This window comes from Falco peregrinus, chromosome 2, assembly GCF_023634155.1.
Source record: "Falco peregrinus isolate bFalPer1 chromosome 2, bFalPer1.pri, whole genome shotgun sequence".
Taxonomy (NCBI): domain Eukaryota; kingdom Metazoa; phylum Chordata; class Aves; order Falconiformes; family Falconidae; genus Falco; species Falco peregrinus.
This window is the reverse complement of record NC_073722.1, coordinates 66,038,219-66,110,307: the sequence shown is the minus strand read 5'-3', so window position 1 is coordinate 66,110,307 and position 72,089 is coordinate 66,038,219.

Below are 72,089 nucleotides of genomic sequence, written 5' to 3'. Positions count from 1 at the left end.
GCAGCTGTAGCTTGCTCCTGCGAAGTGGTTAAATAGCCCTGAGGATGGTGGGAGAGGGGGTTGGATGGAGGAGGAGCAGTGTGGTCTGACCTCTGGAGGAAGGAGAAACGGTATGGACAGTAGAATCTCACCAATGGTAAAAGCCTTGTTGCAGCCTGATAGCTTGCTTGTGCTGCAACGAGGTAATACAGTGATTTCACTGAATGGTTCCAATGGAGGAAAGTATTTTGAGATGTATCTGGATACCATTTGACTGGCAGCATGAACCCTTTCTTGCATCTTGATGGCTGCTTGGAGAAGTCTACGGTGATTGAAGTCTCCAGAAACATCCAGTTCTGTGCCAAATCTTATGGAGAGGCCACAAAGTAATTTTTTCTCTGCCTGCTCTGTTTTGTAGTCACAAGGTGATAGCTTTTATCTTGAGCTGTGCTTTTAAGGTGTCTTGATGTAGGGGAGTATTGTATGTAAGCAGTGTTGGTAAAACCCCAGCTTCTGTGCTTACAGATAGGATAAATATTTTCTCCGAGGAACTGAAACTCTCCAGTTCCAGGATGCTTTTCCCCTTTTTCCTTGGTTTGTAGTGAATGCAGGGAGCATTGGCAATCCAAGCATCCATCCTCTGCTTTGAGCAGCACAGGCAAATCCTGAATGCATGAGATAAAATCTGTGCTGTCCTGGCTGGACGGTAACAGTGGTGAATTTAGCACATCACACCTCCTGTGTAGTCTGCTGATGTTTACACGTAGTCATTACCTTTATCAGGGAGCTGGGCTGCTCAGCATTACTGCAATTTGTAAATGGCTTCATTTAGATGTCACCAATGAAATAATTTATGGAAATGGTAATTAGTGATGATGGGACTGCAGGTGGAAAGCAGTAAGTGGTGACATTACTTAGCGACTTCATGAGGGATTTCGAATGTCCAGCAGCATGTAAGGGAAGAATGACAATAAATGAGAGAAAACAGACAAACAACCCCCAAAACAACAATAAAATGTCAAAAAAAAAAAGAAAAAGAAAAAAGGAAATACATCTAGGAAGATGGATAGAAAATGAGAACCTTTGAGTGATGAGTAACCTCATTTTAGGCTGTTATTTTCCAAGCAGAGGGGCACATGCAGCCATGCGTGTGCTGTCCCAAAGGTACAAATAGCTTCCCAGTGGTACCTGTTTGTTATTCCCTTGAGGATGCTGGTTGATCTCTGAGAAAGTGGGCTCTGTGGGAAGGCGTGTGCACTAAGCATGCCTTGACAGACTGATCTAAAATGTGTAGTGGTTGTGTGTCTAAATGTCCTGGCCTGAGCACCAATAATAAATGATTTGAATGAAGCAAGGGACAGAAATTAGCCTGGCTTTAAGAGCAGGGCTTAAAGTGATCGCTTGCTCCACAGGTTGTGGTTTTCATTCCCTCGGGTGCCTGCCCCCTCATACCTGTAGCTCTGTGTGCTGTAGCTGGCTTCATTGCTGTGTGATGCTCCCTGGGAGAGTACAGGAAAATGCTCAGCTGTGATGAAAACTGGGGAAGAAAAGTACACCACAGTGCTAGCTGATTCTCACCACAGGACCTATTCAAATGAACATATTTACATGTGGGTGTTGAGTTGGATCCCTGCAGAGACATTGTATCATGGTTGTTGTACAGTTCCTGTTACAATCTGTTGGATCTAGTCCTTGCTTGTGCTGCTGGCACAATGGGGGGAAAACCCTAGAGATGGGAACAAAGTAGAGCACAAACCACAGCCATTGGCTGCCAGTGGGGAGCCTTTTCAGCTTCCTAAGGTTGTGTAAACTGAACTTCTGCCTTGTGACGTGAGGTTCCTGCGACCTCTGTGGAAATATGTAGGAAATAGCTCTGTGTAGTAAGATAAGCCAACCTAAGGGCATGAGATGGAAACTGCCCAAAGGCAGGGTTCTTGAGCTGCTTGTGTGACTTGGTTCCTTATGCCTTTGCAAGAGTAACGTGGTGAGTACCAAACCAAGACTGCACACAGAAGCAGTGGGAAAGAGCAGACTATAAAAAGTGATTGTGCAGTTTCTGTGATATTTTTTTTTAATTTTCTGTGATGTCTTATCCTAGTGGCCTCTAATGAACTCTTGCAACAGACACAGTGGGGTAAGATTCGGTGGTTTGTATAAGTGATCACTAGTAACATGTTCTTTGCACTAAGTGAAATAAAAGGAATGCCTGAAGGACAGTGAGAGATGTATCTTGAGGGATCTTGAGGCAGAGGTATTTTTTTTTTTATGTGAAGGCCACCACCACAAGCTGTTCATTGCAAGCAGCTGTTGGCCAGTTCCATAAGCTGTATTTTCTCTGTGCGAAGGGAGCGTATTGCAGCACAAGTCTATGACAGGAAACTTGCACGGGACAGGCCTGATGGGGGAGGGAACAAAGCACAAGTATTTGTTTATCTGGGAGGACAGGGCTACTTCAACTACAAAGGTCTGCTTTCTGGGGGTAATTTCTCCTTGTTAGGTCCATGCTGTTTGGCATTGCTGGTGACTCTTACTGTGCCAGCTGGAGTCAATAGCTCTCCTGTGTTAACCCCATTAGCAGGGTGGTGCATCTATGGGTTGGGCTGTGTTACATTGCTTTTCTGGTATAATGGGGCTGAAAAAGCAAAATGCACACCCTGAGCTATTTTTATTGCAAGTCCAAAGCTTGGGAAGCACATCTGTAGCCTCCCAGCTGCTGAGTTTGACTGGAGGAAGGTAATCCCTAAGCTGGCCCTGCAGTCACAAGCTTGGTAACTTTCCCCTTTACTTACATGTTAAATCAGCAATATATATTTTTTTTTTTCCATAATGCTCCATTCCCTGGACTCGTGATAAAGATTGAAATTGCTTTTCTATTCAATTAAAGAAATACCTTTTAAGTAAAAATGGTAGAAAGAACAGGATGGAATAACTGTATCTGTCTTTTGCAGTTAATTAGGGGAAACTTCTGAGCTACCCCCAATGCTTAAAATCATGTGAATATGGGAAACTATTTCAGCATCTCTTTTTTTCCTAATTGCAGTGAAAATAATTAAATATTTTTCAATTAAATGTTGAAATGCAACTCTCTGATTCTTTAAATCAAATTTCATACTTAGTTTTCCTACACAAGTATGAAATGTCATGTCTTTGATCAGTTAAAAATTAAATCAGTGTCTGTCTAAAATGCTACTTTACCCCATGAGTCAAACCAAGAAAGCATATTTTGCTTCTGACTTCCTGTGCACAAATCTTCTTACTTATATTTTGCAGAAATAATTAAATAACTTTGAGAAGTCCTCAACCAGTTCTTCTGTTAGTACCTGTGATTCAAGGCTAGGTGTGGCACTCTTAACACTGTAAAAATGACCCAAAACCTGATTCAAATTGTGGAAATCATGCTTAAAAAGGAGTCAATATGATTTACTCATATGTCGACTAATAACAAATCAGTATTTGTGATGCCTGGGTTGTCTGAGAGCTGCAAATTCTTAAAAACAAAGCAATGCATGGAGTAGCCATAAAACAGAGCAAACCCCATTGCACTAACCAAAGGAGCAATGCTGATCTTTTGCAAAAACCTGTCCTCAGAGGAAAGCAAGCAGCCATGGTGGTCTGCAAGCTGGCATTGCCACGTCTGCATCCTGTCAGAGAGTGAGAGAGAGCCCAGCACAGGCATAATCGGTTTAGTATTCCCCTTGGGTTGTTATAAACAAAATCGATATGTACTAATGACTGCAGCAATAAATTTCATCATGCTTCATGTGGTAACATTCTGCACTTACCCAGTTGTTGGTTTGACAGAGAGCAATAGAGTTTACCCTTTTAAAGTTGTAAATTACTATGAAAATGCTGAGCTTCATGGTAAAATACATTCATGGATGATTTTAAGCTTAGGAAATATTGGTAATACTTTCACTAAGCATACTATTAAAATAAATAAATAGTATTTATTGCTTGGTTTCCCAGCTGCATCTGGGTGAAGAAACATGGCATGCATGTTTATCATGCTACTTGTTTTGTAATGTTTATCTAAAATTGATTGTCAAAGAAGCTATCTGAGAAGCTTCTTTTTTTTTACATATCTGTCAAAAAAAAAAATATCTTCCTTCAGAACAGATTTCTAGCAAGTAAAAACCTGATTTTTTTTTTTTAAAGTGCTGTTTAGTTTAGGAGCCTCTTTTCTATTTAGAAATTTCCTCTTGCCTTTTTTTGATGCTGGCAGATAAACATCTGGAAGTTGGATTAAACATTTCAGCCCCAAATGAAACATTTCAGACTTTTTTGCTCACATTATGTGCCAAACTTCAACACTCAATGCTTTCTTCTGAATAGAAATGGAATGCTGAAATTACAAAAGTCTCCTGCAAACTAGAAATACAGGGGGGTTTTTCTACATCTTTTTCTCTCTTAAACTTTGGAGCCCACAAGGAGACAAAATATCCAGGTGCTTTGAATTATAACACTTATTACTAAAGTCCATCCACCTGAGATAACACCCAAACTTCAGTTTGGATAGCTCTTAATTTTATTGCAATTACCTTTACAAACTTCACAGACCTCTGCACCCTGTTAGCCCTTGAAAGGGACTCTTAAGCCACAGGTGTACATAATGGCTCTGGAAAGGATCTAGATAAAGCACAGGAGAAAAGAAAGATAATTGTTGTTTTCCAGTATTTAAGTTACATTTCTCAAAAGCATAACCAGCTGTAATCCAATTGCCTCTGTATAGACATGTGGCACTGTTTGTGGTGCCTGGTGCTGAGCCATCCTTATGGCGGGGCAGATTCGTCTGAGCGTCCTCCTGCAAGAGGCTCAGCTCCAGGTCTGGCATCGGTTTTAGAAGTTCTCCTAGAACTCAGCCATTACACTCCTAACACAACTGGGAGAGAGTTGTCTGCATGTGAATAATCTGGGCTTTCTGTGCCCCAGGGCAAATGAGCTCCCCTCCCTGAGTCTGCTTCTTCACCATAATAATTTCTCACTGATCTGGAAATAAAGCAAGCTGCCAGAAGCCACAGGCCGAGTGTCTATTATGCAAATAAATCAAACCTGCTATAGTATTGGCAAAGATCAAACCTGCCCTGCTGACTTGAATGCTATGCAGTATGGCAGCACAGCATTTGGTCTAAGAAGGCAAAACCAAACACAGATTAATGGTTGTGCAGCTGCACCTTTGTGTAGGGAAGGAGGGGAAAGTCCTAACTTGTTGCAGTGCTTCACAGCCAGCTGTGTGCCAGAGTTTGGCTCTGCAAAGCCAGATTTGCGCTGCACAAATGCAGCAGTTTTGCTGTTCTAGAGGGATCTTTTCTGCATTTCCTCACTGCACGTGACAAAAAGGAGATATCAGTCTGTTACCTCATGCTGCATTGCCACTGTCCCATACCACAAGGACCTCTGTGGTACTCAGAAGTGAACCTTTTGGATTTGAGTCCATCTGTCCTAGACAAAAACAGTTGTGAGGTTTCAGGAGAGCAGAGTTTGCAGCATCACATTTAAAGGGTTACTTATTGCAAATAGCTGAAGACCGACACCTGAGTTGCAATACATTGAATTTTTTTCAGGCTGAGTTTACTGGCTTAGAGAAGACCAAACATGTGAAATACAAAGATTTAAGTCTCTTTTTTCTTATGGTGTCCTGACTAGAATAATTCCTAATGTAGGGGTTGTACCATGCTCCGGTATCCCAGAAGAGCAGCAGTTCATCAGTACCACTTCGTCTGCCCTCCTCCTTGTTTCTTTTGGGTGCTTTACACATGGTACTGCTTGAGAGGTGCTGCTACCCCTGGCCTATTTCCAGGTACTAGCTAGTGGCATTTCTGGGAAGGCTGTGTGATTTTTCCCCTAATATGTGCATTGCTGCACTAGGAAGCAGGTGCCATATCAGATAGCAGATCTGCATTCTCCAGGATGATCTCAGTATTTTCTAAAGAGAACAAGTTCATGCACCCACTTGCACAAAAGCTTTTCTTTCCTTTCTGGGTTGTCTCAACCCAATATGAATGATGCTTTCAACTGAAGGTTCTATACCTGCAAAGGGAGGAAAAACATCATGTTGAAATCACTGCTGTCCTGAAAAGGGAACATTACAGCAGCCCTGCACCATACACTTGTCTTAATCACAAATCTCTCCAATGCTGTGGTTCCTAAGCTTAGGAACTGTCGTGGTTTAACTCCAGCCAGAAACTAATCACCATGCAGCCACTCGCTCACTTCCCCCCCACAGTGGGGTAGGGGAGAGTATTGTAAGGGTAAAAGTGAGAAAACTCTTCGGTTGAGATAAAGAAAAGGCAATATAATAGGTAAAGCAACAGCTGTACATGCAAACAAAGCAAAACAAGGAATTCACTGACCACTTCCCATCAGCAGGCAGGTGTTCAGTCATCTCCAGGATAGCAGCTCTCCATCATGCATAGCTGTTACTTGGGAAGACAAATGCCATCACTCTAAATGTGCCCTACCATCCCTTCCTTCCTTCTTTGCTTAGCTTTATATGCTGAGCATGATGTCATCTCTATGGATATCCCTTTGGTCAGCTGTCCTGGCTGTGTCCCCTCCCAGCTTCTTGTGCACCCTCAGCCTACTCACTGGTGGGGTGGAATGAGAAGCAGACAAGGCCTTGACTCTGTGTAAGCATTGCTCAGCATTAACAAAAGCATCTCTGTACCATCAACATAGTTTCCAGCACCAATCCAAAACATAGTCCTATATTAGCTACTATGAAGAATATTAACACTATCCCAGTCAAAACCAGCACAGGAACATAAGGGCAGGAAGGATGCAATGTATGCAACCGGACCAACACCAGATTTGCACGAGTCCAGGCTCTGTTCTGAGCCTTTCCCCCTGTCTGGGACTGCATTGCAGTGAGATGCTTTGTTCTTGGGACTGGTGGAGGCGATCAGGGCAAAGAGGCACTGGGGGTGTCTGCCCTTGCTATAGCTGCCCCTGCCAGCCATTCCTGGGGACATGAGCTCAGCCCTAAATGAGCTTCAGGGAGGCAAATGGGCAACATAAGTTCAGCTGCCCTTTGCTTAGGGCAGAGACTGCTTCTTCCCAAAATATGTTCCTTGCTTCCATCACCAGACTGCTGAGCCCCTATTGGCAAATGAGCCTAAATGTGCTATTAACAATAAGCAGTGTCTTTTCTTTGAGCTGGAGGCCTGTCATTTCTTTTTTGGGGACATTCTCAGTGCTGTGACTTACGCTGCATAATATGTGCTGACATCTCAGCACTGCCCTTGAGCTGGGCTTTGCTGTTCCACATGCAAATGGATCACATGCAGCAGGATGGTGATTTTTTTATAGCTCTATAGGCAAGCTGTCTGTATTCCATGTGAGCTGAGGCTCAGGCATACATAGAGAGTCAAATATTGCTTATTGTGGTGGCAGAGAAGCATCCCTTGCCAGATCACAATCGCTGTCTGGGTCAGACTTGTGCAGCTGGGCTCCTCAGGGTGCTTGGGCAGTGCATGAAGCTCCTCTGCTTCTGCTGGTCTATAGATGAGGGATTTCCTGAGCCACAGGTATCTTCTCTGTCTTTCCTAACCTGAGAAGGATTTTTTTCTTCCATTAGTTTCTCAAACTCCCAGAAAAGTTTTGGCATCTCTAGTATCCTGTGACTCAGCTGCACAGCTCAACCATACAAACCATACAACTTGTGAAGAAATACCCTTCTTTGGTCTGCTCTTGAACTTAACTTTTTTTTGCTTCATTTGATGGCCTTGAGTTTTTGCATCAGAAAATGTTGAGCAGTCATTCCCTACACCCTTCTCCATGCTGTTCATGATTTTGTAGACTTCTACCATACTGTATTTTCCAGGCTGGAGCCCTATTCCTTTTAAATCCCTCTCTACACAGAAGGAATTTCACTCCTTTAGCCATTTTTGCTGCCCTTCTTTATACCTTGTCCAGACCCACTGGAATTTTTTGGCATGTAAGAAGAGTTCTACTTGTAGTATTCAAGGCGCCATAGATCTGTATGGTGATACCAGGATGATTCCAGTTTCATTCTCTGGCACTGTCAAACTGAGAAGACTGTGGGATTAAATAAAATGGTGCTGCAGGGTGTTAATGGGTTGGCCACATCTCCAGGCTGTAACTTTGTGTCCTCTGCTCCAAGGCATATTTTCATGCATTGGAGTCTAGCCATTTTGGAGTACCCAACAACAGGGCAGACCTACCTAGGAGCCCAGCAGATTTCTTGGCATCATATTTTGGAACCAGCAAAAACATTCCTCTCCTTTTCACGTGTAACATTAGGATGAGCAGCTGTTTCCTACTACACCAGTGGATTTAATAGAGGAAAGAGCTGCTGTGTGAGTGCATAAAACAGAAGCATGACTTGTCCTGCCACTTTCTGTCTGTTCCTGCTGTAAGGGGCTGAGTAGTGTTTCCCCAGAAGGCAGCAAGCAGCCTGCATCTGTGTGCTTGTCCCCTGCCTCCCAAACTTGCCACCCTGCAGCTGCATCAATTCAATGCAAAGGCAAATTGCCATCCTTCACGCTGCTTCTTCAGCTAAAAATGTCCTTTGCTGGTCTTTTGTCAGCCCTGCTACGCTTGATGCTGAAGAGCTGCATTGAGAAGGGACAGGATCAGACAGCACATTACATTTCTAGTTTGTCAACTGTCTCAAAGCTGTCTGCAAAAATTAGTGTAATATCATAACTTGTCTGTATATGTGTATGGCATTACAACCCACAAAACAATAAATTGCATTTGTGTAACAATATGAAGCTGCTAGCAATGCCTATGTTAATTTTCCATGGTTTATTAAGAAAATCATAACAATGCATACTATTGATGCAGGATGTATTCAGAGATTTATCTCCCTAGTAATGTATTAAATTCAAATGGTGACATTAGAGACATAGATTAATGTATTAGCATTTCTACTGTAGCTTGGAGTCAGGATTATATCACAAAAGGAATTAGTTTTGTGGTCTCTTCATAGATCCATTTTCAGGGCTTTCCTTCACCAGCTCATTGTCAATCACAGTCACCTGGATAGATTCATGTCTGTGCCACTTTCTTCTTGTTATGCTTTTTGCTATAAACAAAGGGGCACTGGGAATTTGAATGCTTAGCAGGGTCTGGGAAAATAACTTGTCCTACTGCTTTAATCCTTGCTTTCAGGAGTTACTTGGCCAATAGTTCATGTTTCTTCCAAGTCTGTTGCAATAATCCTGATAGTGACATTGTAGGACATCACAAAGGTCACATCCTTCCACTGTGTCTGTCATTCACTGAATACACGTGAGAGGACAAAAACCTTATTTTTTGACCAAAGATTGGAGTAATTGAATACTTATGTTACCTGTGATCTCAAGAAATAAATTGAACTTTTAAAGAGTGTCCACTGGTGTTGTAAAATGATGTCAAGAGGGACCTACCCTGTGTGCCTTTTGGATTAGTTGTAAGATAGGCTGTAATGTAAACACTTTGAGGTTATCTCTTGTCTGATTTGTTGCTAGAAAACCAGGAGACATTTCCCATAGTGCTGGTCCTGACACAGTTTTGCAGTTTTGATGTAGGGAGTAATGTATTGACAAAGCGCTTTGGAGTGTGCTGCGTGAGTCCTGTTTCTGGGTTGAAGTTTTAGTTTTCACACCATAAGCTAGGACTGCAAATGAAATTTGGTCCTTCAATGAGAAACAGTGAGGGAAATATACACATACTGTCCCTCTCCAGTCTCCTCTCAGAGAATAGACAGCATCCTCCAAAAATTTGTCTGAGATCAGGGAAACCTCTACAGCTGCTATTTGGTTAACACATAGGTAAAAAATGTTGTTTACTCTTGTTGCAAGACAAACTCAAACTGCTTGTTTCTGTCACTGAAGTGTTGGTCCTCAGAAAATTGGCTTTTCTTTAGTATCTAAACTATCTTTAGTAGCTAAACTCTGCAAAAGTACCCTTCTTTAATCTGTGCTTTCCCTGAGGAGACCTGAGCAAGTCTTGTGGGCTGAACTGAGAGCCAGAAAAATCTCTTGGGCTTTTCTGCTCATGTGTCTGTGGCCTTTCTTGTCATTTGCTGGATGCCTTAGCTGTCCTGAATATAAAGATGTTGAGGCGATGTCCTTTCACTGTGTGACCTGGGCTGTAGTGGTGATGCCCAGCTACTATCCACAGAGCTCCCAATAGCAAAAATAATATGACTTTAAATGACATTACTTCTTTCTCTGTTTTGTTGGTTGGTTTTTTTTTTTCTTCATGTAATAAAATGCTGCCAGTGTGAAAGGATCTGAAGGAAGCAGGAGATGAATGATTTGACTTGAAAGCTCTGTGGCATTTTTTGGATTCTATAAATCCAATGCAATTTTGAATGTTTAAATTGCAAGAGAAATGAATGTGTATCTTGGATATCAATAGGATTTTCCTTTCCTCCATCTATTTTTCAACCAAGTCTAATTAAAGCAGACTAATCATATGGAAAATTTCAGAATCCTTTCTTCAAAATGGAAATAGCTATCAAGAAAATGTTCTTGATCATCTAGTATACTCTGTCCTAAGTCACTTAATATTCCAGCGAGGTTTCACCCACAAAAACTTTTGCTTTCAGTGGAATTCTATAGGAATGTGAAATATTAGTAAGTAATCAGCAAATATTATTGTGTGCTGGAAAGATTAGTATGTGCCTTAGATTTAAAGACAGGAACTCCTCTCTTTTTTATTTTTTTAAGAAGGAAAATGATAACTTAAAATTGTTAATCCCCAGTTGACATTATTCAGATGTGAATATATGTGTACAGATTGTTCATATGTGTGGTGGGTTGACCCTGGCCGGATGCCAGGTGCCCACCAAATCCACTCTATCACTCCCCTCCTCAGCTGGACAAGGGAGAGGAAATATATCGAAACGCGCTTGCATTAAGATAAGGACAGAGAGCTCATTCACCAACTACTGTCATTGGTAACACAGACTCAACTTGGGGAAAAATAATTTATCACCAATCAAATGGGAGTAGGGTAATGAGAAATAAAACCAAATTTAAAACACCTTCCCCCCACCCCTCCCTTCTTTCCAAGTTTAATTCTACTCCCAATTTTCTCTACCTTCTCCCCTCCAGCAGCACAGGGGGATGGTGAATGGGGGTTGCAGCCAGTTCATCACACATTGTCTTTGCTGCTCCTTCCTCCTCAGCGGCAGGACTCCTCACACTCTTCCCCTGCACCCGTGTGGGGTCCCTCCCACAGGAGACAATGCTACATGAACTTCTCTGATGTGGGTCCTTCCCATGGGCTGCAGTTCTTCACCAACTGCTCCAGCATGGCTCCCTTCCACGGGGTGCAGCCCTTCAGCAGCAGACTGCTCCAGCCTGGGTCCCCCACGGGGTCACAGGCCCGGCCAGCAAACCTGCTCCAGCCTGGGCTCCTCTCTCCACGGGGCCACGGGTCCTGCCAGGAGCCAGCTCCAGTGCGGGCTTCCCATGGGGTCACAGCCTCCTTCAGGCATCCACCTGCTCTGGCGTGGGGTCCTCCGTGGGCTGCAGGTGGGTGTCTCCTCCACCGTTAACCTCCATGGGCTGCAGGGGACAGCCTGCCTCACCATGGTCTTCACCAGGGGCTGCAGGGGAACCTCTGCTGTGGCACCTGGAGCATCTCCTGCTCCCCTCCTTCCTCACTGACCAGGGTGTCTGTAGGGTTGTTGCTCTCACATATTCTCACTCCTCTCTCCAACTGCTGTTGCACAGCTTTTTTCCCCTAACTGTTATCCCAGAGGTGCTACCACCATCACTGATGGGCTCGGCCCTGGCCAGCAGCAGGTCTGACTTGGAGCTGGCTGGCGTTGGCTCCATTGAATGCAGGGGAACCTTCTACCATCTTCTCACAGAACGCATACTTGTAGCCCCCCCCACTGCCAAAACCTTGCCACACAAACCAAACACAATGTGTGCTTACAATTTCAGCATCTGTCATTTCTAAGCCAGTTGTTTTACAAAAAGTCAACAAAAGCTCTCCCGAATACTCGTGATTTCCTGGATTTTTTTAGTCTTGTAGAGATGCCAGTCTCATTTCCACAGTAATGCAGTTTAGAGGATACAAAATAGCAACACAAAGAGCAAGTTGTGTGTTTGCTTGCATTGGCTATTGTTTCCAGGTCTTGATGAAGCCAGTCACTGCACCACTGGCTGCACCTGCTCCAACAAATACACAGACTTCTCACTGGTGAGGCTGTTGAGTGTGTTCAGGTACTGTGGTTTGCTCAGTCAAGTGAGACACATTTGCTGCTTGCACAGGGGCAAGCTGGATCTGAAGTACGCAAAAATAGCTGCAAGTGCTGTTTTGTATGGTTTTGAGTTCATTTTCCCCAAGCTGTCCTTGCAGCGCCTGCAGAGGCTTTCAGAAAGCCTTGGGGCTCATGTGTTGCAGTTTTGTCTCTGCTGCTGTTGAGAAGTGCCAGTTTTCTGGGTGTGGATGTGTACCAGCAGCACCTGAAGAGGTGGAGAGAAGAAACAGCTTTCAGAGAGCTCGCCCCGGGTACTAGACCTTGGTGAGGAAGGGTACACGTTGCTGCAGTAACTTCGGCAGTGCTATGAGGTGTTGTTTATAATGGTGTTTGGCACTGCAGGAGGCTTCAAACTGAGAGCAGGTGTTTGCCGCTTTCTTGGGGTCCTGTTATTTTCAGACTTTGCTCTCTGCTAAAGCTGATTTTTTGGAAAAGTTAGAGATTAAAAGTATTCAACCATATCTAGAAGCATGGCTAAGGAAAGCAGGGAACCATTTTTTCACCCTCTTCTCTGTGAACCCGACTGTTTCATGGGAATTTTCTTTTTTAAAAAAAAATCAGAGAAAACCTCCGTCACTTACCTGCCTGTCATTTCATTTCTTTGGCAAGATTAGATGGCCTTAAGGTGAAGAGTAAAAGTTTCTTATAGTCATTACCAGGTTTCTTTTCACAGTATGCAGTGCCAGTCTCCGCATAACAGGGGTTTCGGCTCAGGGCCTGAAGTTCTGCATGAAGATGCTGAAAATGAGCAACTGGCAATGTGAAAGGGCCCTTCTGCTTTAAATATCCTCAGTATAGTAAGGGGCAGCATCCCCTTTTTGTATGCCCAAAGTGTAGCAGCTTGGTGTTAGCCAGGTTATTCTCCCCACATATCAGTATTGTGGGACCTTAACACACCTGGTCACCATCATTTGGCATTACTCACACTTCTCTCCAAGCTCTGTGGTGTATTTCTGAACACGTAGTGACTCTTCCGCTGTTTTCTCCAGCCTCAGTAAAGTGGTGAAGGTGCAGTTGGCAATACCCGCAAAGCTTCATCACCTAGAGTGAGCCTAGTACTTTGCCAAATCCAAGAGCTATTAGACTTCTTCATAGGTTAATTCATAACTTTGCAGGATCATTTCTTCTGGTGTTTGTCAGTAATCCTACAACTTGCAAAGGAGGTGACTACTGCTGACCTGTAAGCTTGAATGTGTTGGGAGTGGTCAGGCTGCATCCTGCCATCTCATGACACTGCTGAGTGACAGCTTGGGACAGCACAAGCATTCTGCCCAGGCTGCATCCTTTTGTGTAGTCAGATGAGATGACAGCTGTAAGCCAAGCAGCTTTTTTTTTTTTTTTTCCCTCTCTCCATGCTTTCTCTCTTTGCCTTGAAAAATACATGGCTCCGTTCCCATATGCCTCAAAGTGTTCAAACATGATCGAGACATTTTTTTGGAAGACTTGTCAACCTTACATCTCCATAAATTACTGCTGGTTTCATCGCTTATCTCTTTTGGCTAAATTTCTCAGATTTTTCAAAGGTACATGCTTCACTACAGTCAGTTTGCAATTTAAATCGTACTTTAATTTAAATATCAGCAGACTCATGTGGGTTTATTTAGTGTGTATGAAATGATGATCAAGCTAACATGTCAAGTAGCTCATCCCAGACAGTCAGTGCTTCTTGCTAGGGTTTATCTGATCTACATTGGTTCAAGTTTGTGTTTTATTTCTTTCGTGCTGGAGAAATTTGTTGATAAAAAATGCTTATTCATCTTTGTCTTTATTCTTCCCCATGCTCCAAGAAGACTTCTGATTCAATGTAAATGGGATTTTTAGTTTAGCTGGAGAAAACCAAGGAAAATTATGGGTTGATTTACCCCTGCATTGGGTAGTACTGGTAAAACAAGACTGAGTTTTCAACATTAACTCATGATTTCTGGATGCCTGACTTGGCACTCCAAAGAGAGGCCTGATCCCTATTACAGGTGCCATCTGAGTTGTCATTCACATTTGAGGATGTTTTAATTCCTAATTCCTGTATGACTTAGGAATTTGCTTTTGAAATTGGGTATCAACCAGAAGTGACATTTCCTGCTACTTTGAGCAGATGCTACTTGCAGACCAAGGATTCCAGTAATGCTGGCAAAGGTAGCACAGAAAGTGGGTCAAGAATGACAAGATCATAATAGGCTAAACTGTATAACCTGGTTTAAGGAGAAATCTTTGGGGTTTTTACCTATCTAGAAGTAGACTAAGCTTCCTATAAAGTTTATCTCTTCATTTACATCTCTTACAGGCAACAAATGCTGACCTCCAGTGCCACATAGTCTAAGGGAGCGAGGATGTCTTACTCATAAGGCTGGGCAAGGAAGCAAAGCAAATTGTTCGCTTTGCATGTGATCTTCTGAATGGGAAGTTGTTGTCTGTTTGAACCCTTGGAACATGAAAGCTTCAGGCTCAGAGTTTATTTAGGATGGTTTTCGGATATGGGCATAAACAACCTGCAGATCACACAAGTTAGATACATGTTCCTGAAGAGACTTATGATGAGCCCAAATAATGGCAGGGCTCTAGCATGTCGTGTGCAAGGTGTGTGATTAAAACTAAAGACAAGGTTGATAAAACTTAGATCTAAAGTGGTGTATCTGTAGCAGCAACTGGAGGGCTGTGTGAAATTCTCCTGCTTGGCAGCTGCAAGATAGATGAGGAGTTTACCATGCTTAAAGGACCTATGAGTATAATGTTTATTTTTTGAGGTTTCAGCAGTGCCTGATGTTCATCAGCAGGAAAACCTCATTGTTAAAATGAGGAAACTATTTCAGGCTACTGGTTCTGACCTTTTGAGTTGGCATGAATAAAAGACGGGTTAATGAAATGCATTGCCCCATTAGCAAGTTGGGGGGGAAAAAACCTTTTCTGCTGCTCAGAAAAACAGTAAATACCACAGAGATCTGTGCAGACCTCTGGGTAACTCGAGAGTCACGTAAGCCCTCTACACCTAAGGCACTAAATTTCTGTGGGGAAGTCACTACTTAGCTCTAGTGAAGCCCACAGCCCCTGATGTCTCAGGGTGATAGATAACAGTAGTCACAACGGTTGTGACTTGCTTGCCAAGAGACACAGTCCGTTTAGCATTCTTGCCCTTACTGTTTGCTGAATTCAAAGCCACAATCTGGAAGTTCAATCAGGAAAACTGCATTTACCATGGCATGTTGAAAAATTACATAAATCCTCCAGTACAAAGCACTTACATGTGTGTTGGGCTGGCCACTAGTCCTCCAGCCACTGAGCAGCACCCAGAAGAGTTGACCATTAATGAGAACATCTTGGAGCTGGCACTGAACCAATAAGACACTTGTGTCCCTGCTTGCGTTTCCTGGGATCATGCAAGTGTTTGTACTTCAACAACCCACATTCTTGCATGCAGAGATTTTCAAGCTCAAATATTCATGTAAAGTGGGTATAAATTGGCTAGGCACTTCAAAGTTAGTACTCAGAGAAGGAAACCATTTGTTGTTAAGCAAGATTGTTATTTGTTGGATTACTTGCTCTGTGGTAGTGCTGAGATGTTGGCTCTGCAGCCATACAAGCAGCTGGATGTTGCTCTAAAACGCAACAGGAGTTGCCTCCCCCAGAGCTCACAGCCTGTTTCTGTAAGGCAGCAATGTGTGCTTTGCAACTGGCCTGTGCTTTGCAAGCTATGTGCCTCAATGGCATTGTGCAAATTGTGTACAAATCATGCTCAATGAGGCATTTATCACCAATGTGCAAGCTAAAGTCTTTGCTGCTGTTGCAAGCATGCACACCAGCAAGAGCAGCCCTCTGCTAGCCTGGGAGCTTGGAGGAGTGTTTTTTGCCACTATGTCTCTTTGCTTTTCCTATTGCTTGTAGGAATAAAATCCCCTTGGAGGAGGAATTAATACTCACAGCAGACTGTAGCGCTGGGGTGCAACACCAGCTGTCTCCAAGGCAACACAGTGGGCTCCTGCTTTTAGTGCATAGCAAGGTGTCCCAGTAATTTAGGATCAGGTGGTTTGTGGCTGGGACTTGGAATTGAGGAGATCTTCCTGGTCAGGCTTTAACTCCAAAGAGGCTCTTTGAAGCCCAGAAACTAAAACAGGCTTTGCATTTGCTAGAAGTGCCACTATATGGGATGAAAGGAATAATTCAGGGGGGAATTTCAGGCTTCTTTCCCAGTATGACTCCCCATTGCCTGCCTAAACACAGGGAAAAGAGATGCTATGGCAAGACCCTTTTCAAAAGCAAATCTGGTTGTTTTGTTTCTAATCTCACTTTCCCTGAGGTAAAGTAAAATACATTTTTTTGGCTCAATTTGGACTAAAATAGGCATCTAGTCCTGTTAGAGATGCTCTGGGGCATCACTCCTGGCCTCCAACTGCTGTCTAGAAGAGCAAAGTTCTCCCATAGCTCATTTGTTGCCTCTGTTGGCCCCACATGAAAGTCTCAGCTCTGCTACAGAGTCTTGAATGACACTGGGTGCCCAGGCAGTGGCACTGAATCTAGCCCCATGTCTCCCTCCGGCCTCAGCTGCTCAGAAGAATTGTGACAATGAATAAAAGCCTGTAGATAAAATTTCATAGTAGATGACTCCTTCTCGGGGCCATTTGTGAGACTGAAAAATCAGACTTTATAATACAAAGCAATCTTCTACCTGAACTGCGGGACAGCTACTCTAGCTCCACAACATGTTATTTAAAGCCTGTTTTATAATAGAATTTGGTATTACAGTATGTATAATTTATAATATATTAAAACCCATTTCATAATATATTTTAATCTTTGATGATGAATAGCTGGGACAGTTTTACAGGTTCTGTGATATCACTATGGCAACTTCCTTTAAAAAAAAGTAGAACAATTGAGAGATACCAAGGACTGGTCAAGGAAAGAATAACGACACTTGTCAATTTGCATTCTTTCCTATAGTTTATTTTTGTCTTGGAAATGGCACCTATTCTGATATTTTTGTATATATTTTCAAGAAATCACTTGTGACATTACTGAAATGTTGCATCTCCTTTAACCTTTGAAGGCTCAACTGTGAAAAGATTTGTTTTCCATTGCAGTGCTAAATGACAGCCCATCTATGAAGATGATTAGAACTCAGCAGCTATTGGTGGACTGGAAATACAGCTTCCATCAGACTTCCAATGTTTCTCAAAAATCAAAACAGTGCTTTATGTGTCCAACCTAATATGCTTAATTAAGAAAAATGGGACTTATCTATCATAGTAAATGGTTGATTGTTTGTAAAAATCAGGCTGCTTGTTTTGAAGCTTACATTTTGACTAAGCCTCTAAACGGCAATTATTCTTTTCCTGAGCAGTAGTTAGCAAAGCATATTCACTGTTCATTACCAAAAAAAAGACAGAAAGAAAGCTTATTTTGCCCTCCATTCCAAATGGTGGTGCACCTCTAAAATGTCACTGCAATATCCCAAAGAATTGGGATCAAAAAGCCTGAAGATCTGTGGATCCCCATTTGCTTATCAGGTGATATGTGGTTCATCCATGGAAGACACTGATTTTTGGCATACTCCCAAATGCAGGCAGTCTTTTCCCAAAGAACAGACTTTTGAAGGCCCCATGTCTGAGGACCAAACATCAGCGGTGCACCAGGTAGCCTTTTCAAATGTATTTTTGTGGCCAGGTGTTACTCCTAGTCTGGTACTTTCAAGTATTGGAAAGATAATTTTGTGGATAAGTTTATGACTGTAATTGTTTGTTTCCTGATTTATATCGTCCAGGCATTGAGGGGCTCTTCTGCCTTCCCAGGCATGAGTTCCTGGTCAACAGGGAAGACGCTGCTGGAAACTGAGCTACGTAAGAGCTCACTTGCCCTCTGTGCCTCCTACTTGGTTTTCTTAAATACCTCAGGTCTCTGCTATTACAATTGATTCAACAAATAATTCTCCTCTTTTTGCACAGCCTTTTTTTTTTTTTTTTTTTTTTTGTCCTCAGCACAGCTGATATCCTTCAGCTGCCAAATTCCTCTTTTCCAGCTGAGCCTAACCCTTGCCATCACAGTTTTTAACACTCCCTCCCCTTGCCTACCTTTTACAGAGCAGACTCTCTGACTGTGCCTTCTCCTTTGCGAGCTAAAGCTTCTCCAGGGCTTTTCAGCACCCAGCCAAATTTGGGCTGGTGGCAAGTCATGCAACCCAAGAGCTAGCCTAGTCATGGCAGCTGATATGAGACTGAAGGTAACAATATACCTAAAACGTCTGGGGACATCCGGGCATTCATTTTTCCCCGTTGGCCCCAAAGCAGAACACAGATGTTGACCTTTAACTTACTAATCCATCTGCTTACTCAGCCTTTTGCTTGAGGGGTGACAGCAAATGAATTTCTGCCTATAGGGCAAATTCCAGGATGTATCCATTACTGTGCCAGTGACATTTGCCAGTCGATTCTTGCATTTTCAAAGTATTTTTGTTCGCGTGCCCAGGGAAATTAACAGTGAACTGTTACCAGGGTTTAAAAAGCATTTCTAGGATAAAATTTCTTTTAACTCTTCCTATTTAAGCCATTGCTTGCATAAAACTACGGATTACAGAAGAGCAGGAATCCTCCTGACAAATAGTAGTAGTGAAATTGATGAGTTCCTATTGTGACTTTTTTTATGTTCTGTAGTTGTAGAAAGTCTCATGCCTTGAGCACTTTATCCATGACATGGGATCACAGTCTACTAATGTTAGGATTTAATTTTTCCAGTTACATTGCTCTTGCAGCATAGCTTTTAAATGTGCAGCTCAAATCCTTTAACTAGATACACAAACAGCAAGGAGACAGACTTAGTTATTTTCTGGTGAAGGAAAAACTTCCATAGCAATGGGAGTGGTGACATAAATATTCAGCTTTGCATCGGGTCTGGTGCTCAGATTGCAGCTATAGGCCATTATCTATAAGAAAAGACAACTTTGTTATGAAAGTGTAAGAAAATGGACACATCAGGTCTCTTAGGAAGCAAGCTGATACAGGCAGGTGTCTCTCCATTTTGAATCACAGTGTTGGGGCTGATGTGGTTTTTTGAACAGCTTTCCTTTTTTCTCACATACGCCTACATTTGAGAATTAAAACCAGCTGAGAGCAGAATCACATAAACCTATTTTCTTGTTCTTTATGGAAGACAAGTACTTTCTTATCCCATGACCACTGGACCTGTTCATAATTGAAACCTTTAAAGTTTATGAACTATGAAATTAGGTGACTAATAGACAGGTGAATCATTAGGCAGAATGCCACAAAGGCCACATTCAGAGACCTCCTTCTTCCCGTTTCTTGCGTCTCCCTGTAGACAAACACATTTATTTCAGCAGAGTAAGAAAAATAGTGTCAAAAGCTGCATGGCACTGAGATCCCACCTAATTTCAGGGGAATGGGATTTTCCCTGGGACATGGTGGATTCCTACTGTATCTAACCATTTACCTTCTCAGGGTATCACACCTTGTGCCACATTGTGTCTCATCCACAGGCACGCAAGAATTTTTACTGTTTTCTTCATGATTTTTTTTTTATGTGAAAGAAATCCTCTGCAGCCTCTGTCTCTATCTGTTGGAATTTTTTTTTTTGCTATTCCACATTGTGTCCTGTGCAAAGGAGTCAAAACAAGCAAGGAGCTGATTTGTTTCAGGTCCTTCTGCCACAGGAGTATTCTGATAAGAAAATCCTTCCAGCTGTTTTGAAAAGCTTCAGCATTCCCTTGGAGGAAGAAAAATCTGACATAGTCCCAGGACAAAACAAACCTCAAACCAGCCCAATCAATAGCACTTCATTTGCTTACTGGAATGAAAATTCCAGAAGTGATTTTGGAGTGAAGATTGAGGGGACTTTACGCTGCAGTTTTGCACATGTCCTTGCTTTTGGATTTTACATAGGATGTGATTCAGAGCATTGAAGTGGTCCTCATCTTTATCAGAACTCCCCTCCAACTTACAGTTTCACCAGTTATTTATTATCACATGTGGAATAGGAGCTATGGCCAGGCCATATATTGTAGTTAATTAAAAGGAACATCTGCTTAATATAAGGCATCATATAAATGGTATTTCCTTTGTATTCCAGGCTGAATGAAATAATATATCAGCTATTGACCTGTGTTCCTATAGGCCTATCAAATAACCATCAAAGAGCAGACTTCTTGACAGCATGCATATACCCTTGAGGCAACACAAAACCCAAATATTGTAAGCTTACATAGAAGCAGGTGATTCCAAAAAAGCAGGAGGGAATCTATACATTCCCATAGTACAAATTCTAAGTGATAACAGACGACTTTGGATAGTGATTATAAAACCCAGAGCTGATTTATAAACTACTCGGGCTGCAGTGTCTAGAGTCTGAGTGCAAAACTGTCTGTGATAGGCTTGTCTTCCTGTCTTTATAGCAAGAATAACTTCAGTTCTTCATATACTTGGGGAGGATGGATGAACAGATACCCATGTTGTCAAGTTGTCTAAATGCCTAATAGGAGTGCAATCAAAATAACAGACTTGAATGGTGAAACCATAAATGAATTAGGTAAATTTTTCTAGCTTCACGCAGCCAGAGTATTCTTGTCAGACCTGTCATATTCTCTTTTAATCTTCTTTGCCCAAAAAATATTTTAGTACTTGTTTTCTCTTTACAGAGCCTAAATTTCATGTGGGACATTGCAGGAGGAAGAGTTGGATTCATGGGCAATAATCCAGGGGATTCTGGGCTGTTAACTTGCCTGTTCAGTGCTGGAGGTTACTGCTGGTGGTGCTGTATCATTGGGTATACCTCAGGGGCAGATCTGTCGGATGTTTTCTGCTGTGCTTTGGTACCTTGGTGCATAGTTTGCAAACTGAGAAAAGGGCACTCTGCAGTGCTCCGGCACTTTGATACCTGACTCATTCCTAACTCATCGGTTAGGAATTGAAATGGGAGTGGATATCACTGTGCTGATTCCTAATCCAGCTTCACCATGTCCCTTCCCCGTCTTTTCCCTGTGCTTTGGCTGCCAAAATGGAGAAGTGCTAAGGCTAGGCATGCCTAGAGGCAGAGCCTTGAGCAAGCCATGCCAACAGCGTGAAAGCTTTTGGAGTGAACAAGGGAGGTCGGGATAATATAGGAAGTCTCTATTTCCAAGCCTTTCTGTTTAGACTGTTTGTATAATTATTTTCTGTGTTTATCCTGCTTTACTCAACACACAGCTGAGAAGAGCAGCGGAGCCATTTTAGATGATTTTTTGCCTCAGATGTAGGAGTGCAGGATGCTACCTTAGTAGGCTGTGCTGTGTTTGCTCTTCTGATGCTGGAAACAATCATCTTTGCTCTCAAAACAAAATATTTCCAACTGCCTGGCTTTGGGGTTCCACTTTAATTCTACGTGTTAATGTGCTGGTTTACCGTATTAATGCAGATTAGCTGAAAATAGCTTGGCACATCAGGATTTTCTGCTCTTCTTATGCATTATAATCTCTTTGCTTTGGATGATGTTTATTATATACTGAGATAATAGGTTTAGTGCTTTTATGACCTCTGTAACATGTTCTTTTTGTGCTTCCACTCAGAACGACTCTTGCTTAGCTAACCTTTCAGCCAGTAATCAGTCTGGCAGAATTACCCTGGGCACACTGGCAGCCATTTCAAGGACTTCCTTGGGTTGAGTCCCACTGCAGATCTGCTGCAAACAAAACAGGCATTTGAGCTTATTAATTTTGGCTTATTAATTTATTTCATTGCAGCTGCAACCAACTCGAGCCTTTTTCAGCCCTCACCCCTGGGCTCTGTCCCAGCTGTTTTGTTTAGAATGCAGCATATGATATTTGGGGGCTCACTAGACAAGATTGATAGAGACCTTTCTTGGCTGCCAAAGTGTTCAAGCCCACTTTAGAGGGCTGTTGAAGGGATTCTACCAGCATGGGCCATGTGGAGAGAATGGCCTGTATTTATCTTTGTTGCTCACAGACTAGTTCTACTGCATCCATGTGTGCTGCTGCTGTTTTCCATAGCTCAGTAATCTCTCTAACCCTCTGGCCAGATGTCCGATGTTATTGGGAGGCCAGAGGTGTTAAACTTCAGAGGTCCACACAGAGTCAGCTTGTTTAAATGCTGTGTGTTCACAGATTCCTGAGGCCTTTCTTCTGGTCACCATCTGCAGTCTTTCCAGCTCTTTGAGGCTGTTAATTCTGCTGTTTGCCTCCATCTTTGTTTTTTCTCCCTTGACTCCCAGCTTTCTGTATCTTCCCAAGGGTGTTTCTCACAACCTGCCTTATCTCCCCCTCTTCTGTGTAGGGGACCTGAAGTTACACAGTCACAGCCAGCACTTCCATGTTTTCAGCAGAGTTTTGTCTGCCCTACATTTTGGGTGGCAGATGCTCAGCAGGAGTCTCGCTAGGCAGCTGGGGATGGTGAGTGTGCTGCTGTGCCCTGCATTGTCCCTGGCTGTCATTTAAGTCCCTTTTCCCTAAAGACCTGCTTCTCATGGTGGCCTAGCTAAAAGCAATTCCCTCATCTCTTTACAAAAACACTTTCAGAAGGGAAAGCTTGACATGTGTCTGATACAGAGCAGGAATGAAGAGGAGGGAGTCAGTCTTACTAAGGACAATTAATTCTGCTGCTGACAGTGAGCCTGTGTGCTCTTGTTCTAACTTTCTCTCCTCTGAAGATGACTTTTGCAAACAGACAGAGATTGTCAAAGCCTGTAGCTTTAGATACTATGCTGCCTTTAACATCACAGTGAAAGGAGTCTCCACCATCTGTTATTGCTGAGAAAATGGCAACATTACCATTGCCTCTGTCTTCACAGGATTAAAACATGACATTAGAGGCAGTCTACATCTCTCTCTGGGTTTTGTGCATGGATTTTTTTTCCTCTTTTGCAGTTTGCTTCCGTTTGACAGATAATGAGGGCTTCCGTCTTCCACATGCTTTTTATCAGGGAACAGTGCTCTTCAGCAGACTCATTAAAATAATAGATGGCCCTAGATGGTTAATTATGTCTGAAACTTTCTTTCTGTCCAGCAGCAGGAAAGCTTTCTGTCATGAGATGTGGATAGAGGGTACAGTCTTTCTGTAGGACAGATATGGTAGAAGCACAATGACAGTCCTTCTACCATATTCTTCAAGACATCAGGCAGAAAAATGGTGTATTGATACTACCAAACCCAGACGAACTATCTGCTTTGTTTAGGTGGATTGCACAATCAGTTTGGCCATTGGGAGTGGATGGATTTTGGACTGGGAGGACAACAGCAATTCATCGGGTGCACGGGAGTTCCAGTGGAATTTGCAAGGCACATTGTAAATGTGACTGAGGGAAGAAAAAAAGAGATCTTTCATGGAAGCTGTCACAAGTGAGGGGAAAAGTACTTGGGTTCACCAAGCCCTTCAAGCTATGCTGTCAAAGAAATGCGTGTTCTGGTTAATCCATCACTTCCGATCACAGATTGCATATGGTGAACTGCTTGAAATGTGCTTCCTTTGTCCAGACTCATTCCTTAAAAGCTGGCTTTGAAAACTGCATTAGTAATAGAAGAGGCTGCTTCTGCTATTGAAAAAATGTATAGAGCACAAGCCTATGAAACACATATGTTTAGCTTAATGGAATTCAGCTTTCCTTATATAATCTGGGTTAGAGTTCAAGATGATGGTCCTGACTGTGTCTGACCATTTGGGAGCTTGGTGCTCATTTAGACAGAGATGAGATATTAGGAGTTGCTGCACTTTCGGTCGTTCGGACTTCCCTAGGGGTAGTGGTACTGCTGAGCAGTTGTAAAAACTCAGCTATTTTGTTATCATTCTAAATGAGTACTCATCAAGTCATGAAGTATACAGTGGCTGGCACCCGTCTGTGTTGTGGGATACCCAGTTTCATTATAATCAGGACTAGTTTTCAAATAGGCATGAGTAATAAAGAACTATAGCCAGATGATACGCTAGGATATGTGTGAACCAGGTTCTTTGGGAAATCCTGTGAAGGGTCTTGAGGGTGTTTCTAAGGCCTTTCAGTTTACTTTGACAATTTCAAGCAGCATTGGAGACAGAGTCCACTGAACCTGTTTAGCATGTGTGAGCCTGAGACATATGAAACGAGGTCCATTTTTCTATGGGAACTGAAGGAAAAAAGCTGTAGCTCGAAGGTCTTGGAAGTCAGTCTATTTTTCTGTGCAGGTGCCTTATATGTACCTTAGCAGTCCCTACCTGGAATCTGTGTGCGCTGCTCTAATTCAAGTAACAACAGGTGCCTGTTTATAGGTCGTATTATAAGTAACTGAAATTACTCACATGGGTAACATTAGAGATCAAAGCTGTCAGGAGGTGTGTGTATGACCAGGGACTTACCATTTCATGGGTGCTTATGAACTGTAAGGAACATCTGCTCTTGGTGGGTAGCAATTTCTTTTCTATATTGAATACTGAAGTGGATTATTATACTGTGGAATGGGTTTCCTTCTTCCTTTCATCTCCATGATATTTTTTCCTTCCTGTTCCGATTTCATATGGATTGAACAGTCATGATGAAAGAGCAGTAGACAAACGTGTACAGAAACAATTTAGCTTTATATGGTGTCAGATGCTGTTATGAGAAATAAAATTTTGCAGGTTTCTACTTAAAATCATAACTAAAGAACACGGATGGGACAAGCCTGGGCAGCTGCATAGGGTCCTCTGCCAGAAATGTCAATCAGCTGTTCTCCCAGATGCACATGGCCCGCCTGATGTGCTGATGTGGCGAATGTTAAAATATTCAGATTTTTCAGAAATGTGTCTTTAATGTTTGTTTAGTCTCAAGAAGAAGTTGTTCTTGGGCCTCATGGCTGCAAGGACTGCCTTTCAGATGTGGACCAAGAGTAAAGGATGTCTCTCAAAGCAAGCTCCCTCCTCTGCTCTTTGGAGGGCCCAGAGCTGATACTTTAAACTGCATTTTAAAAATCAGCAAGATTTGTACACCTATCTCATTGCAGAATTAGTACTAATTCTGTATTTGCTGGTTAAGGAGCTTAGGAAGGCTGTGTATGCTGGGAGTGGGGGTGCTGTTGGGGCTTGCAGCCATGAATGTTTAGCAGAGAGAGATTATTGTGCCCTTTTTTCCTCTTTGCCTTTCATTTCTATATAGGTTTTTTGATTGAGCTGGTGTTACTCTTTGTGCACCATTGTGGGGCAGTGAGGGGATCTGAGTCCATCTTTAGAGCCACACATTTGGTAGCTGAAGACAGAAATGCCCCATGAGGTTTCTTGGCCTCAGACTGTATAAAACCTATCTCCAGGTCCTCAATGGCCTTGGTAGCCCTGTGATGGGCTTGCACTCTCATCCCCGTACAACAGCCTCAGAGGAGTCATGCTTCCTCCTCCCCTGTCCTTCGGGACCCCATGCAAAAGAAGAGCCACCTCTGGAGGCTCCAGGGCTAGGGAGGGTGACAGTGGAGGACTGGGAAGGAGGACTCAAGCAACACTTGAAACTCCACAGTTCTTTTATTGATGGCTGGAAGACGTGCAAACCTGCTGTGCTAATACCTCCCTTGTGTGCCTTGCTGCCTTTGTTGGAGGTCAGTCAACCTCCATAGGTTCAAACTCGTCTTCTGGAGGGTCCACCTCCATCAGCTTCTTGTCATCTTTCACATGACAACCACCACATCATTCAGCCCATTCTTCAGGCTTTGTGGCACACCACCTGATGTTTGGGTATATCTAATGTACCATCCCTGCCTATGTTTCCCTGCATTAGGTTTTCTTGGCCCTCCAGGAGCAAAAGACTTGGTGAGTTGCAGGCCAACTTGCAAAAAATTTGCAAGAGTGTGAGGCAGAAAACATTGCTTTGGATCAGTAGATGATATGCTACTGTGTTTTGTGCAGCTAATTATTTCAGTGTCTAGTAAATATAAATTGAGTATAGGCAAAGCCTGCCTCTGTTGTCCTGATGTTTCCCCCAGAAAAAGTGATTCCAAGGTAGGAAGGGATCTGGATAGTTGCCGGAAGGATTTGGTGGGAAATAACCAACTGTCCTTCCAGGAGATAGGGTGTGTAAGGAACTGAGTAAGGCAAGGAGAATGAAGCACTTAGCTTGACAACTCATGTCGTTCCCATCCTGCACACTCCCAAGTGCAAACATAAGAAACCACTGTTTTTCAAGACATTGCTGACAGCTCTTGCCAGGAAGGTCTGGATTGACTTTTTACTGGCACCTTAGTGGTTTTGATCAATAGCTTCACAAATGGGAGGGAGTTAATACTCTGACATCTTCCCCCCCCTCCTTTAAGTGCTTTATTTTAATCAAATTTTTTTTTGTCTTATTAAAAAAAAAAGGGCAGTATAAATGCTCAAGAAGGATTAAAGCAACTTTCTCAGCCCAACAATTTGGATTTATGTCACTTCAAAAGCAGTTTCCTTTGAGGAACATGAACACTGGATTAAAGCTTTATTCCAGACTGGTAATTAAAAGGCTAAATCCCATATACAGAATTACAGCTCTAATGTGACTGGAAGAGGATTGCTCATTAAGAGACCATAGGGATTTCTATTATGACATTGGGGACTGATAGCCACCCATCTCGTTGTGAATCCTATTACAGCAGACACCAAACCACACAGCATTATGTTACAGCTCTCCATTGGTATGATTTTGAGTAGCCATTCACATTTTTCCCCTGCCAGACAACAGGCTCTCACTGGTGGCTAGTGCCTAGGAGGCAATGAAAAGCCACTCCTCTTCCATTTGTTTGCTTAAACATTTCAGGAGTTCACTGGGTATGATTTATGAGGCTAGATCTCCTGCAGTTTGCAGAAATATGGTACCAGAGGCTCATCCATCTCTAGTTTGTAATATTCGCACTAAAACAATAGAAGCTTTAATAACATATTGTGCTTGCCTAGGTATTGCTAGGAGTCTACCAGCAACCACTCTTATGTCACACAAGATCCAGTTTTAGGGCACAAAAATGTACCTGAAAGCCAGTATGTTTACTGCATCTTCACCTAAAGTGGCAAGGCACCTTTGTATGAAAGAAAGGAAAAAGAAAAAAAGCCAAAATAAACCAGAAAAACAGAAAAAGCTGACAAGAAAAAACATTGCAAACCCTAGGTAAACACCTTCCACTACTGCATCACCATCCTTTCGACAGCAAGAAGTCAATTTACCTATTCCCTTCTGAGTGGACTCAGTCCCCAACCCTTCCTACCTTGTCCTGCTGCAACAATTACAGCTATTCCCCATCTGCCTCCTTGGGATAATTGTCAGTAAAGGCCAGCTGACATCCCCCACAAGAGCCACAGAGGCAGGCTTTGCCTAAACTTGATTTTTATTTACTAGACATGGAAATAACTGGTTGCACAGAACACAGGAACATGTCATCCACTGATCCAAAGCAATTTTTTTAAAAATCAAGATGTGTGTTTTGACCTGTGATGTTGATGCCATGTATCAATGTAGTATCTGAGTACAGATGTTTTTAAATGGATTTTTCTGGTTTAAATCTGGTTTTTTCAGCTCCAGTGTTGAGAATCTTATGGTTGGGGTGTGTCTGTAGGTACTGGATTTTCAAGGCAGCTTGATTTCAATAATTAGAGTTGCTCATATTTTCAAGGAATGTAAATAATCTTTTTTTACAGCAAGTACAGTTACCTTGCTGGAAAAGCTGATTTGGATACAGTAAAATGATCATTTGAGACAATTTCACCAGTTTCTTTATTTTCCATGTTACTTATTTAGTTAGGCACCCAGACATTTCTGTAAGAGCTTTGGTCGCTTTCAGGCCAGGGTTTAGCTACATGAAAGCTGCTCTCCATCAGCTTGAACTAGTTCAGTTTAGACTATTGGCTTGCAAAAGGAGATAGGGCTCCAGCGTGGCAAGGCTGGGGCAGGATGGCTGGCTGGCTGGCATTCTGTCCCAGTATAGCTGAAATATATCTGTGCATGTTTTGGGTGGCATAGGGATGCAGCTATTTGGGGCTATTGCTGCCTTTTGATTTTTGTGTTTTTAACATGTCTAATCAATTAACTTGTAATAAAAGTCAGATCTGAGCAGTTTCAAGCTTTGTTTTCAAATATAGAAACCCATTGTATATAAAAAAGGCCCAATCCCCTCTCTTGTTTATGTGTTATTTATTGCTCCTTGTACTCTCAGTTCCCTGAGATCCTGAACATATCTTATACACAAGACGATAGCCTTCTGCAGAAGAGAAATGGAAACAAATTGCATAGCAAGCAAGTACATTGCTGTGGCAGGGGAAGAAATCTTAAGGAATGACATCTTGGGCCACTGCTGCATTACCGTACTGACCTTTTTCCTAATTCCAGATTTTTATAGAGTAAATTGCTGAAATTTCAAAGTCAAAATGTTATAAAGAGTTTGAAATATTTGGAGCCATCAAAACTGCTTCTGTCCTGAACAATTACAGCAGAAAGCTCTAGTTAGTGTGTCTGGCATTTGTCACGCAAAGTGGATGTCATAGGCACTAGGTCTGCATTTCAACAGTTGCGCTGCAGGGCACTTTGGACGTACTCTGTATTGCTCCCGCTCAAGCAGTGTATGTCAGTAGGAGCACTGCGTCCCACTTGGCTCTTGAATATGGAAAGTGACTTTCCAGTGCTGGTCATCTCAGGTCAAAAAGGTCCTTGGAAACTTGCCATGTGAAATGACTGGAGGAAAAGGTCATGTCAGACTGACCGAGTGACTCTCTCTTCCTCTTGTCTTTCTCCTGTGTTTATTAGGTCATTTGAAGCCATCTATCTACTCAGTTGTCACTACATTGACTCTTTACTATTAAGGACCATTAATATTGTAAGAACCACGCACTGTCTGTATAGCCCAGCTAATTATAAACGACAAAATAGGTGCTTTGCAAGTCATGCACTTTTGGGGGAATAAGCCCAGATGACCTCTGTCAATGCTGTAATTTAAAGTTAAGCAGTGGAACCTGCAATATCGGAGCACTCGTGAGTGTTGTGTGCACAATCTTCTATATCAACTCCAAAAAGGGCTTTTAAGTGCAAAAGTGAAAATTCTGCACAGCCAGATTTGACTCTGATTTCCCTAAAACCTCTTTGTACCCTTCTGGAAATATAGGTGGTTCTGAAAATCAGGTCTGATTGCAGTTTTATAATGCTTTTTCTGCTCCCAAAGAATCAAGAAAGACTGGAGCTTGTTGAGTGTGGTTGGACCTGTTGGCTGTCAGCCACTGCGTGCTCCCTCTGGGTAGGTATCCTGAGCCCAATGAGCTGCTTTGATGCTCTTGGAGATGAAGAAGCTCTGCACCATCCCAAAGGTGGGTGGCAGAAGTCACCACCATCCATCTGGCTTCCAAGAAGCCAGCTCTGCCCTTCAGGCAGGAAGTCAAGGACTGCGGGAAGTGTTGACTGTTTGGTCTGTAATTAAAAGAAAGGTACTTACAAGAACCTATTCATATCCTTTATGATCTCCCTCAGGATCATTTAACTGACTAATTTGGACAGCCCAGACAACAAATGAGGACTTGGTCTCCTCTCTTTCTACAACTCTGTAAACATAATCCTTGATTGATTGGCCTCTAATACATCAGACCTAAATGAAAAATTAATTAGATTGGCTACAACCCTGAAGTGAGCACTTTACCACTTTGTTGTTTTGTCCATTTGATCCTTTCTTCTTTGATTTATGGGCAAAGGAGAAAGGGGAGAAAAAAAAACAGGAGGAAAAGGAGGTTTGTACTGGATGTCACTTGAAGTCAGGCGGGTTCATTGAAAGCTGAGCTCTGCTTAGCCAAGAAGCAAAATGAACAGCAGTCGCAGCAGTGGTGTCCCCCCAGCACATGCTATAGAAGTGGGAAGGTTCAGAAGGGGCAGCTCCTCTCCCCAGAAACCATGCCCTAAGCAAAGCCCCCACTTTGGTTTGGGCAATCTGGATTTCCCCTGCTGGTGTCCATGCCTCCAGTTTACTGGTTTGCACGCCTCTTACTTTTGATTAATTTTTTTCCCATGAAAAGGGAAAGGGGCTGGTGCTATGGATCTGCCTTCAAAAAGGCTGATAAAAATATATTTTGTTGGAGGTGGCAAAGATTGCCATGGCTGATTTTCACAAGAAGTGCCAGAGGCTGAGAGCTGGCCAATATGATTTTACTTTGTCTTGAAAAAATCTTCTGACTTTGTTGGATACTTCATCATCTAAACACTAGCTAAACACATGATAGCCACCATGCTTAATAATATTAAAGGGTGAAGTGTACCTTACAGTGAAAAATAAACCAACTGCTTTCTAGGTTTGTAAAGCATTGGAGCAGTTAGATGACTTGCTAAACAGATTTAAATAAATCCCCGAAAACGCATTGAAGAGTAGAAACAAAAAATCTGAGCTTGACACAGCCAAGGGTGGAGGGCAAGTGAAAAGCATATTGTTAATCACAGCCAAATTTTGCCAAAGCCTGAGGCTCAGAAAGGCAGTTGAAAAGTAGCAGTATATTAAAAACAAACCAGTCTCATGGCCAGGAGGAAATAATGTGACTCTAAAGTGAGGTGCAGTTGAAATAAGAAACTTCTTCTGTTATCTAAAGAGTTATTAAAACTGAGGGCAGAAATTAAATTGAATTCCAGAGAGCAGTTATATGGGTGGATAAATATAAATGGTTGCCTTAGTGTGGCTTTATCCCAAAACAGAAAACGTTCAAGCTCGGTTTGAAAAATACAGCTTTTTTTTTTTTTTTTTTCTAAATAACATAGGAAATCCAGAAGAAAATTCCCATTTGAAAGACATTACTTTGATATAAACAATGAAGGCTTATTTCAGGAAAGTTTTTAAATGCAAAATTGAAGTTCTGCATGCGTATGATGTTCCAAGGCTCTGCTGCTTCTAGAAAGCTCCTCATCAGCTGCTAGGGCACAAGAGACCAATAAACACCACACCCAGGCTGGAGTCTTGATTTCCTGCTGAAAAAATGCTTTGTTTACAAGCCACCCCTCCTACTTTCTTCCTGTCTCTCTTTCCTTGCTTGATTTTACAGGATTCAGCCCCAAAGCACCATCCTGAAAACTAGCCTGTGTGGTTTTACGGTAGAAACTATAGTGTGTGTGTGCGCACACACATTGTTTATGTGCAATATTTTTTAAACAGACTTCAAAAAAAGGCTGGGTTATTCCAACAAAATTCAGATTTTTTTCCATTTCCAGGTCAAAACCTCCAGGGGTAAACCAGGCAGAGTGGGGACCTCTGCCAGGATTTCCACAATCCTTACGCTGATTAATTAGAAGGCTGGTGCCAGCTCAGGGAGCTCTACCTCACATCTTGTGATGAAAGCTTTCAAAAGGACTCTCCTTTTTTTCCTGCCATGAAAGCAAGTTTCACAACCATGGTATTTTTTCACTAAATGAAAGCACAGGTTTTTCTCCAGCTGGAGTGCAGTGCAAGCCAGCCTCACTCACAAGACAAGCTGGAAAATGCTCAAACTTCAAGCAGTGGTAACATGTATGAGACAGGTTTGCACCTGCAGGAAGTGGGGCTGCTTTAACATGCACAGGCTGAATGCATATGTATCCAGTAGTCTGCTTCAACTATTTCCTTCTGGTTTCCCAGTATGGTTGCTGGATTTGAATGGAAAGAGCTCATGGTGTGTCTGGAGGGTAAAGCCTGAGATTTTCAATCCTAAAAGGAATTTTCCTGACTTTGGTGCGGGCAGACAGTGATGTGTTTCACGTGTAACACAGAGCTTTACCTATACTTCAGCCAGTTTGGCTATCTTTGAAAAGGATAATTTCTGTTTTTGTTACACTAGTGAGGTTCTTCCTTCTGCTTCTGGTGAAAATAACATGGCACAGTCAGGCTCCTGGTCCAATTCTAGTGCGCTTTCTCACATGGGAATTTTCTGCCCTGCGATGCTGTGGTGAATTTTAGTTGGCGCTATTTACAACTTTCCTGTGGGCCCCCCACTTTATTAACCTAATGGTGATGTTTAACAGTTATAGATGAGACTGGAGTGGGAAAAGAGGGTTGTTTTGCCCAAAGACATTTTCATGTTTGACAAAGATGATGCCTTGCCTAAAATGGTAGAGTAGGAATGTACTGTAGCTGGTCACAAGACTGAAAGGAGGATAGGTACAGGCATATTTTCTCATTACAGATTTCAGATTCATATCCCCTTGACTTTTCTCAAAAAATCTGCCGTTCCCAGGGAAAGCAGTATCTGAACAACTCTGTGAAATAAATGATAGCAGCCTCTTCCACGGATGGGAAAGGCCTGCCTGTGGTAAGCATAACAAACCCATACCACAGCTGGATCAGGGAGCCAAAATCTGTGCAGGGCATTGGGCACTAGAGATCTGGTGGCTGTGTGCCTGCACTTACAACCACTGTCAGGTCAGTTTGGATTTCCCAAGAAGCTTAGAGTCATGTGTTATGACATCTGGCTACTGAACATCATTAAGTTACACAGGAAAGCCCTTTATCCTCTCTATGGTTGCGGTAATGCTTCGGAAATCTGGCTGTATCGCAACCAAGCAATTTCTCTTTCCGCTTAAAAGGGTGGACATAAACCATTACTTTTGACTCCCCTTGTATCTTTAGTCAGCTTTCCTTCTAAGATCCTCACTGTTGCAGGTCCAACCATTCAGATTTCATTTTAGGTTTAATTCAGTAATTTTGGTGATTTTTTCCTAAGTAAATAGCATGGGAGATACTCCTGGGAGCAGTGCAGAGCCCAGCTAGCAGTGGCCGTGATTCCTGCTCCCCTACTGTTACCAGTTCATTGCTGGCTAAGACAGGGAAAGCTACTACTAAAAAACTCCCTGAGTGAATAGTTTAATGCTTTCAATTTTCAGTTAAAACCACCGACATTTTCATTTTCTGCAACTGCTCATTTTCTTTAAACTTTCTCTTTCTGCAGATTGTCTTAGGGGAAAATACTTTTCATCATGTCTTTTTCTGGTTTTGGGTGCTTGGCTGTATTTCTGGAGCAAGTACAGTTAGGGAGGAGAAATTGTGATGCATCTTTTAAATAAATACATGCAAGAATCTACCACTGAGACTTGTTTTACAAGTCTTGGGACATAATCAAATGGAGCTATTGGGTTCTGAAAAGGATTAAAATGAAAAATATTTGAAGTTAGAAAACTGTCTTGGTGACTTAGCTCTGTGAGAATGGAACAGCTTGGGTTGGGTTCTCCCCTCCCCCCCCCTTTTTTTTTTTTTCACAAACAGGAAAATGACATGTTGAAACTTCAACCTGATCAGATCGGTGTCTGAGAACTCAGGATGAAATATTATCCCTCTTAAAATCAATGTCAAAGTCCCCACTGACTTCAGTAGAGTTATGATAAATCCTTGCGGAAAATGACACATTGCATTAAAGTATTCTCAACTCCCCTCCCGCTTTTTTTTTTTTTTTTTTTTTAAATAATATATCTCACGAGCCATATACCTTGTGCTTCTTCTCACAAAATACAGCTTTCCTTGAGAAAACCAGATCTGGTGATCCTTTATGCATTACGTATCTGTAAGCTTTTGCATTATTGCATTGTGAGCAATAGGCTGAATCGGATACTTTGAATGAAGTACAGGCTTAACTTTTGGGGTGACAGGACCACATAAGCAGTTCTATGAACCCTCTGTCTTGCAATTACTTCTACCTTTTATTAGTGTAACTACTAAACAGTATGAAGTGTGGGAACAACTTCTTCACTGCCATCTCAGAAATATGTTGGCATCAGAAGTGTGTGTTCAAGTAATGATAACCAAAGGGCTGGTTATTCAACTGGTGTTCCTGTTAATGTTATTAAACCCATTTCTCAGCTGGTGGTTTATTGCTTGCTGGATGGAACAAATGAAGTTGCTGCTTCAGCCTTAGAAAGGGCAGTTAGAATAGTCCATAGATTTGGGTTAGGGGCATAAATGAAGACAGGGTCGCATTAGTGGTGACAACCTTCAAACAGGAACATTATTCTTTCCTATTAGCTCCAACACAGGCAAAGGAGTGAGCGCCTGCCTGCCATGCAGGGCAATACTGTACCTGAAGGATGGAGGGGAAAAGATAGTAGACTGTTGTTTCAAGTACCTTTGGGTCTTCAGAAGTGCTCAGCACTGAGTAGCACCATGCCAAGCATCAGGAACTGTGAGGACCCAGTATCAAGCTACACGAGCTTCAAATGGGGACTGAGCTCATTTAGGAACCTCTCTCTGACTCCTGTGTTGAGCTGGTTTAGAAATCTGTGCCTTTAACTGGAAAATTTTTTGGCTTGCACGTTGATCTGATTATTTCAAGCCTGTAAATAGCTTTTATGATGCAGCTCAGTTTCATTACTTATTCCAGGTTCCCATTTTGCTTCTATCTTAGTTCATTTTATTACAGGGAATGATACTGCCCAGAGGATTTTTCTTTATATCAAAGTTGCCAATATTTTCCTCATAAAATGTAGTCTACATGTGATAGAAATGGGCTCAGCCTACAAGGGAAATACTCTGAAGGCAATATCAGCATTACAAGTCTCTCATTGGTCTGGAGCTGGGTAGGACCCAATCCTACAGACATCCTCATGAATAGTTTACCTCAAGTTACAAAAATCCTCTCAATGTCAATGAAACTGCTTCAATGTAACATGTCTAAGAGTTTGCAGGATGGGATTTTAGGTTTTTATTCGGTGTAGCACTTGAGTGTGTGCTTAAAATCAGGAATAGGCTTATATACAAGGTGAAACACATGCTTTTTGTTGCCAAATGAGGTTGTTTTTTAGTCCCTTTTCTGTATGAGAGGCCACGTCCCCAGTTCAGGCCAGGTAGCTGGGCTCTTCTGCCTGCCTGGAGCTGGCCTAATTTTATGAGGCTGCTGCAAAGTGGGACTTTAAACTCAAATTGTAAAAATCAGATTTGCAGCTCATAATTTGCAATTAACAACCGATGACAGTTATGACAATGGAGCCAGTAATAAGTGCATTAACTTATTAATAGCTCATTTCATGAGTTTCAGGTCACTTTGTGCAACAGTGCTAAGGGCTGGCTTTGGCAAGCTGTGTTTCTGGTCAGTGCCCAATGTGCCACTTAAAATGGGTTATGGTTTTCTATCCTGACTTTCTTCACTCTGTTAGCAGAGTGGCGTGGTTTGGGACCTTAGTTCTTGAAAGCTCAAGGAGAAAAAGAGTTGAATTAGCAGCCTGACCTGCCAGTCAGATATCCTGTGCTTCTTGCAGGGTAGTCATACATATGCACCCTTAACTCTCTTTGCCTTTACTTGAAAATAAGGAGTTGAGGGTGCCAGTTTTGTAAAATGAAGTAATTTTGCCTTCTAAAGAAGCCGGTAATGAGGGGAGGGAAGGTAATCACTGAGGGTCTGAGAAGGCTTAATCTACAAAACGTTCTGCTTCATTTTGATATCTTACCTGTTTTTAAAATGCTTAAATAATATCGCAAGTCATTTTCAGACAGGATTTTTTAAGTTGTAAAGAAGTCAATTGCCTTGACCTACCATTGCTGCTGTTCATTGCTCGCAATTCTTATAGGAATCTCACCTGGATAATTTTTGAAATTGCTGAGATGCCAAGAACTGAATAGATTGCTGAGTTATTTTATACCCCGATTGCTTGCCCTGTTCTGGTAACTTCTGTTCCTAGTTCAGAGCAACTATCTCATGCTACATTTGAAGAGATTTGGGTTTTATTTCTAGGCAGGAAATGGTTTTGGGGTGTAGAATCTGTTGTCTACAGTTTGCAGCGGGAGGAGTGCAGAAATGGGGAGCGCTTCCTTTGAGGAATGGCTAGCAGATGGTTTCTCTCCAACAAGCTGCTTTGTGGCCCATATGCCAGAAAACAATGCCATTGGTAATACCAGCCTCATCCTGTCACTCATTTTGACTACAATATGTTATATGCTGCCAGAAGACAACACTCGGTGTCCCCTCATTCTTGATCCCAATTTTTTAAGCTTGGGTTAGAGCAGTGTAGCCATTTCACTGGGTTTGATCCTAGATCCTTTCCCCATGTGACAGCCAGAGATGATCTGATGTGTCTGGGAGAGGGGACAGAAACGCTAGGCTTGTCCTGTGCCCTGCTTGCTGAGCGTGCTGGCACAGCAGCAAAGCTGGGGCTGCTTTTCTGTGGGTCTCTGCCGAAACCTGCTGTCTGCCGTGCTTAGCCTACATGCGTGAGAGGACAAGGGTGGGAAGCACACAGCACCTGGCATGGGTGCAAGTCTGCTCAGATTAAGGCAGGAGCAGTGCCAGCAGGTTGAGGCACCCAAAATATGGGCAAGGGGAAAGCACCCAGTGTGAGCTGGGTGCCAGCTTTCTGACTTACCTAGAACTAACAGATCAAAATAAATGCAAAACCTGAGTGTAATCACTGACCCAATATGTCATGCTTACTTAGTGGATAGGAAAAAGAGAATATAGCACTAACGACAGCTATGATGCAGTCATTGAGTACTTCAGCTTGAGAGGTTTTTTCTGTGGTAATTAACATATTTAACTTATTTCTAAAGATTTACAAACATTAAATGCCACTAAGCATTCCATGCCATGAATGTCAAAGAAGCTGATACAACTTTGGAAGCATATATTTCATCCATCATAACACTCTTGTCACTTAAATGGCACTCAATCCACTTAAAATTACAGCGATTATAGAAGAACATCAAGTTTCATCAGCAGTGATTATGCTGTGATTATCACACACGCACTTCTCAGGGCTCCTTTTGCTCTTATGCAACTGCCAGTTTGCAAATACATGCCGGGGAAGAGTGTTTGGGGCTCGGTAGATAAACCTGGTGTTTCCATCCCATCAGAGTCAGTCTTTTCAGCATGTTAATTTGTACTTTGGACAGAGAAATTTAACTGTTGAATGATTTGGAGCAGGAAGGAAGTTGAAGTCTCAGTGAAGACATTCTCCATGACCACACTGGTTAAACTAACTGTAGGGAGGTTTTGGTCAGCCACCTTAGGGTCTTTTTCTGACTTTCCCTCATCAATCCACTGCAACCCATTAGAGGTACTGAACTACCTTTACCAGGCAAGGGGATGGAGACACATGTAATCTTCTCTTGGTAGGAAAATGGAGGGGAATCTGTTCACTCCCTTATTTACATCCGTGCTTATATGCCTGACTTAACTAAAAATTTAAAGCTCTGTATTTCCCTGGCAAAAGAATAGCAGAGAAAGATGAAAATGGAAATCCAAATCCTCACCCAAGTTGTTGTCAATGGAAAAAATTCCTGCTGGTGCCGCAGATCTTTAGATGGCAAGAGAAAGTGTAGAAACTGGGGGGAAGGGGGTCGGGGAAATTGAAGACCAAATTGGCTTAAATGTGTTTCCCATTGAATCAGTAATAAAACTAAAGCACAGGAGAAAATATGCTACTGCTTTTTTTATTATACTGTGGCCTCAGGAGCCAAATTTCCAAAAGGACTCAGTTCCCTGCAATTCCTCCTGAGAAAAGGAGATGAGCTCTTTTGAAAGCATGAATTTTATACAGCATTTGTGTTGAACATATACTCCCTTCACATCTGTTCTTTGTGCTAGCCTTCCATAATCTAGCAAGCACTTTGAGTAGCAGGAATTCTGTCTGAAAGAGTGGGAAGTGAGCAAAGGTAACAGCACATTTGCAAAAAGCAAATCCTAACACACAGTGCAAGAGCTCAGGTGCACAATATTCTGGCCGCAGGGATGCTGGGTTACTAAGCCCTCCCTATTTTTTCCCACTATTTTTGAGAAGCACAGGTCAGTCCTGTGATTTGCAGCTTGGTTGCATGAAGGGTTGTATTGGCAGCAATGTGGGTTTTCTGAGCAGGTTTTGCCACTGAGCCCAGCCTTGCAGGGGACAGGAGTCTGTGTCTGCTGTCAAATAAGAGAAGTTATAAGGCAACAATCTGTGTGCAACGAGCACTGACTGATCTGCCTTGCTTTGATTACTTTTGCTATCTGATATCTCCAGCTGCTTGCCCAAACAGAACTAACAAAACCTTTCAAAATTAAAATATATGTACACTTGCATAATAAGCTTAAGAAAAGTGGGCTAAACTTTCTAGAGAAGGTATTTTCTTGCAAAATATTTATTTGAACTGACACTTGACATTTTAGAGGAAGACAAAAACAGGTGTTTATTCTATAGTTTACTAATTCTACCCATCTTGAAAATATCCACTGGTTGTATTCATTGCTGTTTATGTCTACATGAATGTGTAAATATTAATAGCTGTGGTTCACATATGTTCACATCTAGGCTGTATCCTTGAAATGAATTCATTTCCTTTCCTTAATGTAAAGAAGAAAAACTCTGCTCAAAGTGCCAGAATTTCCAATACAAGCTTTGATTGCTGCAGATGTATGCACTGAGGCAGGTAGTAAATCCCTCTTAGTATTGATCCCAGGTTTAACCAGTGGGTGACTGAGCCATTTTAACTTTGTGATACAGCATACGTGGAAGCAACATGTCACAAAATCCTAGCCTATGCCATGGACAAAAGCAGATTTTTTTCCAGCCGTCCCCAGGACTTAGCACTGGTAGGTACCTCTGCCCTGTATATAGCTATGTCGTACATGTATGAACCTTCAAGAGATCATGCTGGGTCGTAGTGTTTTGAATTAATCCAGGACATGGTGACTGTGTTGTAGCTTAACATCCACATCTTCTGCTGTGCCATTAGATGAATCTTATTTAAATGCATATGAGTGTGTATGCAGAAAGGGAAGAAGAAATGGAGACTGGAGTTTCCCCTCTCTCCAGACATCCATTCCTGTTATCTGCTGTGTCTTGCATTTAGATTTGGTCACCCTCTCCTGTTTTCTCTGCTGTTATTGAAATGATTAGGCATTCCTAGGTGTCTTTCATTTTGCTGCTTACCTTTTCACACCTTTTCAATACTTGGAAAATGGACAGTGTAGTAAGTGGGATCCATTTAATTCTGTGTCTTCATAGTTTTTAATGGTGAAATTTTCAGGACATTACAACTTACTGATAATTAATTTTCCTCCTCTAACTCCTGTCAAGAACAGCTTGAAACACAGTGTGAGAAAGGGAGTAAGTCTGTTTTCCCTTTTCCTCTTGGCTTTCCTTGATTTTGTCCAGACACAGGTGTGCAAAAAAGAAACAACCCCAGATTTCTATTGTTCAAGTTATGTTTTAAAGACAGAAAATCCCCAGAGTTTATTTAGAAGTATTTTTAAATTAGTCAAAAAATCTGACTATCCTGTCAAAAGTGACATTTTCTTGGATGGCAATGGATTTATTTATTTATTTTGAAATTTCATCTTTCATGATGATGATTTGTTGAGTTGGAACAGTTTTATCATCTCCTCTGAAGACTTGGTCATGAGAAAACTGTCCAAATGTATGGGGGAAAATTTCATAAATAACAAGAAATGAAGCAACTCCTCTGCGATGAAGCAGGAAATGAATGCTGGCATCCAAAGCTTCTGCTTTTCCTTACGTATTCTAGGAGTATTATTACTGTGTTTTATTCCTGAAAGTGGGAAAGAAACCCAAACCTCTCCCAAGAGATGAAGTTCAAAACATTAGTTTTAAGTTTTGTTGTTAGCTAATTTGTTATTGATTTATTTTAAATTCTGTTTAAGTGGGCAGCATGAGAGGAGTTACTGTGCTCTGTAATGGGAAGAAGCAATTTTTGCTGTGAAAGCCTACCCAAACTACTGGAAAACTGATGATTAGAGCTTCAAAACATCACTGAGTAGTTGTGCGGTTTTTGAGAAATGAGGAAACTCTAGTCGTATTCTGCATCTTTGTCTGGGTGATCTTACACCTTTTTCAATTTGCATACCCCAAGAGATACCTTCTGCAGCCTGAAAGTTTTGTTGGTGATCCTGTCTGATGGTCAAAGGATGCTGGCAACAGAACTAGCAACTTTTGTTACACCAGCTAATATAGCTGAAAAATAGTAGTATGTTTCTGAGCGCAAAAGCTTTTTGTTAGATATAAGCCAAAAGTATTTATTGAAAGTTCACTTAGATGTGTACCAGTTAAATTATCTTTGAAAGAATTGTACTATAGGCTGGTGTCTGTAGCATAGCAAGAGCATTGGCAAAGGAATAGACAGGTGATAAGTGTTTTATCTCCTGGAGGAGTACAAGGGGTCCTTTATAGCTTGTGAAACACAACAAGGTTAGAGAGGGCAGAGATTATATTGTTCCATAAGACTAATACCTGTATTGGGTTTTCCAGTTCTTAGTACAGCTATCGGTCTTGTTCTCACATTTGCTGTTGGATGGTGTTTTGCAGGGCTCCCAGGTGGCTCAGGACTGAGGGCTGCAAGGGAGAGATGCTTTTGTGAGAGTTTTCCCCCACTAGCAGTGCATTCCTCATCTTTGAGAGGTTGTATAAGCAATTTCTAGTGCAGGTTGGTCAGCCTTAATTGTATGAATATAGCCATTTTTATAGAAACGTAAGAGAGTGTCTTCACACTGATACTTTTTTTTTTCCTTGGCTTAAATGTCCAAGTTTGATTACAGGAGAAAATCTTCCTGTCTTCAAGAGCATGGCTTTAAAACAGGTAATAATTTCGGTGTTTTAAAATGTTTGGAGAAAATCATGTCACAATTTCATTGTATTTCAGTACTGAAGCAGTGCTGCTGGTTCCACAGCTTAAGGAAAAGGAAGTGCTGCAATGGGGAAAAGATGATGTAATTCTTGCTTTCCCAACCTGCATCTGTTATGTCCCCATTTATTCCTGGTGCAAAGGTCTGCTACCTCACTTGTTAGAAACCATCACACTTTCAGGCTAAATTTATTCACGATAGAGTCAGGTCTAGCCATGCTTATGTTAACACTGGACTTTTCTGAAACATGAGGAGAAGCTGTGTCCTCTTCCAGCTCGTTTTGCAAAACAAACCAGCAGGTTATTTTAGTTTCTTCTCCTACGCTAGGGCCTTATTCAAGTAGCCCCAGTCCATACCCTTTTCTGTCTTGACCACAAGGAGACTGTGGTGGCATGTGAGCTCCCTCCTGCTTTCCAGGCTGTGCTTACCCCATGGGAGTCCTGTCCATCATTCACTGTCAGCTCTGCAGGTTTGACTTTCTCATAGTGCATTCAGATAGGTGGTACAAAACCATTTTACAATCAGCCTGTCCTCCTGAGTCTTTTCCTGCCATCATTTCAAGCAGTGAATTCACAGCAGGTTTTTTCATCAGTGATCCGAAATTATCGCCCTGCTCAGCTCCATCCCTCAGGCCTCCCCCCAGGTAATTTTGGCTGCAAAATGTGCTAACTTTGCCATGGGATAGCAGTTCATTCCAACATCGTATCATCAGCAAATCACATCAGTACGTTCCAGAATACATGCAGAGGCTATTAATTTAAATAATACAGAAAATTATTACCCAAACCATTTTTTACCTTCCAGACCGGTTTACCCCCCCAGTGCAATCTGTTGCCTTTTAGTTGGTTTCATAGCTGCTTTCAGTTCCTCTGATAATCCTCATTTTCTCAATTTTGAGTATTTCCCCTGTGACATTATAACCAATGCTTTATCGAAGTTAGAATAGTCTCCATTCTTGCATGTCCTTTATCTAGAAAATTAGTTATCTTTTTAGAGAAAGCTACAAACTAAATCTCATATGCTCTCTCTTTGGTAAGCTCATGCTACCCTTTTTCCTCTTTTTTTTTTGTTTGTCTGCCTTATATCATTCTTTCCTTTAAAGGTTGTGCCTTTGCTGTCAAATTAACATTTTGTAATTGCCTGCAACTCACACTTCTTCCTCACTTCCATGCTCAGTAGATTGATATTTTTCACTCTTATGACACAACTATGAGTTACCAGATGTAATAAAAATCGTTTTTATTAGCTTAGTGATCTCATAAGATTTGTTAAAAAAATAAAAAGGCACTGAAGGTAGAGGGCAAGTTCATAGCAGCAAAGGAGACAGAGCCAAAAGAGGTCAAGAAAGTGGATTAACGCTCCTTGAGCTTAGAAATAAACCCCTTCCCCCTGCATCTACCACTTGAGGATGTCTTTCTTGTTTTTTAGCATTTGCAAGTCCTCGGGTGACAACCAGTTGATTCAGGCTCTTTTCCTTTTTGGGGGCTGGAAGGACGTAAATCCACTGGGAATAGATACGAAGGAAACAAAAATTTTGGGGAGAAAAACGAGTACTTCTCTGCAAAGACCAAGATGTTTTTGCACCATGGTAGGCCCTGTTCCACATCTGGGCAAGGCTACCCTCAGGGGCCAGCAGCCAGGCTGCCCCCAAGCCATCCCTGTGTTGCAGCTGGCCAAATGCCATGTCTCACACCAGGGCAAATACCTCCTTGCAGCCAGGCTGGCAAGGTTCAAAGGGATGCAGACTACTAAACTGCAGATATTTTCTGCCCTTAAGGAGTACTTTGTGCTGGAAATTATGCCTTTACAAAAAATCCTGGGTTCTCTTCCTTTGCATTTTTTGATGCTCTTGAGAGGAGCTACAGGACACAGGGTGGGATGTTTTACTATTTATTATAATTATATTGTGCTGTTCTCTAGAGTGGGCAGGATGCTGTTGTGCTCAGTGCAGTAAAAACATGCTGAGGGTATTTGTGCTCTGAGGAATTTCTAGTCTAAGGAGAGGTAGTGGGAGAAAGGGTTTATGAATAGTGCTAACAAATGGGGAGCAGAAAGTACCTTGCCAAAGGTGGCTCTGCAACCCTGCATGAGACACAAGTGAAAACAGAGCCTAGTAACCATGACTTCCAGTTCAGTACCTTGATTCATATATAGCAGAGCTTGTACTTTAATTCTGTATCCTTTAATCCCTTTTCTTTTTTGGATTCATGATTTAAAAGCTCCATAAATTAAAATATGTCACTAAAAATTAATGTGACTTAATTTTCTTCCCTACTTTTGCAAATTGAGTTTGGCTCCTATGAGCATGTTCAAATGATCACATACCTCCTCTCTGACTTGCTCTGTGAGGAACCAAAGTCCAGCGGTGCTAAGTCATATCCAAAAATTAAAATAGGCTTCTAATGTGGGGAAGAGTTTTGAAAATACATCCTACAGAAAATGAGTGCTTGGGAAGCAGAAAAATTCAAGTGTGTTTTGGTTAATGGCTTGCCTATTCCAGCATGGGCATGAAAGAGAAGAAAGTGTCAGAAGGTGAATTTGAGATATAATGGAAGAAATTGCCAAATCAGGTAGTATTTCAAAGTCATTCTAGTGCCTGATTTTGTCCTGGCTTTTAGGAAATCCCAGTATCAGTAGGTTGTGCAAGCACAGGAAAATTGCAGTAGAGTTTGTTGTATTTACTGTGAATAGGAAACAACATTTGCTTAAGATGTTGTGTGGGAGAGCACACAGGGTATGGATGAAAAATGACTGTGACAAATGATACTGCAGAGAAGTGTCAGGTTTAGTGACAGACAGAGTCAGTCATCAACTCAACATGATATTTTTTTTTTCTTGCAGGATTACCAGAATGTGATTTGGATTTTGTGGCCAACATTTGTAGAGTAGGTGAGTACCTCTGAGCTTCCAAATCCGTGTTTGGGCACCTAAATACATGGCATCCTGCACCACCCTGAAGGCTTTGACATTAATTGTAGGCACCATTGCCTTGTTAAAGCCTCTAAGACAGGCTACTGCAGACTGGAAAGCATACAGGTGCTTAATTCTCCAGGCTTTTTTTTTGATATTTTTTTTTTCTCCTGGTCTATGCCATAGCACTCTCTGTCAGATCTGTGGTGATCACTGGAAAACCACATTGCATCTCCCCCGTCAACCAACATGACCAGCCCTGCCCTTGAGACAACCCTAGAATCAGCATTATTTCAGCAACAAAGAATCTAATAATTTTTTTGGTATTTTCTTTACCCTACTGTCAAAAGAAATAGAATATTTTTGCCTTGGCAAGTGTGGATTGTGGGCTAATTTGTGTAAAGGCGTGCTTTTGCCAGGCTTGGTTGGAAGGGAAAAAGTGTAACATCAAACATTTTTTTATAATTTTCAAGTCTTGAATAGCTAGGTTTTGCTAACCATGCATAGAGAAGAATTGTCTGAGAATTTTTTCTGAATGGTGGTATTTTTCCACTGCAAAGTAATGATTTGTCAAAACAACTTTTTTTGCTGAAATGTATTGGTTTGATGTGATGTTCACTGCAAAGGTACCTTCAGATGCCAGATGAAATGAAAGTGTGTTGCTCTCATTACACCCCAGAGCAGTCACTAGCCGTGTGTTTGGGGCACGCAGCATTCAGACTGCCTGGCTGGCCACTTGTGCTAAAAAAGTCTTTTCTATATGTAGTCTGCCTCTCTTTTTCCTCTCGACACTGCTACTTTTTGTTTTTTTCCTGTTTTGCCCCTTTCCCAAACCATGACTCCCATAGCCCATAGTTCAGGATAGCCTAAGACATTGGCCCAGACTATTCTCCCAAAAATCCTTCTTCCAAATCCTCCAATGACATGTTATCTGTTAAGAGGAAACAAGACTGAAACAGGACATCTCTCCTGGTGGAGAAAGAAGGTAGCCTGTATCCAGTAATATTTACTGCAAAGTCCTACTCTTCACAGAAGTCAGTAGTACTCTTCATAAATCTCCTTGGGTGAGGGGGGTTCCAGGAGTGCTGGGAATTTAAACCAGTAAGAGAAAGGTAAAAGGCAGCGTGATACTGGGGTGTATCTGCTTTATATATACTTCACTGGAGGAGAAGCTACCTGATACTAGAAGTTCTTTTAATTGCCAAGAACTCTATAACAAGAGCCAGGAGCTGGAAGTTGAAACTGGAAGAGTTCATCCTGGAACCAAGCCATACTTGCTTATTTACTTATTTATTTATTTATTTTTAAACGGGCACACATTAATCATCAGAACAGTTTCTCAGAAGATGTAGTGGATCTTTACGGACTTCAAATCGAAACAACTTGTTACTTTGAAAATAATTGGTCCAGAGCTGTACAAGTTTTAGGGCAAGATGGGTGAACTGCCGTGTAACATCTGCCCGTGACAGAGATGAAATGAGGAGCTCATGCCTAAGTGCCACTTTAGCCCTAAACTTTGAGTTCCTCAATCTCCTGTTAGTATTTAAGTAGTATTAATGAAGTTGTATTGATGCCTTTTATATTTGACCAAGTGCATATTTGTTCTGTGTGCTGTGCTGAAGAGTCTAAGCCTGACCTTTCTGAAAGGCTCTCCATATCCATAAAAACTGCAAAACACAATCCTGTGAGTAAATGTATTTCGCATGGTCAGTTTGCCTTAATTTATTTGTTTGATTTTTTTTTGTTTGCTTTTGTTTTGCTTGGATGTGGTTTAAATACCTGGTGTTAGATGTGCAGTTGAAAGATTTTGTTCTCATATTTAGACAGTTGTGTGTTTTAACACAGCCGGTCTCTGCTGCTCCCTGTATCTCCTTGCTCACACAGACCTAGAACTGCTTTCTTGTGTCATGCCATTCTACACAAAACACACCTGTGCTGTGATACCCCCCTGCTTTGACTGTGGGGAGGGAACACGCAGAGACTCTTCCCCAAGTCAAGGGAATGAGGTGTCCCTGTCTTTGGGAAGCAAGGCCATCAAGTTTCACCATAGCGCTGGTGCCCAGATAGAAAATGCTGAGCTGGATGTGAGCAGGCGGGACAGGAGCCCTTGCCACCAAGCCAGAGTCCACAAGAGGGCTTCCCTTGCTGGTCACAAAGCTGTGACCTGGCACAGTGATTCCACCCATGCAGTCTCTGCACCCTTCTTGCTGCATGAGATGTGACCCTTTTGGGAATGTAGAAATCGGATACCAAGCTCCCTTAAAGGCTGTCTTTATTAACTTTAATGTCCTGGAGATCACCTTCTGACAAAACATCTTTCCCATGTGTCTACTGCCTCTTGTGAAACTGCTTACCCCTGTTATCCGCCTGAATCGGACAAGAGGGCTTTTTCTGATCAGTCCTTGCCCGATCTCCCATCTTGTACACCTGTTCTGAATGCTTAGTATTTCTCACCAGGACTTTGCTTGGTTTGTCGTGAGTTACAATTCATGTTTCTCATGAGTTAGCATTTGTGTTTCCATGCAGCACCTATCTTCGCCAGCTTCCCCAGCTACCTGCAGTACATGAACTATCACTCTAGGTCTCTGTTTGCCCAGATGGCAGGTGGGCTTTAAAGATGAAGCTAATCAGTAATAAACTGTATAATTACTGGAGATCTCTGCCTAGAGGGGATGATGGCTTGAAAAGAGAGGAGCTGCATTTATCCTCCTTAAATGTGAGCTTTGTGTTAGGCAGCAGCAGAAAAAGGACTTAGAGATCTATTTTGTTTGGGTCCTTTTTGTGTCTAGCAGGGAGACATCCCTGACACAACTGAGGAGAAAAAGTAACTTTAGAAAGATTGAACTAAAAATTGCAATCTGTGGCCTGCTTCTTAAGGGAAAGCATATTTGTGCCACGTATTTTTTTTATTTTCCTGTCAAAAATGCAAGGTGAAGTTAGCATAGTGATGCAGTCAGCTTTATAGTGGACTTGGAAGTTTCCTCTCCGCTTCCAGGGTTTGAAAAAGACTTTTTTTTTTCTGTCAGTACTTAATCAGCAAACTAGCACCAGGGAGATGAAAAAACACCCAGTGCTGCTCCCATTACATGTCATGGTGGTAAGTAACATGATGTGAGCCCTGGCTTTCACCCGAGTTTGGACTTTGTACCTCATTCATTTGTGACGTGCCTCCTCCTCACTCAGGGCCACATAGTTGCCCAGGACAATGAGCTCCTTGGCCTATTCATGGTTTGCGGATTGTAAATCTGAGAAGAAGGAGAGACAGCTTGATTCAACCCCAGTGATGATACAAAAGCTGTCAGTGAATATCCCACTCTTGTAGGATAATAAGCACCTTTGCTTCTTGGCACTTGTTCAGCCTCCCTTTCCATCTTCCACTTGCTCTCCTGACCTTGACCTGAATCCAACAAGTGAACATCCCCAACTGCTCTTTAAGCTGCTTTATGAGTGTCAGCTCCCGTGACAGCTGTCCAGTGGGATGGACTTGCAGGAAACCAACCTTGCTGTGACATTTCAGACACTTAGCTGAGACATGAGCCAGGTTGCTTTCCCACCTAATGGCCACAAAAGAAAAGGGGGACAGGAGCAGCTTAAGCGTAAGCCCAGACCTAGCAGTAGGTGTGATGTGTGACAAGACAGGTTGATGTGCAGTTAGCAGCTCTCTTGGTGCTTTGGAGACCATCTCGGTTTGGGCTGGGATGGAGTTGGTTTTCTTCTTAGTAGCTGGGGCAGTGCTGTGGTTTGGATTTGGTGTGAGAACAATGCTGATAGCACACTGATGGTTTTGGTTGTTGCTGGGTGATGTTTATACTAAGACAAGGACTTTCCAGTTTCTCAGGCCCTGCCAGTGAGAGGGCTGGAGGGGCACGGGGAACTGGGAAGGGACACAGCCAGGACAGCTGACCCAAACTAGCCAAAGGGATATTCCATACCATACGGTGTCATGCTGAGTATATAAACTGGGGGAAGTAGAAGGAAAGGGGAGGTGGGGTGGGAAATTTGGAGTGATGGCATTTATCTTCCTAAGTAACCACTCACATGTGATGGAGCCCTGCTTCCTGGGGATGGCTGAGCACCTGCCTGCCTGTGGGAAGCAGTGAATGAATTCCTTGTTTTGCTTTGCTTGCACAGTCAGCTTTTTGCTTTGCCTATTAAACTGTCTTTATCTCAGCCCCAATTTTTGTCACTTTTACTCTTCTGATTCTCTCCTTCATCCCACTGTAGCGGGACTGAGTGAGTGGCTGCATGTTGCTTGGTTGCTGACTGGGGTTAAACCACAACAGAGACCCTCACAGTCATAGGAAATTGCAGCTACAGGGCTCAGTTTCATAGTGAAGGGCAGAGAACTGGAGCAGTAAGAGGAAAATCCATATATCTAAAATAGAGGATTAGTGGCTACCATCAAGTAATTTCTGCACAGCGTGTTTTCATAAATCTGAACTTCTGAGTTTCCTGAAAGGTAGCATCTTTGTAAAAGGGAGTTTAACCAATTACTTCATGATTATTCAAGCCACCAACCATATGAGTTCCCTTCTGCAGAGAGGAAATACTAACTATTGTTTAGTTTTTAATTTTAAAATTTTTTAAATGGAGTTATCCAAAACTAACTTCAACGCTTTAAGGACTACCATTAAATACAGTGAGAACAAACTGATAATCTGCACCCCTGAATGTTCAATCAAACCACTGCATCAAGAGAAATTGGGGATTAGGTGTGTAATATCATAAACTGACTTTGAAAAGTTTGTCCTGTATGCGTGATGTATAGTTTATTGTTGATTTTAATCAAGCAATTAGAAGAATTTATTACATGGTGGTGCAGCATGACTTGATACCACAGTTCAGACTGAGTGTTCAGCTGAGCTATGTTAAATATGTAAGATAAGGTAGGAACAAGATTTTCCCTAGTACGTTTTTATTAATAATTTCTGATGGAAGCAGAAGTTCAGTTAAGACTTAAAGAGGGAAGGGAAGGCAATAGCAGTAGTATTTACACCAGCTATGGCAGTGGGAAGCCAGGATAGTGAGGAGCTGGTTGGAGAGAAGTTCAATGGTAAGTTTGAAGGAGCTTTTCTCCATTGTGCTGACCTAGTGTTCCTTTGGTTTCACTTGTTTATATGTGGGAAGTCTTTATTAGTTTACTATGAGCAGAAGTTAAATTTTATAATTTTCCTGTAGCTTGAACTACTTATTTTGAAATTGTTTTTGATGTTATTGACAGTGTACTGCTTTGAATAGGGTTAATACTTTTATTTACATTTCATTTCGGTCTAAAAATATCCCACATTCTGAAGACAAGCCAGCTTGTAGCATTGCGAGAAATCCAGACTGCAAACTTCTCATTTATTCAATTACTGTTCTTCGTGGTTTTGCCACATATCCACATGGGTCTCGGTCAGTACTAGTCTGTGCTCAGCTTTGCTGAAGCCAAGCTTTGCTTTAGCCTGTTTGCTTAGTATCAGCTTTCTTGAATTTTTGCCCAGAATTTATTTCAGAAGAAACAAAGTGTTTGGAGAGATTGTTTGGTAGTCACTGAATAGCCTGAAACATTAACTGGTTCAGGTGATCCCTTTGGCTGAAAATAGAGGAATGGAGGGTACCTGTGGGGAGGTTCTTCTATACTCATCCTGTTCTTAGTGTTTTGGGCATTTGCTCATGATTGATGTTGGAGACAGGTTACAGGATCAGATGGACCCTTGGTCTATTCTGTATTCTTACAGTAATATTTAAGCTTGAGCAACACAAGGTTCAAGTCTACATAGGGCGGTGCAATAGGTTTATGTGGCCACCACTGGTCATAGCCACCCATTGCAGCAGGGTAATGTTGAGCCAAGTAAACATGACTCGAGGAGGCTGATGGATGCTGCTAGTGGTGCCACCCTGAACTGACCTGGCTTCCCTGCCTAAACATGGCTCAGCTCAGACCCGCCCCATGCACCAGCACCAAAAGCGGCTTGCACAGCACTGGTGCTGCATGGAAGGAGATGGGCAGCCCCTGACTATGGGTGGTGTGAGTGATCCTCAGAGACCTCAGGGTAGCTCTGTGTGGTGGACTGCAGTGGGGTGGGATTCAAGAAAGCAGCCATCAGCTCAGACACTGGTGTCTGGGAGCACTGGTTTAATGAAAATCCCTTGGTTTCTGCTCAAAACATTTTGGTCTGAAATTTTATTTTCTGCATACAGAAAAAAACAGGGATATTTGAATATTCAGATGGCTTGATTTGCTGTATAAAACAGCTGGCAAATGTACATGCCAAACGTTTGGATTTGAATTATTTTTTAAAAAATGTTAAGTCACCACTATTGTACAAAAAAAAAAAAAGACAGTTTTTACTAACTATAAACCCTTCCTGTATTGTCTGTGCTCAGAGAGGGAGAAATAGTAACAATTTTCTCCAGAAAATCTGGATTTAGAGTATGCATTTGTCACTTCTGCACTGCTAGGTGTTACTAGACTATTGCATTCTTTCCAATTATCTGAGCAGAGCCCTCAGGTCTTTTAAAATAAATAAGATTTCAGGATTTGCTGACTCCATCAGGAAAGTTTGGCCGTTTATACTTTTAACTATCAAATATGCATCTTAATCTTAAATAGCATTTAAGTTGCTGTTGAATTGGAGTCAATATTAAAATCATCTTTCCAATAGAAAAATAGCTTAACGTGCCTCCTTGCTGTTTTGGTCTATATGGGTAGTCACACAAGGATGAGAAAATGTCATCCCTTAAGAAATATTTTCAATGTGCAGTAGAGCTAAGGAGTTGGACTTTTATGTGAGCTTAGCCCCCCTTAACCACACTTTATCTTGTTAAACACCTTGATGTAGTAAGAAACACTGTCCCATTTGATACAACAAATATTTATATGGCTGAAATCAGAAGAAATGATCCACAGCGTCACTACCTAGGTTATGGTATTGCCTTCTTCCAGTATTTGTATGCTGCATGTCTGGTTTGCACACAGTTACCCAAGTAACTCCCACACAGGCTTCCATTGTGCTAATCCTGAAATCTTCACACTTAGAGCTATTTTCTTTCTTTCTTCTGAAATGTACTTGCTTTTTCTGTCTTTTCTTTAAAACCTCACATGTTGCAAGTAGGTTTTAAATTAGGACTGGCTGATCTTAATTTTTTCAGGAAACAAGAGAGAAATTAAACAAGAATGCCTGTTGTGAACAGGTCCTGGACAGAAATGGCCTTGGAACATCTGTGTTAATAGCATCGCTGTGGTGCTCTAAGATGGATACAAAATCAGCTGCACTTTTTCATGGTTATTCATTACGAATTCTTTCCTGTGGCCTTATAATATCATGATTACTTTCCTCACTATAAATCTTAGAGGGAATTTTGGATTTTGAAAGAGAGAGGTATTTCCACAAGGTACCTGATTTCTTCTGATTATGTGAGCCCAGTGTCATACCATAAATTATCCTTCCCGATCTATCAATGGCAAACATTGATTCCAGCTGCGAGGGCATGTGCTGCTTATACACTTCTCTGACACTGGATGCAAGCCACCTTTTTACCATGTTAATTGAAGACAGATAGCGAGGACTTGAGATCCACAAATGGGCCTGTTTGTCATGTTGTTAAAACTCAATCTGTCTGACACTGGAAATGTTTTTCAGCCCCTTAAAATGAAAGGGAAACTGTCAGCTTGAAAATCACATGTCTAACAGAGCTGTCATCTTTTCCTTTCCGCAATTCTCCTCAAATAAGAGCTCAGATACTGTAGCTGAAAAAAAGGCTAGAAAATGCAATCACACCTTTTATGGAGATGTAGAAAATATGGTCCAGGTTGGAGTTGTGGTGGGACAGAACCATAAGTGCTGACCCAGCCCTGCTCCAGAGTGTCCGTGCACAGGGGTATGTAGGTCCTGTTGTTGTGGCACTGCCAGCCATGGTAGTGCCTTTGGGAAGGGTGAAATCTGGATTTTGGGGATTCTTGGGACAAGAGACACCAGTGTGGACAGAGATGCTTTCCCCAGCTGTGAGCATTATCCCTCCAGAAGTCTCAGAAAAATGCCTCAATTTTCATTAGTGCTGATGGTGCAGCGTCATTTCACATGGGTCTTTTCTTAGTGACAGTCCCAGGCACTGCTGCTTCTCAACCTGAAAATTTTATTATGTTAGATGCTATATAAATGTCCATGAACTATGAATAGCTCCTTTCCTCCACAGGGCAGGTGCTGCATTCACTGCTGGATTAAGATTTGGTGTCCAGGTTGTTAGACTCTTGTTTTCCTGCTACAACAAGTAGTCCATTTATTTGTGTGGCTGCAAATGTTAGTAAGTCTTGCCTAGGTTGCTTCTCCTTGCAATGTTACTGAGAAAACTTGAGTTTTCCATTTACAAAGGCTTCTGAATGAACTAGAAAACACCTACAATGAGTAGCCCAAGGGGATGCAAGCTAATTGTCTACTAGTAGCTGCTAGTGAACTAGGAAAAGTCAGCGATTATTTGGAAAATAGTTTGTAAGACACTGATTTTTGCTCCCCCACACCTCCATCTCCATGGGTGCCCAAGGTGAAAAATCCTCAGTGCTATAAATCCTGAGGAATAGATTTGTGCACAGTGTCTGTCTTCTCTTGACTACTTTTGCATGGCCAGTCCTTGAGAGGGTATATGAACCCTCTGCAGGCATGACTGTGTATGCTTTCTGTGCTTCCTGAGGTATAGGTTCATTTTTATTTAGATATGCAAAATTAGGATTATTTCTCTTAAGCTTATTTATCCCTCTCAAGTCGAGTGTTTCTTTAAATCAAGTGAATACATTTAGGAATATCTTAAACTGTGATAGTTCAAAGTATGCGTTCATTAATTTTAATGCTATCCAGTAAAAGTCTAAGACGTTTCCAATACACAGCAGTGCTACCCTCTGGCTGCATTATGCTGAGACATGAAGTGGAGGAAGAGATGCCAAGAGATGTGTGTGAGCCTGTGTAAGTTGCTGTAGGTCTGGTGACTTTGAGAAGGTACACTGATTTACACCAGTCACAGGTCTGCCCGCACTTCCCATTTATGTTAATAGGATTTGTGCATCCGGCTCCCGCAATGTACCATGAGGAAAATTGGTTGTACGAAGATTAACACTAGTGCGATCATAATATCCACTGGCTGTTACAATAGATCTGTTTATCAATACACTCTAGACACATTCAATATTGCTGCATTTCATAACGAATTACTCTAAGTTGCTGTTCTGTTTTATTCCCTTATTGCACTTTCACAGCACATTATAGGAATGATAAAATTCCATGAGCCATAACTCCTAATGGCACAGATGATCAATTTGACTTCTAATTTGGAAGAAAAAGCACATACGCTGTGTACACTTTGCCCTACTGCAGAATAATAGCCCTGCTTGTCTTTGTGGCAACATTGGGACATTAGCAGTAATGATTAGCAGCAATGGCTTTTAACAATAATTTATTTCTAGGTATGTAAATGTATCCGATTTATTGGTCTCGGAGCTAATGCCAACAATATCATATAAGCATGTAAGAACGTGCACCTTTCAATAAGTCTGTAATTCAGAGCATCCCTGACACCTTTTTAAAGCATAGGAAGTAAATCGCGCACAAAAAGGTGAACTTGCCCATGGTCTTGCCTGCCAGTGCCAGGTGAACCACAGCAGTCTGTGCGATGGCTACCTGTGAATCTCCTGCAGAAGAATTTAATGAATTAATGTTCAAAGCTCAGCTTCACTTTTAGTGAGGCTGCTTGCACTGCTTACGGCATTGTCACAGTTCTGGATTGATAAGAGGGTTTTTTTCTTGTTAATCTTTCTTAAAATTTTCAGTTAGGAGCTGTTTGAAGGCTGACGGGCTTCCAGTGTGCTGGAATCTCTCTGGAGCAAAGGTAGGAGGGTTTGAATGGTTTCCTTTTTGCTGACAAAGCAAGGCAGATGGTATGCTGAAGCCTTCCAGTGACTCCTCAATAGCACTTAAAAGCAAATCTACCATTTGCAATCTATTGTCTATTTAAATCTATTTAATTTACAATTAACAAGACACCTCTTACTCTCTCAACTTAATTAAAGACCTACTGACTCTTAGAAGCATTGAAATGCAATAAAAAAGATAATCTAGTTAGGATATAATCAAGGGGATTTACGTAAATAATAAACATGGTATTGCTGCCTTCTAAAAAAAAATACCCTGAACTTTTTTTACTTTAAAAAAATATATAATAAAACAAGTGTTCAGACAATTATCATAAAGGAAGATAGCTATTGCAAATTAATGATATGTAATTTCCTTTAAGTAACCATGGAAAGCATGACATACCAAATAACCTCTGTGTGATATGTCAGCAAGCCAGGTTTTAACCTCTACATCTTGGATTAACCCCCTCTGGGCTGCTGATGATTATTTCAGCTAAATCCTATAGGTGCCTACATTGTGTCCTCCAGACAGGCAAGTTGAAAGATGATTAGAAGTATGAAATAAAAATGATCTCCTTGTTTAAACACTCACTTGACTTTGGGTTAAAAACAAAGTGTTAGTTTTCCAGGATTCTGGCTGGATCAAGAAATAAGGGAAAAAGCATTGTTGCTGTTCTGTTGTGGCAGGTACTTACTCTTTCCTGAATGTTATAAGCTCAGTAAGCACAGCTGCGTAGGCTTATACTAAAATATAAAATACTCTTATTAAGTAATAGGATTTTGATGCCAATCCTAGCAGGTGTACCCACTATGGGTTTTAATATGCAATCTACTGTTCACTTTGAAATTTGTTTTTTTTGAAGTGGGGAAAAAGAGTGCATGCATTGACAAGGGAATACTTGGTGTAAAGGTGAGCCTGCCAGGTGCTCACTCATGCTGCAGGAGAGCACGGTGGCTCCTTACAGGCTTTTTGGTCATGGATTGTGCTGCCCAAATCCCTAAAGCACCACGGATGGGTTTCTTGTAGCTCAGCTTCTCTTCATGCCGATGGCTTTCCAGCTGGCTGCTTGGTCAGTGGTGTATGAAAGTACGCTCCTGAAGCTGCCTCACCAACACAAGTGGTAATTTGGTCCTCGATCACATGTGTGCTTTACTGGATGCAGAGTACGCACCATTTATTGTGCATAGGGACAACTAAAGGAAAGATATTTCAGAGTGAATTAACAAGTGTTGCTGAAGGGCAAACTTTCAGGTTACATCATTGGTGTGAAGGACGGGATTGTGTTGTCTAAACAGAAACCGTGTCCTTGTGTGTGCTCAAAAGAGATACCTTGGAGATGTTTTCCTTCCTGAAAGAAATGAGATCACTGTTAATAGAAGTACGCAAAAGCTGTTTACATACAACATGAATATCTAAATGTATTTCTGTTCTGTCTAATGCCCCGTTAGCAAACCAAAGTTTCTTGGGGCACATGGGACTTGATATTGCCCAGCTTGTGAGACTCTGACTGAATCTGTCAGGGCTTTCTCTTTAACTTTCCACATGCAACAAGAAACTTGCCCTTTCATGTATTCTTTTTCAAAGAGACGAATTTCTACTTGTCTAGCTTAAGGTGAAGAGTTTGAAACAGCAGCAAGCACATCCAAAACCCACTCTGGTTCCCACGCCATTAGATTGGGGATGAAGGTAGCACAGCTACACATTTACACGATGTGACTGCAGCAGCTAGGGCCACTAGTGCTGATGACAGAATGGCAGACACTTTCTGATTAAAACCAAAAAAAACCTCCCCCACAAATTACATTAAGCCCTTCTTTGCATTTTGAAAGGCAATATGTGCTTTTTCACCTGCCACCACTGTCAGCTGGCATATGCTGTCTCTAACCAAGCTGACATCTGCAAATTCATGATCTGTGCTGCTGTTTCCACACAGGGCCACCCTTTTCCTTTCTCCGAAAAGCTCTTGCTTTGCCTACTGGCTGTGCTGTACACGGGGTCAGCCTGCAGGGGAAATTAAGGGTTTCCCAGAAAGGTTCTTTCTGCATCTGCTGTTAGGGACTTCAGAGATGCCTGGTTTTAATTTTGGAGTTATTTAATATTTTAAGGGAGCTGTTATAGCTACTTACTTCTGAACTAAGTGCGTAATGTTTCTATTTCTAGTCTAAACTACAGTCAGATGGTAATTCATCTGTTTCTGTGCATTGTCACCTAAAATACCTGAAGAACAAATGCTTCATGCTGTATTCAAACTAATAACCTCGGCTAGCTTCCCATTTTAATTGGAGGCTGAAGCACCTTTGAATTGAAATGAATATTTAGAGATCACCTGGACCAAACCGCCAAGGCTTCTGTCAGCACGGTGACATTGTTTCGTTAGATGTGGAACTTGGAATATATTTACGTGCCTCATAGCGATGTAACAAAAGCTGACAGGTTAATTAAGTATTGGAGTTGGGCCAAGCAGAGGACATGGTGGCCTAGCAGGTGCCCTGTTCCCCATGCGATGGATCGTGTTTGTTCATGCACTCACAAACTCATTAGGCTCAACCTGAGTTATTTAGTATGAAGTGTTTTTTGGGTAATTGCTGTTGCGTTGTTTAGGTGAGCTTGTGTGCAGAAGATGTTTGTGGCAGTGGCGTTGGGTTCTGGCAGGCTGAGGGGCTGCAAAAGTTGTTTGGTTGAAGTGAATTGATCCAGCCAGGAGCATAACAGTGACAAAACCCAAAGAGAGGTGTCCTTGGCTCATGTTTCTGTGCCCAGCCATGCCTGTTTGGTATTGAGGTGCCACCAGCAAGGAGACACGGGAACTTTTCCTCCATGCCACAGCATGAAGGACAGGTGTTTTTTTCAGTGTGATAAAAGGGGAGGAGGTGCTGCTCGGACCCTCTTTCTGCTCTCTGCTGTGCTCTTGGAGGGTTTCAATATTTCTTACTCAGGCTCAGATGATTGGTCTGCTTTTCTACCTGCTCCAACTTTGTTGTGGAGACTGGCCAATTCAACAGGGTGTGTTGCTGGTAGGAAATGTTTACAGAGAGGAGGAGAATAATTACTTTTTTTTTTTTTTTAAGAGAGAACATTGTTCCTCTAGTTAGATATTTATTTAGTGGCTGCATATCAATTATCTGTTTGAACAGGTTTCATTACAGAAAGTGCAAAACCCCTGAGCGTGTTTTAAAATATGCTAATCCTTACTTAGGCAGGAAATGGAAAAGGCTCATTTACAGTTTAATTTCTAATCCATGTGGGTTGCCATGTTGTATGCTGGGACATTAATAGAAAAGCTGAAGTGGAGAGGACAGCTCGCTCACAATAAACAGGTGCTGCTGCTTTGCTTTTTCTGCTAACCTACTCTGATCATATGTCAAAGCACGAACTGCAAAATGTTGAGTGCAAACTCTGCCAAAACCATTTATTCTGTGCTTTTCCTTTTGAGCGATAACACACAGGCAAGAGCTTGTAAATCAACACTGATGAGGAGGGAACAAACAGGTTCTTTTCTGATGTGGTGAGCACCCACACAAAGAGCTGTTACAGCCTTTTTCTTTGGCTGGTAATGTTAATCGAACAGGAGCAGCAGGTGGCCCCATAAAACACCCGAAAAAAGCAAAACCACGTTCCCCACTGAGGTCCCTTCCACTGCAAAAACAAAGAAAGTTTTTCCTTTCTCTTTTTTTCTTGGTTTTCTTTTTCTTTCTCTAAAAATGTTGAGTTGCACAAATGAGCTCCCCCTCCAACTTTTACCCTTTAGTAGTTTGTAACATTAATGGAACCAGCTAATCCCATTGATTAAATATTTATTCAGTCAAGGCTACCAATTCTGGTGTCAGGCCTCCCATATCAGTGTTTAATCAGTTGCCTGCTGCTGCTGTTTTCTGGATGAAACAAATACTGTGCCCTACAGTTTCAGACCTGGGCTGCAGGCTCCTCCACTTTGAGATTGCTGGAAAGAAAATGGAGTCAGCAAACTTGCAAGCGTGAATCCTTCTGGAAATACCTGGCTCTGCACATATTAGAAAATCAGGAAGGGAAGATGTGTTGGGAGCCTGGGAGGGAAATTCCAGCTGCGGCGGCAGGAGCCACAGTGGCAGCCCTGGGCCCAAGGTGTGCCCAAAAAAGAGCATCCTTTTTGCGGGACTGTTGCCAACACAGCCCTAGTGAGATGTGACAGATATTTGAAGTGATGGGACAAGTTATACTTGATATAGAGCAGCAGAGTTTAATTATGGACAAGAATCAAATTGATATTCATAGGGTGATAAATAAATAATGTGTATGCACTCACAGGGAAGGACAAGAACATTTTTCTGAAGCGAAAGAAATAAAATCAGCAAAACAGGAATTAAAAATGGATTTAGCAGAGCTTCTGGTTACATGACGAATGCATCAGTTCATGGGCTTGATCCTTATGTTTCTTGAGGATTCATTCATGCCTGGGCTAAAAGGCCATGAAACGAGCCAGGGTCACATTTTTCATCTTCTGATCTCTGCTCGGAGATTTCCAGATAAGCTTTTCTCTCCTCAGGGGGTGAATTGAGCCTAGGGAGCATCAGCAGCAGCCAAGAGCTAAAAGGACAAGAGGGAGACCTGGGGAGCTGATCTGATGGCGATGGAGATAGAAAGGAGGGCAGTATTTTCCCTGGTTGGCTGAGCTGGGGGGTACAAGCCAGCACACACCTATTCAGGAGGAGGCTCTTTAATATGAGTTAGCTATTAGTTCAACCTTCTCAAAAAAAGCTGGGCAGTTCACATAGGAGGATCAATGCATCAGTACAATAGCTGCTTTTTTATTTTCCTAATTTCATCAAATGTCCTCTAAATAGTTGGTGCTTCTAACAAAGTTTCTGTCTGAAATGTGTACGTTTCTTCAAGATGAGTCTCAGCTTTCACATATAACCTGATATTTCTTGTACATGCAGCTACAGACATAAGCTTCAAAATAGGAAAGAAATTATCCAAAAAGAGAAAATGAATGAGAAAACCGGCATGTTACACTTTCAACAAAATGCTTTAAGTTTTACTCTTGGATTTGGGGAGTGGATTTGGGGGCCTGCCTTGCAATGTTTTTCATATGTGGTGCTATCAACATTGTGTCAAAAAACTGAGAGAACTAGCAAAGGCTGACAGAAAACGGCAGCTTAGATGCATCAGGGTCTTGGGTCTGTTTGGACAAACTTCTATATGTCCACTGAGTGTCTTCTCATGTCTCAAAAGGGCTTATTCTCAGCTATGCCTGAGATGGTTCTTTGCTATGGACTGAGCAGCATGTATTTCTAGAGATAAGACAGGAGGAAGACCCCCAAAAATGCATATATATATATATATATACAAATTTTAGCTTAAATATATATATATATACACACACACATATATAAAGAGGGCCTTAAGTCATGCTTGGCGTAGCCATAGCCCAACAGGGTGAGGCAGATTCTTCGTTTTCCTCTGCTTCCCTTTACCTCCGTGCTCAGCAGCAAGCTGCCTGCCTTAGCAGAGGAGAGTTTGACAAGCATGTAAAAATTCATTTTTAATTAATTTTCTTCTTTCTTTAAAGGAAACATGGAGAATGTAACATGGAAGAACAAGATCTGAAACAAATTGCTAACTGTAGCAATAATAATTTTTGTCTTAGTCATATGCTTTTTTTAACCTTGGCTGCTGTACCTACACAAATGTCCTTTAGCAAGAATTAAAAGGACAAGCAAAGGTGTGATAGAGGCATCGTTTTATTTTCAAGTGATCTAGGACATTTTTCAAAGTTTTCCAGGAGGTGTCAGCAGTACTTTAAAACTTTCCTTTTCTGTGATGGAGATTTCTGCAGAAGTTATTCTTCTGAAATAAATAAAAGAAAGAGTCCCATGCTAAGGAAATAGCAACCATCATCATCCAACCCCACGCCGAGGAGAAGGGTCCTTGCTGCTGGCTCAGGCTGGGTTTGCAAGCCTTTGGGCACTGCATAGTTTGGCAGGGTTTCTTACCACCGGACTCTTGGCTAGTGGGCTGTGTTGGCATAGTTTCCTTTTCTGTGTTGTTGGTAAGCATCAGCCCTGTGGCTGGCTCTGGAGATATTTGTAAGTTGTGAGACTTGGCAACTTCCAAGTCCTGCAGAACCCAAGCTTTCATGACCATAAAGCAAATTTTTGCTCACGCCCTCCTCTGAGAAGAGCCTTGAAAATATGTCCCATTGTGAATAAATTAAAAGGGAATTAAAATAATTTGACATACTTTTTTTTTTTTTAATTAAAAACCTCATGGTGATGTGTTTTCAGGATTGGAAGTACTGCTTTATGGCCGAGGGGATAAACAGGTCTATTTATACTTCTCTTTCATCGTCCATAGTTGGTTTTCATAGGAGCTGTTGGGATAGTCTGGTCCAGGTCCTTGGCTGGTGTAAGCTGGCAGAGCTCAGCAGGCTTCACAGAGGCTGATCCAAGTTATACTGCTTTAGAAGCCAGGAAAATAATCATAATGACACAGAGAGTACTTTCCACCTCAGGATCAGAAAGCGGACAGGGAAGCCCATGGAATTGTCATTGCATGTGTCTGCAAGGGAGAGCATTACTGGAGGTGGCAATTAGTTCAGTATCGTGCATGTTTTTGCAATAATAAAAAAAAAAAAGTTGGGGATATGCAACCCTAACACGACACAACTGGGAACATAAAATGCTGTCCTTTAAATCCTGTTGTTGGTCAATGCAGCAATATTAATGAAAGATAGAGGTGGCAATATAGGTGATGTTGCCAGTCTCAGTGTTTTCAGACTGATTTTACATGGCTAATTAGTAAAGAAAAAGGATAATCAGTGAACTAAAGATTGAAAACACTTCATTTCAGAGCTCGCTGTGAGGAGGCCTTAAGCACAGGTATTGCAAGGAGATGGGGCTTTTCTCTTTCAAAATCCAGCAGAGTCCAATAAAATCAGGCAGATTGACAGGCACAAAGAATTGCAGTCAATTTACTTTTGAAAATGAGTAGCATTGAGTTGATAGTGGGTGGATTCACTGACTAAGGTCTGCCTTGGGGCTATCTGATCCAACTCTTCTATATGATTGTAGATATCATCTGTAAGTATCATCATACTGTTGCATGATTTTTTCCCATTGCAATAATCAAATGCCGGGATGCTCAGTAAGTGCTAGGGAGAGCTTGGGCTGATGCACAGTGAGTACTAAGAAAGCTGCACTGCTCTAATGTATGTTTTCTTAACCTCTTGTACTTAGTTCTGGCAGGGTATTTTATTAAATGATCTTTCAAAATAGGTCAGTTGGGTAAATATAATCAAGAAGTCTGTTCGTGAGTTAGATCAGCTTTAAAAAAAGCATTGCGCTGTTCAAACCATTAATGGTCAGCAGGGTTAGAGATGAAAAAGAAGATAAAGCTGTTGTGTAGGATCGTGTGGGATGGAAGGACCTCTGCAAGAGTCTCTGCCCACGCTAGCAGATTATTATGGTTTTAGAAGTCTGATCTTACTCTTTTTTTTTTCCCATTTTAATTTTAACTACTGTAGCACAGACATTAATAAGATTATATCTACTTAGATAGGAGGCTCCTCTGGGGAGAGACTTGATCTTCTTGCTTTCCTGTGTAACATCAGGCACCATCATTCGCTACACCATGCTGTACTACTACACTAAGAAAGAAGCTAGTGTTGGAGAGCAAGCTGGGTGCTTAAAAATGGTCTCTGGTGTATGGATCTGGAGAAGTCCGCCTGTCTAGAAGACACAAGGGTATATTTGGCAGCAGACTGACCAACTTGGTAAGGTGGACTTTAAGCTGAAGGACTCAGGGGGAGGGGTCCAAAGTGTCAATGCTCACATCATTGCACCCAACTGGGGAATAAGCCAGGGCGACCAGAGCAGTGACAAATGTTCCTTAGCTGTCTCCCAAGATGAGAACCATAAGCCCAACCACCTCAAGGGGTGTGTGTGGCTACAGTGGATCTTGCGCTCCTCCTGGGAAACAACCGTATGCTCGATTACCTCTCTGAAATGCCTGTACACCAAGACACACAGCATGGAGAACAACCAGGAAAAATCAGTGATCTGTGTGCAGTCACAGGGCCATGGTGGGATAGCTTGCAGGACTAGAATGCTCTCATGGATAGCCACATACTGTTTGGGAAAGACAGGCCAGCAAGGCGAGGTGGTGGAGTTGTTCTTTAAGTGAGAGAGCAAGTGGAGTATATAGAGCTCTGCCTAGGGGTGGATGTAGAACAAGTTGAGATCTTATGCTTAAGTATTAAGGGACAGGCCAACATGGGAGACAGTGTTGTGGGTGTTTGCTACATGCCACCTGATCAGGAAGAGAAAGTTGATGAGGCCTTCTACAGGCAACTGGAGGTAGACTCACGACCACAGACACTGGTTCTCATGGGGGACTTCAACCTCCCTGATATCTGCTGGAAAGACAAACCAGCTAGGCTCACACAGTACAGGAGGTTCCTGCAGAGCGTTGACAACAACGTTTTGACACAGCTGGTGGAGAAGCCAATGAGGCAAAGTGTGCGCTTAACACCTTGTAGTAAAAAACAAAGGAGTGGTTGGGGATGTGAAGGCATCCTTGGCTGCAGTGAACATGAGATGCTGGAGTTCAAGAACCTATGTGCGGGAAGCAGAGCAACAAGCAGGATTGCAACCCTGGACTTCAGGAGAGCTAACTCTGACCTGTTCAAGGACCTACTTGGAGGAATCCCATGGGTTAGGGCTGTAGAAGGTAGGAGTGTCCAAGACAGCTGGCTAATATTCAAGCATCACTTCCTCCAAGCTCAAGATCAGTGCATCCCCATGAGCAAGAAATCAAGCAAAGGGGGCAGGAGGCCTGCATGGATGAGCAAGGACTTCTGGCAAACCTCAAACAGTAGAATGAAGTTTATGGAATGTGGAAAAAGGGACAGGCCACTTGGGAGGAATATAGGGGTGTTGTCAGAACATGCAGGGAGGTGATGAGGAAGGCTAAGGTCCATTTGGAATTAAATCTGGTGAGGGAAGTCAAGGACAACAAGAAGGGTTTCTTCAAGTGCATCAGCAGGAAAAGGATGACTAGGGAAAGTGTGGGCCTGCTGCTGAATGAGGTGGGTGCCCTGGTGACAAAGGACACAGAGAAGGAGGAGTTACTGAATGCTGCCTCTGCTTCAGTCTTCACTGCCAGGGCCAGCCCTCAAGAACGCCAGACCCTGGAGGCAAGAGAGGAAGTCTGGGGAAAGGAAGACTTTCCCTTGGCCGAGGAGGACCACGTTAGGGATCACTTAAGCAAACCTGACACCCACAGATCCGTGGGCCCCGAGGGGATGCACCCCCGAGTGCTGAGGGAGCTGGCAGATGTTACTGCTAAGTCACTCTCCACATCTTTGAAAGGTCATGGAGGACAGGAGAGGAGCCTGAGGACTGGAGGAAGCCAATGTCACTCCAGTCTTCAACAAGGGCAAGAAGGAGGGTCCAGGAAACTACAGGCCGGTCAGCCTCACCTCCATCCCGGAAAGGTGATGGAACAGCTCATCCTGGAGGTCATCTCTAAGCATGTGGAGGAAAAGAACATTATCAGGATTAGTAAACAATGGATTCACCAAGGGGAAATCATGTCTGACCAACCTGAGAGCCTTCTATGACAGAATGACTGTCCGGGTAGATGAAGGGAGTGAGGTGGATGTTGTCTACCTTGAGCTCAGCAAGGCTTTGGATGCTGTCTCCCATAGCATCCTCATATGTAAACTGAGAAAGCGTGGATTAGATGTGTGGACAGTGAGGTGGATTGAGAATATAATACATTATCACTGCACATGCATAACCTTTGTTCCTCTAAAAAATTAAATTCATTAGATGCCAGCCTTTCAGCTGAGATGGTATCTAAAAGGAAGAAGAGGAGAAGATAGTGAAGAAGGATAAACCCCAATGTTAGTTTCTATCTTAACGGGTTCATAAGGGCAAACAGAGTAACTATGTAAGACTAGGGGTGCAAGGGGGAGTTTGAGGAGGTTGCAGGAAGGAGCCAGTCCAGGCTCCTTACAGGGGCAGATGCTGATTCCTGGGCAGGCTTTAATCCTGCTTGCAACTGCACTCTGCCCCTTGGCTGGGGGATTAGAGAAGAGAGTTCTGGGTTTTCATCTTCTTTTTCCTTTCTTTGCTTTTTTCCCCCCTTGCTGGATATCTTTTAAGGAGTATCTTCTCCCTGCCTGCCTTGGTCCTGCTTGGCTCCAATGCGCCTGCGTACTGTGATGCCCTGAGCCATGCTTAATGCATCCCCAGGAAACCTGGCTCCCTGCCTGCTGGGACAAAATTTCAAGGCATATCCCTATTAGCTTATTTTGATGTTTTTATCTTTCCATGATCGGGAACCATTCTCTGCAGCCAAAACAGACACTTTCCCGATGGTGTCGAGTGAATTTTTAGCTCTCCTCTGAGGAGAGGACTTCAATAAAAGATGAGGCTGCTTGCTACGCTGACTGGCTCGAGCACTGTAACGTCTCCAGCGGCTCCTGCCTTGTGCTGTAAGTTTACACTTGTATGAACATCGGCTCGGCTGCCCCGTGTTGCTGTAAGTGAAGGTTTGCACGCAAACATGGCCTCCGCAAAAGCCACCTCAGGCGAAAGCACTTCCTGCACCAGCAAAACGCAGCGTTACACGGGATCTCCGGTGGGTAACTGCCAGCAGTTTGGCAGTAGCTCATGTTTTAGTCATGAGGGATGGGTGTCCCTTCCCTCCCACCCTCCCCCCTGGTTGGGGAGCATGGCAGGCTTACTCAAAGGCACTGGGAGCAGATCTCCCACAATTTCTGGTGAGGGGCACATCACCGCAACAAAGTTTTGCTCGGCCGCAGCAGCATTTGTTGAATGTTTGATACACGCAAACCTTGCTCTCTGCAGAAACACCACAGAAGCCCTGTACCCTTCCTTTAACCTTCTGAGCACCCACCTTTATTTGCTGCAGATATGAAGAAATAAAATGGAAATAAACCCGCCGGTTTTCTTCTGGAGCCTGGGAGGTGCAGAAGGTCTGTGGGTCATTCAACCCCTCTCTTGTCCTTCTGAAGCTGAAATGACTGGAAATCCATATGAAATACTGAAATGGTGGGGGAAATAATAAATCAGGTTAGGTTTTGCACCTGCTGAAACCTCCTGGGTTTCTTTTATTTGTGAGGCTAAAGCTTCCATCTCGCTGCCCTTAGTTACAGGTTGGGAAACTTCTCATTGCTTTGGGGCCACCTCTGCCCTGCAGTAGTGCACAGACTGAGTGCTGGAAATGTCCCTGCAGTGCTGCAGCTTCCACCAGCATGTGGATTTTTGCCCAGAGGGTGTAATACCCAGGTGGAATGATGTGGATCATGCATGCCATGAAAACCCACCTTCACCCAAGCTGTGTATTTTATGGGAAGTGTTTGCAGACGTGAGGAGGACAGGTGAGAAGGTTCCGCAGCAGGCTTGGAGCGGAGATGTGTGTGAAAAGGGCACAGTGGAGAGAAAAAACACTGTCATGGCAAAGTCCGGTGAAGTTGGTGGAACTACACTCTAAGGTGTTTCAGTACCGATGCACCCAAAATTGGGAGTAATTACATCTATGCCCCTCATAGTAGTTCTTACACTTTCTACACCTGCTTTCTTGGAATATCAAAAACAGGCTAAGATTGTCCTACAAGCCTGGGTGGGCAGAGCTTGGCTTGATAATGGTTTCCAAGGGCTGTCACGCTTGTTTCCCTGTGCCATGCAGCCATCTGCAGGCGAAGGCACATTTGAAGCTGATGCTGAAGCAGGTCACCAAAGGAGAAAAGCTGGAAATTTTCAGGAGCTGAGACTTGGGGGAGCTTTAAGAGGCTGCAGCGCAAGGGAGCCATAGGAAGGGATAGAGACACTGACAGCAGAGAGGCTGTGACTATTTAGCTAAAGGGGAGATTTTGATTAATTTTGCAATATATTTGCGGGAGGACTGACTTTCACAGCATCTTCTTGGCCAAATATTTAATTTTTCTTTAGTGGCTTATCCTTCTGTAGCTGTCTGCACCGCAGCAAAGTGCATGGGAAAATGCTACTGCTGAGAATGGGAGTTGATAGAGGGGAAATATTTCAAAAGTCGGTGGCTCCTTTGGGTCCCAGGACCCACTGAGTTTCAGGCAAGTTTATTCAGTCACTCAGGAGCTTTTGAAAAATTATTGAAAGTCTCTCCCCTCTCATTATCGCAGACTCCCCAGCAGGTAGCTCAGGCTTCTGTAATCCTTAAATCAAATATGACAGCTTCTCTTCTGTATTGTTTTTCATTTTCACACTGACTTCAGGGTGGATATTTCTCTTCTTCCTTGTTACCAGGGGACTCATGATAACCATTTTAAAAGAAACAGCAAATGTTATCTGGTTTTGTATTTAGGTGTGCCAGCTCATGTCGATCACTGCAGCTTTGGGTAATTCTGTAGATTAAAAAGGTAGTGCTTTGAAGGGGAAAGCCAGAGCCATGCTAAATGCAGTGGTATTATTTATGACTGTTTGCTTTGTGTTTTCCAAAATCTCCTCCATAAAGTCAACACTTGATATTAAAAGCTATCTTAAGATATCAGACTGAAGTGTGTAAGGAAAAAACCTAGTAACTTTGAGCAGCACATTTTCATTAACCTAAAACTAAAAAGTCCACTGCAAAATAGTGGAATGCTTCCTTGAAAACTTTTATTTTAACCTTTCCATACACATTTTCTCAAGCAGTTTAATCAGGCAAAAGCTTCCTTTATCATTTGACTTTTTCTTGATTCCTACCATGGTTCCTGACGTTTTGGGAAATCGCTCATTTAAAGTGTTGCAAGGAAAATGTTGTCAGTTATTTATCAGGTTTTATGTCATGATTTAGGAAAACTGACCTTGATTTACTTGTGCCATTAGAGATTTCATCAAAGGAATGAATGAGCATTTTTCTGTATCACCATTAAGTAAAAATTGCAAAGCCTCTAAGTCACATTTTCCAGTTAGCATACTTGAAAAAGCAGGCAAAAATATTAATTGGATTGTTGATTATATTGATAGATCCAGAGCGATTTTAAATGCTTTGCCTTAGTTAATATTGCTTATTACACCAGCATTTAAAAACAGCTCCATTGCGCTACTTTTCAATATAGCACTGTCCAAATCGTATAACCAGCAACAGGAATGGAGAGATGCTCAGAGCCTGGTGCTCTGAGAAGAGGTGTCATGGTGGAATGAAATGAAAAGGCAATTATTTCGTTTTCAAACATTTGTTTAAATAAACTATCCCAATGGGAAGCTCTGCAGGACATGGTGAGAATCACCATTTGGGGTTTGGGAGGGCAAGTGCAGTCGCCAAATATTTCTTTGCCCTGTTAATCCCTTTGGGAATTCTCATGTACTTAAAATGAGGTGCTGCTTGAGTACCTTCCCCAGTCAGAACCATGGCTAAGGAATAATAATGATGTTGATAGCAAATGCAGCAGGAAATAAGCTGCAGATGGGGAGTGTTCGGCTCCCTGTGGCTACCCACATTACCGGGCATTTGCACATAGTTTTTAAGACTTCCTTCTGCTTCCCACATCCCTGCTCCACATGAAAGCTTTCGGCAGAATCTTCCTTTCCTTTCCCCTAATCGTTCCACTGTATGGTGTGATTTTTAAAGGCAGGGGAAAAAAAAAAAATAAATACATCTAGCACCCACCTCTCCAACATGCTCACTGATTAAAAACTAGAGAGGCTCAAGAGGTGCTCACAAAGGGCGGATTACAAGGTCAGGGAAAATGAGAGATTCTCTAAAAGGGGCTTCTCATCTGCTGCTGTTTGTGCTGCTGTGCTTTTCCTGCAACTCTGGATCGTTCCCATAATAGCTTTGCACTTTTTTTTTCTGAAGAACTCACTGAACTGGCTGCCTATTCTGGGAAGTTCCTTTGAGAGGCTGGAGGTATTTTTTTAAGTCATTGCCTATGTGCTTAACAGAAGCAAATATTTTAGAGCTCACCTTTGACAGTTGTAAGTAAACATAACTCTGGTGTCACTGTAGAGGAAAAATCTGGATGTTTCACCAGTGGAATAACAGGAGTGGGTTTCTTCTAGACGTTTATAACCCCTATCCTCTGTAAGCAAAACCTCTTTGCGTTTTATATTTTAATAAGAGCTTACATCTTACATTGTATGCAGACTGAGGCAGAATGTATGCTGACTGTATGTTGTGGGCATGTTAAATACAGCTTTTGATGAGAGTCTTGGCTGCAGATGTTAAGCAAAGCAGAACAATAACAGCAAAAACTTCAAATTTGCATACTTTCAACTTCTAAGTTCTCACTTAAGAATGCAGAATCAGCAGTGAAGGCAAATGACTAGACTGTGTTTTGTGATCGCAAAAGATAACATGGAATGTTCTCATTTGGGCAAAAAGAGGTTAAAAAGTACCAGATTGTGGTGTAATTACAAAATTACGACATCTAATTTGTAGGTTTAACTTGCTAATTATGTGTGATACATGGGTGGTGAAGGGTGAATATCAAGCACTAGAAGCCTTCCTTTTGTCTTTGGAAATTTGTTTTGATCATGGGAAGGAAGAGGAAAAAAACCTGGCTTTGCCACATCCAACTGCACCTTATTCTCTTGTGCCAGGCAGAATAAATAGCACCTATACGGACTAGTGGGCAATGTGTTCGTTTTAATAGAAACAGAGGATATGATAGGCACCTTGCGGGGTTTAGCTGCCTCTAATGTACATACATACACATTTGTAAAAAGATATTCTTAGAGTGAAGACTAGCGCACTGAAGTTTTTATTGCCAGAGTGCGTTTCCAAGTGCTGTCAGGAGTGCCGGTGCTGATATTTGAGATGAGTTCATGTGTAAGTGCCAGCCGTGTCTGCACAGTCACTCTATTTTATTTCTCCCCTTTGTAAGTAACTTTTAGTATGTGCTAGTCGATATTAAGCAGGGCTATTTACCTTGTCAAAAATTGATGCTTTTAAATTAATTCTGAAGTAGGGAATATACCATTCTCCCTTGCACTTGATAGGCAGGGTTAATATTCTTGCAGCTGAAGATCTGGGGACTGGAACAAAACGCAAATGGCCACAGAGGAGACGGCTTGAGAAAACGGCTGCGTGTGAACTTTACAATAAGAGAAGTGAGAAGAAACAAAATGACACACATTTTGTCAGGGCGAACCTGGTCATTAATGAAAGAGAAAAGTGTACGGTAATTTTTACCTTTATGTGTGTAAATTCATGATGTCCATGCTTGCAGCAAAACCACAGTCTTGATATAATTCTGAGGTATTACATAGCTTTCTAGAAAAGCTGCTTCACCCATACAGCAGATGTATTTGAGCTGAATCTTCTAGGATTGCGGCAGTGGACCTGAAAAACTCAGCCAATATTGGCAAAAAATGAAGCCCTGTTTTTTCTGCTCGTGTGCACATAAACATTTCAGTTTTTAAAGGAGATGATTCTCTGCAGCTCCTAGCTGTGTCTCAGTTAAAAACAAACCAAACCAAACCAAAAAAACAACCCAACCCAAACCTGGCAACTATTTTCATTTGAATTGCAATTTTAAGAACGTGCAGCCATTTGGGGGGCACGATGGGGGAGGCAGGGGTGGGTGCAGCACATGCTGATTAATCATTAGCAATAACACAATGCACTTAAACAAAACCCTTTTCAAATCAATAGCAATCCTGATGCAAGACAGATTTAAAGAGCTGCACATTTCACCTGAGAACAGTATTTTAGCTTGAAGATAAGGGAACTGTTACACTCTGCTTAGTTGCATTAAAAACAATAATTACATATTGAATTAAATACATTCTACCTCACATAAGGCACCTTGCAACAGCAAAGCCTTCATTAATAAGAGATGCAGAAATGTGTTACATGGAAGAATGAAAACTGAACAGGGATTGCACAGTCACTATTTCATGTGTAGGTTGTTCTGATTCTGCTGTTATTTTTCCTCCCATAAATTCAAACTCTTAAAAGAAACCGATTATGACAGTATTTATTTTTCCTGCAAACAAGTGTTACAGGCCATATTGTTGTACCTTGGAAATTAAACCAGCTCATAGTTTAGAGCACACATGGGAGGACCAATACAGTAATTAAGGGACATTTCAGTCATTCACAGCAATCTTTATTTCAGGAAACTGTATCCGTCCTCAAAAGCCTAAGAAATAAATATGTGTAGTTTCAGAGAATAGGTGGCAAATGTGTATTCTGAAACAGAGGAAAGGCTCAAATTAAAATGTCATAACCAGACAGGCAAATGCAGGGTTTCCAGCATGCTCTTGTAATTGCACATGCACTCTTGTGGTAGCAGATCCACTTTCTCAGTTTTGCTTATTTTCTTTCTGGTCTGAAGTTGGGAGTTACAAGTAACTTATCCCTACTGCCAGAAGATCCCTGGGGGTGACTACACCTTGAAGAGTGTGTCCTTTCACAACAGGGGCTTCTTGAACAAACATTTAAGGAAAATGAGGAATAGAGAGCCCAGGGAAGCTATGCTGTAGACAAACACTCTGCTGCAATCTAACGGAGCAAGTGAAGTATCCTGTGTGATTCCTGCCTTTCCCATTTTATTTATAGGCTGCAAATTTCAGTGGTGTGAATTGCTCTGGCTCAACTTTTTCATTCGTTCACTTACATGCAGTATTCACGCAGTAGGGGCAGCGGGTAGTAAATGTTAATGTTTATAATAAAGATAATAATGAAATAACAATAGCAATGATAATGATAATAATACTAATACAGCTGCAGATAGAGGTCCCGGTGCCTCCAGACGTCTGGCTGTAAGGGTGAGAGGCCATTGTGGAGCTGCTGACCTCAGACACTTCAGTGTTCGGGCCATTTGTTGGTCAGACACTGAGAAGCAGTGGTTTGCCAGGATTATTTTTCTTCCCTCTCCATACACACATGCCTAAACCATCTCAGTCTGCTTTGCCAAGTGCATAACCACGTATATAGCAGTTCAGTATGGATTTCATGCAGAGCTTGAACTTGTTGGAAATGCTGCTCAGGGCTTCTGTTTTCCCTAGGATTTCTCTGAAACCTGTCACATAGGTCCGGAAGCAGAATCAGGGAGACTTCTCAGCGTTTGAGTTGCATGTGTAGATACCCTCAGCGCTCCATTTTCCCTGGCTAATATTGATTTCCCAGTGCAAGCCATGGCTGCAGAAGGAGGGTACACCTTTCTGGGACGCCCCTCACGTCCTACACAGAGAAAAGAGAATCATCTCCAGGACATTGCTGCTTAAGCAAGGGGAAAAGCTCCACTACCAACATATGTCACAATTTATCAGATATTTTCCCCACTTTTACCTTGCATGGCTCAGCATGAGCGGAACATGTTTGATTTGATCCTAATTATTTTTTTTTAATATTTTAAATCTCAGATGTTGAGACAATTTACATTAATTAAACTTCAGTTGGCTTTAAAATTGTCATGTATCAATTTCAGCAGCATTTATAGAGAACAAGATAGATGATTTAAATTACACGCCATATGGGGCAATGCTAGAGACATTTGCTATTGTGTTAATTGCTTAAAGCTAAGTTTTCTATCCCCCTTCTGAGTGAAAGACATTTGCTCTCATGCTTACTGAATTAAGTGAAGGGTTTCCTGCTCAAATGAAGTATGTACAGATTTCTCTCCCTCCTGCCAGCTTTTGCTCTGCCGCAAGAATCAGCCTTTCAGAGGGGCTCTGCTGCTGTTAACACTGGTGTCACCACTGCCTTTGGTGGGAGGCAGAGGCAAAGGTATCTGAGGGGCCCCTGGCTGACACACCAGGATCCCATCAAATCCTCTTGGGGCTTAAACCTGGGGAAGGCAAAAGTCTGCTGTCAATGAAAATAAGCAGCCTTCTTCATTGCCAAGGTGGAGAGAAGCATGTTTTTTGGGGTCCCAAAATGAGTCTGTATTTTTCAACCCCAGCTCAGAGAGCTCTCTCACTGTTACCACGGTTGCATCCTAATTCTGTTGGCAGAGCAGGGATCAGCCCCACGAGTGATCCCCAACCTGCTTCTGCTGCAGGTGAATTAACATTCTCAAGCTGCAGATGCTAATTGGCAGTTCTGTGCTGAGTGTTGGCAAACTGGTGCTGGACATGCTGGAAGGGGCTTGAGCAGAAATCACTAGGCTCCTATGGATGAATTTGTACAAACAGGGGATATGGGTACCACAGCTAGTCTGGGAGGAAAGGGCTTTCCAGGCTGAGCTGCAAGGCAGAGTAATGTCATCTTTTTCCTGAAGTTTGCGAGTGATGTTTTTGAGCAAGCCTGCTCAGTCAGAGTGCTTTTATTTGGGTGAAATCAGATTTGAGCCTTTGAGCCATAACAGCTCAAATAATATAAACTAGTGAGTAGCATCCTCTTGAGAAATTTGGGATTAGGGTTCTTCTCCCTGGTGAAACATCTCACTTTTCCCTGTCTCTTTAAAAAGGTCCACATCCTTCTCAAAAACAGAGACAGAAAAGAGGTCAGATGGTTAGAGGGCAAATATTCAGTATGCTCAGCAAAGCTTCCCTCCTTGGAGACCTTTCCAGGTGAGCACTCAAAACCTGAAAAAGCTGAAACCAGAGGTCTTAGTCCCATTCTGAATCCCTGCCAGACAGAAACCTTTGCAAAAAAGCTCCAAATATCAGCACAAATAAATTTGCCTTGCAGGACCGAAAAGCACTTGAAGGTTTCCCC